This window comes from Pteropus medius, unplaced genomic scaffold (genome assembly GCF_902729225.1).
Source record: "Pteropus medius unplaced genomic scaffold, Ma_sr-lr_union100, whole genome shotgun sequence".
Lineage (NCBI taxonomy): Eukaryota > Metazoa > Chordata > Mammalia > Chiroptera > Pteropodidae > Pteropus > Pteropus medius.
Window position 1 is genome coordinate 12148638 of NW_024355205.1, and position 72089 is coordinate 12220726.

Below are 72089 nucleotides of genomic sequence, written 5' to 3' on the forward strand. Positions count from 1 at the left end.
AACCCTCTTGGCGGATCTTGAAAAGGCTGAGGAGGGAGAAAACCTGGCCTATTTTAGGAAGGGAAAGGTCAGAATGACAATATTCAAGGAAACAAAGGTCAGTGTGGCATTAGATGAGGCAGGAGAGTTAGGCCACAACCTGACCATAGAGGTGAAAGGGTCTAGAATAAACCTCCCCAAAATGCACCACGTTGGCTTGTGGATTGTTTTAAGCTGAAAGTAATCAAGACTCTGCAGACTCAAAAATAATTTGACTCTCCTTTAACTACCTAGAAGAATTTAGATAGGGGCCAGAGCTAAGATGCTAAGAAAGAGCAGTCACCAGAGATAACTTTTATTTGCCTGGCCCATCTGTATGGGAGGGCAACATCACCAAACATCTGCTTTCTTATTGTCCCCTGAATTACCTTCCTCCCTTTGGAAGCCCCAGGCCCCTGTCCCATTCCTTAGCTCTGGGTGGCATATTAACTTCAACTTCCCAATTTGCCCTGGGTCTTATATTTTTATGGGGCTCCCATACATACATATTCATTTTTTTCCTGTTAATCTGTCTTATGTCAACTTAATTATTAGACCAGCAGAAAGAAACTATAAGCATAAAGGGAAATTTTTTCCTCCCAACAGAGGCCTTTTGGATAGAATGTTAAGGAATTTTTTCTTTAAAAAAAATACAATTGGAAGAAATGGAAGTGTTTAAGCCTCTTAAGTATAAAAATGATCACATAGATTACACAACAGAGAATAAATTAGAGGACGGAAAATGTAAATATGGGCAAAATGTTTAGCAGGCACAACACATTCATAAAATAATTCATTTGGTAATAAATTATTGTTTGGAATAAGGTAGTGCTTATAAAAATAGAAATACGTAGAAAAGCTGGGGAGATATTTAGGAGGAAAACATCTTTTAAATGGCGTGGACTGAATATGGGTCTAGGATAAAAAATAGCCAAGGGTGTGGTACTATTTACTGAGACAGGGATCACTCAAGCACAACTGTTTGGGACTCAATACTGAACATGTTGAATTTGGGGTGTCTCTGAGAGGGTTAGCTGATATGTCAAGTAGTTTACTACAGAGTTTTAGAGTTCAAGGAGAAGTCTGATTTAGATATTGGTAGTTGGGGACTGTTGGCATATAGGTGAACTGAGGCCCTGGTAAAAAGTAAGGGAAAGAGAAGTTAAAAAATTTGAGAATTCTGAGAGAATCCTAAATAAGAATATATGCAAAATAATGCTATCTAACTGGAAATCAATGGAGAAAAAATGTCTTTTAGTAGGATAAGAGTTAGATCTTAAAGGGGCACAAATAGATATATACAACTTAAGTACAAAATATTTCAAGGGAATAGAAAGAAAATCATTGTGGAAAGGGATTGGAATTTTACATTCTTCATCTCTCTCATGATGAATAAAACTGTACTATCCACAAAGCAGAAATTCAATAAAGAAAGAAAAAATAAACAAACAAATATAAGAGGGAACTTTTCATTTAACCTAAATGTGTATCTTGTTCTCTATTTTAAAAGGAATTCTAGTGCGGTGACTTGGACAATCTGAAGCGGTACAACACATTTATTTATCTTTAGTTAAGACAATGACCACTGCTCTTTTAACTATCTGAAAGGATGTCAGGGAATAAATTAGAGAGAAAGTTCGGTTGCAAGAAAAATATTATTAATTTTAATATAGATCATACAAGTGAATATTGTATTTCCTCAGATTTAAAAAGAAATATATCTGCCTCCATTTATTAATATTTTATAGTAAATTACTCATTTTCCATGAAATAATCATAAGTTAAATACTTTTAAATAAAATCGAATTACTACTTCTCTTCAGTTGAGGTTTTTATTTTAATATTCCATTAGAAAGTTTGTACTTTCAACTCAAGACTGCTGCCATTAGAGCAATAGATGAGATAATGCCATTCCAGGACAAGAAGACTGATAGATTCTACTTCCCTCAACAGAAATGTTGAAAATAATTTTTTGAAACGTAACGTGTTTACTAAGCTTCTTTTGAATATTACATTCATTCTTAAAAAGAAAAATTACTTTTTAGAAGAAAATATATCTCTCATCCTGGGCATACACATTTTTTGCATAGTCTCATTGAAATCTAACATTATTATTGTCCAATGCCTACTAAAAATAAAATTAAACACACACATTTATGTGTAGGTCACCTCATATGGACATGAACACAAGGCAAGCTGTATATAGACAGATACTCTACTATTCAACTACGTTAATCTTTCTTCCTCTGGACTGCTCTCTGGACCACTGGCCAAGGCAATTTTGCTGCCATTGGCCATACTGCTAGGATAGAATTGGTAAATAATATACACCAAAATTTCAGTGTTTTTATATGTAACCCTAAAGTCCTTTATTTAATATACAACCAGCACTAAGTTTTTTCCTCTATTTCTTCTCATATATTAGTTTTCCTCTCTCACTGTATTCCAATCTATTTGTGAAATTTTCTATCTCCTCCACTTCATGCAGTACTTGGGACAATTTGTGTTCACAGTGTGTATTTAATAAATAATGCATTGCATTGTTTATCATGTATGTGTGTTTGTGCATGTGCCAACATGCACATAAGTTGAAGGTAATTATCATATATTGTCATGAGAAAACAAGGATGGCAAAACCTTGATATAAGTTTTCAATATCAGATTTAGAAGCTTAGATTTGATGCAATACGTAGAAGGTAATGGTGTTTGGTATCAAATTCATTTTGTAAAACATGTTTTCTTTCATCAGCTATAGATATAACAAATTTTAAAAATACTTTCAGAACATCATGACAGTAAAAGAGGTTCCCTCTAGTTACTTCCTTGCACCAAGAATCAATCCCCACTCTAAAATTCTGAAAATATCAAGATCCAGCCAAAAAGTTTAACAAGAGATTACTAGCAGCCAATAGCTTTTGAAATTGACTCTGCTTTAACTCCTCCCATCACATTCTGACCCTCACCATGGCATCTCACGAGGCCAAGCAGAGCAAACCTAAGCCCTGACTATATAGCATACTAGCTCATGAGCCCCAGTTCCCTCATCAAAAACAAATCCCATGAGATGAAAATGACCATAAAATGAAAAGTAGGAAAAGCAATCAAAGTTTGGAAGGGCATTTCAAATAGGACTATTTGAACAAGATTTTCTACTTTGGATTCACGTTATTGTTTTTATTCATTACTTAGAAGAAAGTTTTAAAGAGAAAAGAAGCAGTTGTATGCATCATATTATTCTTAGAAAAAGAAGTTTCATTCTTACAATAACACACCATTCTTTATAGAAACCAATATATCAGGAAAATAAAATATTAGAGAATGTTCTATTATAAAGAATTTGCCTGGTCTTTGTCCTTAGTTCCTAGATAGGAGCATCTACGCCTTTGAAATTTACACAGAAGTTTCACATTCGGGACTGAGACCTCACCATACGTGTCTCTTCATTTGGCTAGTACTGATTTGTACCTTTTATCATAAAACTGTAATGTAAGTATAGCATTTTTCTGATTTTTATGAGTTATTCTAGGGAATTTTCAAACCTGAGAGGAAAGTAGGAGCCCCCAAATTTGCAGCCTGGGAATCCAGGAGCTTGTGGCTGACTTCTGAAATGAGGGGAGTCCTGGAGGACTGTGACCTCAACCTGTGAGATCTGCACTAACTCCAAGTAAGTAGTGCCAGAACTACATTACAGGGTAAATAGCAAATTAAGGGGAAAAATATATTAGGACCTTAATTATTAATTCCCATTTGTGAAGATTTAAATTAAGCTCTTTAAAATCATCTGGCTGAAAAAATTTTAACTGGAGCATTTATTCCATTATCATGGGTCATGTCAGGTTATGTTATTCATGCACCTTTATCTTTTCCCCTTCATCTGCATAAAAATGGAATAAATAACTCAATCTAAATTATAGTCATTTTATGATAGGTATGCTGATAACTGTGATTGTGAGCACAGGCCAATAATAATAAGAAGAAAAAATTGTCATCCTGACCTAAGTCACAGAGAAAAAAGAACTTTCCTTCACTCATAATTCTTGATCTTCCCATTTTTCTGTTGAAAAGGTGCAATCCCCTATTTGCTTGGAAAACCCTCTTTAATGCCCCATGATTATATTTAACTTACTTAGTAAACTCAGCCACAATTATAAAGCTAAGTGAAACTAAGTTCTGCATAAGTAAGCAAATGTCAGCATTTCCAGATATTATTTAAGCCATTTTCTATGTGCATTATTTGTCTAAAGTTAAGGTGATTGATACAATTTTCAAAATTCTCATTAACAGTTGACTAAAAGAATACAATGCCTTTCTCCATCAATTAGCAATGATCTCAATTAACAATAACCTAATCTAAACTATGATTTCATTCAGTTTTTATTAAAAGTAAACCTCATAACTTTTCATTTAATTTACTAATGATGACTAATCAACACATCATGCAAATTTCTCCTGATAAATTTTGCTGTTTCTCCTACTATAATGCTCACTGAATTTTTTTCTACAACAAATCTGTAACTTGTCATCTTTCAAACCCTTTCTCACTAAACTCTGTGTATGTATGTGCATATACTCACGCATACATGTCTGTGCACACACGTGCCCATGCCAGTTCCCTAAACCATACATACCTTCTACAGCACTTGAATGTACATGGGATAAGGGAGCCCAAAACAAATCTAAGTTACTAATTTGGCAAAATACACTTAATAACAGGCCCCTACAGCAACACTAAATAAGTAGATGATAGATATAGATGATGATGATGATGATGATAGATGACAGATAGGTAGACAGACGATATAGATGATTGATTGATAGATAGATAGATGATAGATGGATGGATGGATGGATGGATGGATGAATGGATAGATGGATGGATAGATAGATAGATAGATTTAGAGAGATTTTTAAAAATTTATTGTGCTGTCTTAATAAATTTGGGTCTTAATAACCCAAATACTGGGTTTTCAAATATAATAAATCAGTAATTCTGGATAAGAACACTGTCACCTACCAAGTATTCCTGATGACTGACTTCCAGTTTATTGGCAGTCCCTAAGCTGCCCTATTTTCAGGGCAGTGGCCTTTAAAGGATAACTAACGGTTTTCTAAAAATTCTTCTCTAAACATTTTGGCTATAGTACATTCTTTGCTAAATTGCTGTTTACCTACTTTTTAAAAAACAGCCTTCAATTATATATACCTAAGAATAACATTTATAAAAATAAGACATCATCCACGTTCCTTTCTTATTTTCCACATACCCTAAATTAGTGATATCCACATCAATTTAGTTTTGCTATGTTTTAAAATAGGTTTAGCATTTTTACATTTCCAAAGTACTATCAAACAGCATATCTGCCTGCAACGGAGATGACAGAACAACTGAGTAGCAAAGAGGCAAAAGCTATGGTTTTATATTTTTTCACCAAGAAAGGAAAGATAATTGCAATGAATGTATAGCACTAATTCACTTAAAAGACACTGGTGGCTGTTAATAGTGTGTATATAAGGAACTAATCCATATGAATCCACATTTATCATGATGGTATTAGATGAAAATAACAACATATTTTTGCTCATATACACACAAATTTGATGTTTCCATATACACTAATTCATCTTTAAAATATCCCTTTTCCAAAGAAGAATTCTATGTATATCAGAATCCTAATATAGCCCATCTAAAGCTATGGCAATTGCTCCCTAAAGCTACTGTATATTTATGCATGCTAACAGAAAATACACTGAGTAACTAAACACAAAATGAAGTAAGAGAAATTCCAATCAAAAGAAATCAAGAACTGGAGACCTGAATGCACCAACTCCTTTGGCAGAATAACCCAGAGAGGAAGTATCATTATCACTGCAACACTGTGTTCTTCATACATATTTTATGAACTAAGTTTTTTTACACACTTTAGAGGTTAGCAGGCATTACATTTTTGTCTGCTGCTTGATTCACAGAATGAAATGCCCTGAAGGCATTTATTAAAACGAGAGGAGGAAGAAAAATGTGATTACTGTTAACCTCTGCCTGTAACTTATAAAGGCTTTCATGAACCAAGTATCAAAGTGCACTCCAATCACAAAGTGGAACATGAGCTGCTCTGTCACTGAATTCGCACTGCTATTTAGCATTTGAACACTAACATTAAAAAGGTCTGTGTCATCTTAAACCATGGTGTCTATGCTCCAATTTCCAACTTTCAGAGTCCAAATACATTAACATTTTGTATTTGCTAAAACTTGTGATGGATTATCTTTTAGCAAATACTGAATTGTTTGTTTCCTTGCTTGTTTTTTTTAACTAAACCTATGGAGCATTAGCTATGTGTAAAGTGCTGTGAGATGGCTCCCATGCATCATCTAAACGACCCCTGTTGGTAAGACAGTTCTGAAATTTTTGCCCAGTGTGGTAAAGACTGACAAAGGTTTTGTCGTGTCTCAAAACAAAAAAGGCAAGGTCAAAATATATTAAGATTTGAAGTTTGTTTTAGATGAGTCTTTCGATGTGGGGGAATTGATTATAATTGTTTGGGTAAGAATTATAATATCACAGTTTAGAATTGCTAGAAATAGCAAGGTAAAGATTTTGAGGTCAACGGTTTGAAGAGTTTTAGGGCTTAACCTGTTGATGCTTCCCATTGAAGAACTGATGGTTCTTTCTGGAAGTTTCTCTGATTCCTTATCAAAAGTCTCCTGGACTAGTAAGGTTATGCTAATGAAGGCAATGAAATAGTGAAATCATGTAAAGTAGACAAAAAGCATGCACTGGGGGAGGCAGTTTGGTTTTCAGGGCCATAACAGTTGCTGAAGGAAGAAGCAAAACTAATTACAGTACAATAGCCATATATTCAAAAAAAGTTTCTCTAAACAGAACATAAAAAATTATAGCTCGGTATAACCAACTGAAACAGATGCACAATACAAAAATTGAGACCTACACAATAGATAAATTAGCCAGGGTTTTCTAATTTTCATAATAAATGCACATTTGCAAAAATATTAAGAAAAGAAATATATTTAATAGCAAATGTCTTTGTGCTTTTAAAAATAGAATCTGACTATATCACTCGGTTTCACATACACCATTAGGATTATACCAATTGCATAATTGTTCTGCTCTACAGAAGCAGTATGAGAAAGAGAAAAGAGAGTCAGGTAAAATTCACTGGCAACGTTTAATAAAGGAAATTAATGTTAAGGGTAGTTTTGAAGGTAAAGGGAAAGATGATGTCTTTAACAGAGTAGCTCACACAGGTGTAGCAAAACAAAGGCTTACTACTTAAAGGGAAGTGCAGGCATCAGAGTAGAGGTAAAGAATACATTTATATGTGAGAGAGAGGCAATCAAGAAATTGGTCTTTCATAGAGGACAGTTAGGAATTTTAGCCTAATTATATGACTAGCGGTCATTAAAAGGGCCTGACCATAAGAATGCTGTGATAGAAAGACAGAAGGCTGCCCAAACTCTCTCCCTACCTGCTGAAGAGAATTCTTTCTAAGGACCAAAGAGCTTCTTTTTGATGTGGATAAAGGATGAGTAAGAGAAGAGAATAATTGGAAAAATGGCCAAGTTTGAGGCTTATTTACATAAGAAAGGGAATGAAAATATGCACAGAAGAAGAAATAAAAGACCCTGAAAGCAGGAAAAAAAATTAATGACAAAGAGAGGAGAGGGAAAAGGGAAAGGCAGAAAGAGAAAAGGAAGAGAGAGGGAGAGGCACAGACAAAGAGGCAGAAATAAATCAGGAGTTTAGAGAGAGAAAAGCAGTAAAGATGCAGAAGAGGTGTTAAAGAGCCACAGCCATGGCTAGTGCAGTTTGGGGAGAGATGTCTAATAAAGATTTGGGGCAGTTTTGCTATATGATATGTAGTGCTTTTTTTTTTTTTTTAATCTCTATACTAATCCTAGGCATATACATTGGATATATCACAATGCCGACATAGGCCTTTCTTATAAAGAGAACAATTTCATGCAACAGATTTTACAGGTCATGGAAAGTCCTAATCGGCTATTATTGAGCTATTAAAAAAAAATATATATATATATAAGGTTCCCACTAAAATACAACATTCTTCAAGGTTGGCAAAGAAGAGTTTCTGAAAATATAAATCTAGATGATAAAGTTGCAAGGTAAGGGGGAAAAACTTCACCTATTATGTGTACGCCACATGCCAAACACTATATTTTTTGTTCCATTTTAGTTATCACAGTTCCATGAAGTCAATATTGGTGGGGATTCTGAATGAGCCACTCCAAAAGGTGTCTCAGTGGTAAGCAGATTACTTAGAGCTAAAGGCAACTTGAACCCTGAGCTCAAGGGAGACTTCTGCCCTGTCCTTTAACTACCTAGAAGAATATGAATTAGGGGCTTTGCCCGTAAGAGATTATTAGAGAGGATTTCTTTTGGCCTATCTATAGGGCATGACAAACTTCTATTTACCAAATGTCTGCTCTTATCAACCTGTGATAACCCTTTGAAGCTTCCAAGGTATATTACCTTATCCTTAGCTCAGATCGTCTTATGTACCCCAAATCCTCTTTCTGTCTCTGAACCTCTCATGCACATGGGGTCTACGATTCTCAAGTATGTGGGCTTTCCATACATCTGGAGGTATTAAATTCGGTTATTTTCTCTTGCTAATTTGTCTCATGCCAATTTGATCATTAGACCAGCCAGAAGAACCCTGAGGCTACATAGAGGAAAGTTTGTTCCTCCCCTACACTACTGATATTCCCATTTAGAAAAGAGGTAACTGACACTCTTTAAGCACTACATTATGCTACCCCAACTTTTCTCAGGATAATAAACTTCTCACAGAGACTAAATCTTGCAATGAGACAGCGACGGGGGAGTGGTAGTCACTTTTCCTTTGAATCTTTAATTCACTATTCTTAATTTATGATAATTTGTCATGAAGGGTTCAGAATGAGCCTCCCCAAAATGTGCCACTTTGGCATGAAGGGTTCAGAATTAGCCTCCCCAAAATGTGCCACTTTTTTGAGCTGAAGGCAATCAAGACATATTCAAGAAAAACTTTTATCTCTCCTTTAACTGCCTAAAAGAATTTAGATAGTAGGTCTGTTCCAGGAAAAGACACTACAGAGATAACTACAAAGAGTTTGGGGTAGATGTAGTAAGCTGGGGGCAGCTCTGGCAGGGCTTGGTTTTTTTTAAGTCCTTTCTGTGTCCCATTGTAAACATTTGTTTACCAAACATTTGCCCTTCCCTCTTCCTGTGAATTGTCTTCCTTCCCTTTGAAGCCCTAGACCTCTCTCTACCTCCTTCTCCTTAGCTCAGGATGGCATATAATTCTGAACTGCCTGACTGCCTGTGGGTGTCATATTCTTATGGTGCCTGTTTGTACGTAATTAAATTTTTTTTTATGCTGTTAATATGTTTTATGTTAATTTGATTACTGGACCAAAGAACCTAGAACAGAATTAAAATTTTTCTTCTCCAACAGTCAACTGCCTGAAAATTATCTCTTACCTTCAAGCAATTTCCGTTACTAAAAGCTGCAAGCAGCAGATGAGAAGGAAGCAATCGACATATTAAAGGAAATAAGTTTTCATTTGAAAGGGGAAAACTGATTCTGGTTTCTGTCTCCAAACTTAATTCTCAAAACCTCCCTTCTCCCTCATTTAAGCCTCCTGGTAGATGTTACACTTTGAGCTGGCAGAACACGGCAATGTTCATCCAGAGTATTGATAACACATCAAAGCAAGGGGGAAAAAGCTCAAGAGGATAAAAATATACAAGTCATGCTGAACCACAGTTTGAAGAAAGATTGTGCTGACAAGAAGTTCTAGAAAATGAAAAACCTCACTAGTGATCACAAATCAAAGGGTATTATGACAAAGTAGAAGGAGCATTCCATTTTTATGTTATATAGCCTTGAATAAATTTGACAGAGTTATATACATTAGTGGGATTTATAAATATGCTCATTATGAGAAAAAAAATAAAGGTCACACTTTATTAAATTTAGCCATAACCCAATTTATCATCTTTGTAAATAATACAAGTAAATTTACAAATTAAATGCATGGCATTTGCTCTTTTTTAAAAAAATGTACACTAGAACGATCACTAATTTTTTAAAAGTCATCTCTACAACATCAATTCATGGTATTTTTTACTCCGTGAAATAGAAAGAGTTGTGTGTAGTTAAGTAAAATTAAGGAAAAATAAAGGATACCATGGTTGAATCATAAGGAATAAAAGGAAAATTACATTATCACTTGGGGGTATAAGCCACTGTAAAAATTTTGAGCTTTGTCAAAAGATCAACAGAAAGACACTGCAGAGTTTTAAGCGAGAGAGTAACGATATTAAGTTTCTATTTTAAAAGATAATTCTGACTGCTTTATGAATAATGAATTGGAAAGAGATAGGAGTGTGGTCTTGTGGGAAGCATTAAGGGGACAATTGCAGAATGCCAGAGAGGTGACATTGGCTTGAACTAGAAATTGCTAGTGAAGATGAAGAGAAAATAAGACCTGAAAAAATTAATTAGAAGTTAGAATTCACTAAATATAATTGTTTCCTGGCTGTGTGAGGTAAATGAGATGCTAAGAAAGGATTTCAGGCTTCTAGATGGATGGTGCTACAATACACTGAGGAAGAAAATAGTGGAATAAGGCCATTAGTCCAGTTTTGAGGATGAGGAGTTTGAGGTACTTTAAAGTCATCCAAGTATAGATATAATGTATATAGATAAATAAGAACTTGAATTCAGAGGACAGGTAAACTAGAGATAGGGACTTGGGAACCATCCTCATCCACACAGAAATTGAACTCATAAATAGATGGGAAAAACCCAGGAAGAAAAAAGAGAATTGAAAAAAACAGAGGGCTAAGGGTAAATCTGGGAAAATCCAACATTCAGATTTCGCAAGAAGAGATTTCAGTAAAGGTGATTATGAAAGAGGGTCCAGAGGCATAAGAGAAAAACGGAAATCACTGAAACTACTGTGTGACCTATTTGGGGTATTTTTCACACATTGTTTCTAATCTTTATATCAGCTATATGAGATTAAATGGAAAATGAATGAATACTCGTAAAAATATTTGCCCTGAAGAGATATGAAACCTAAGGGCCTTCTTATACAGTGGATTCACCTTTAAGGTTATTCACATCACCTTAAGTTTTCCCAAAGCCTGTGTGACAGCATAACCCAGGAAAGTTGGACTGAGCAGGTAGTACCAGTGGTTAGTACCACGGTAGAAATATGAAACCAGTTTATTTCTAAAAACAAATTTTAATACATCACACAACATATATATAGACTTTAATCTAATATACCAAAAGTAAATACTTCTGGATAAAAACATTTTTACTTTTTTTCCTTTTCCTCTATTTTGATACCTTAGCTATTGAAGCAAAAAAAAATAATCTGTTTTTAATTAAAATTGTGATATTTAAACGTTTCGGTTAATTTCCACTGGTGGTTTTACTAATTTTCAAAACCTTGTTTTGAGGATGAGCATAGTGAAATCTATGAAGGCACAATAATACAAGGAAAACAGCAAAGTGCTACTGGAGTTAGAGAGCAGAATGCTATCTCTATATAATTAGAGATGAGAGATCTTTACTTGAGGCTTCTGGACTGAATGAGAGATAATAAAAAGCCTTTATCTCACTTTCTTACTTATAAATTAGACATAATTCCACCTACAAAATAGAGCTAGGAGGATCAAAAACAAATTATATTGGGAAAATTGTACAGTTAGTACCAAGCTCACAAAAAATAATAAATATTCCCTTAAAAGTCATACTCAAAAACAAAAAAAAAGATTCTATTGGCAGATAGAGAAAATAATAGATGAAGAGTATCTGGCCTTTTAAAATTCAGTCTTCACTATAGATCTTTGGGGAGATGATCTAATACAGTGGTCAAGAGCCATAACACGGGTACCAGAGTGCCGAGATTCAAATTCCACCTCTGCTGTTTATCTGCAGGGGACCTGGCCAATTTTCTTATCCACAAAATGTTAATAACAGTATTTACTTCACTGGATTCTTGTGAAGTTAACATATGCAATGTAAATATATGCAGAGTTAATAGATATTTAGAACTAAAAATGGTCCTGTACCAGGTAAACACTCAAAAGTGTAACCTTTTATTATCAACATGTGCAAGCCAAAAATTCTGTGGCAAGACAGAAAATATTAATTTCTCTCTTGGTCTTGGTGGTGTAGAAAAGAAAGAGTAACAAATTTTCTCCTTTATCTTTCTCTTAGAACAACACCCAGGCCTTTGAGAGAAGTTTTTAGCTGCCTTGATTATCGCAGGCACAATTGAAGAAAATATCCACTGATCATAAAGTTAGGTTTACAAAGCAAGTAAGCTAGACATCTCTAGAAAGCGACTGGAAAATGTCTAGTGTTTGGATAGCTAGGAGGGAATGACATGACCAGAATAGAGGCCAAGATTCCTGAAGACCTGGGAAATAGGTAAATTCTACAAAACCCGTGACTTATGTCTTAGATGCATGCAGCAGCCCAAGTTGAAAGGCAGTTGCTAGATGCCTTGGAGATTGAATACTGTGTACCAGGACATTAGCAGTTGTTGTATGTCCCAGCTACCCAAGATTGCTATGTCTATGTGCCTGATCTGAACATATCAATGCCCCACACGTTTTAGAAGGCTGATGTTCAACTGTGGCAATGGTGATAAAAAAAAAAAAAAAAAGGTAATTAATATAGCTGTTGTCATTTTGGGACACATAATCCCTGAGATAGTTTTATAAACCAATACAAACATAGTAAGAGTTTATCAATACTAAGTAATATAGGATGATCTACCAACAAATGCTACTTAAAATCAGAGACTTAAAATCAGCTTTAATTTATTTTTTAAAAAATTAATGATCTTTATAATATCTTTACAATATACTGAGGGTTCAATTTAACCAGATAAGAGCTCTAATTGTGGACAACCTATGACATTAACCTGGTTGAGGTTGTTCTAACCTTGTTCTAAATTGATAGAACATTGACTGTTTTATAGTCCTTTTGGTAGTTGCATCTAAGGATATATTCAGCTTAATAAACATGGTTCGATGTCATATCATACACTTTTTGATTACTTTTATTTTTATCTAAATATGTGACATACAAAGTAAGACATAAGACATTTATTTTGTTATGTGTTATAAACTGGATTTGGTATGAAAATCACTTTACTAAGAAACAAGGCCATAATATATAATCTGATGTGTATACTGAGTTTTAAGAGATATATGGACCTTTAAAAATAAACAGATAAGCAATAATAGTGTGTCTCTATAGTTTATCTTTAGGGAAGAAGGTGCCATTGCTCATGAACATGAGTATATATGGTCCTTATGTCAGGTTTTAGCCTGTAGTACAGATGGATGTGTCAGACCAACTCAGACAATTGCAACAATTGTTAAACATATCCAAATCATTTCCCTTGAATGATTCTATGCTTGCAAATCAGTTTTTAATTATATTTTGCATCCTAGGAAGATTGGTATATATGCAGTAATCATGCCAGGTCATAAATGCAGTTATATTTCTGACAATAAATTAATAAATTGAACAATCTGGGGGGGGGGGCGTGGCGGCAGTGGTAATGGTCACTCAAAAAGTGACCATTGCAAGAATCTTAAATACTTTTTCTCTGATACTCAAATTCTTGGTTGTCATCATTAAAATGAAATGAAACATTCCAAAGTTAGGAGTAAGACTACAGAAGCATGCTTTGATTTGCTATACTTTTTTGCCAGAGAAGCACATTTCCAGAAGAAATTATTTATTGAGAGAAATCTGCAATTCTGCAGTGGAAGTTAAATCTGTGCTTATATGGGCTTCCAATAACAATGCTAAAATATGTTTAAGAAGATGTCCAACCAAGACAAAGAGCTTTAAGTCACTGGAATGATACATATTAAAGCTGTATGACTACAGAAACAGCAAAAGTTTGTGGGAAGTTTAAGAAAGACTAACTGACCTCCATTCCCTGGAATCTTTTAAAAAGTAGTATACTTTGCAACTTTGAGTTATACTTCAAACCTAACTGTGAATGATGCTTCAAAGTTAAAGTAGACAGCTAAAGCCATGCATTTATTTTAATTAGCATGCATGGTTAATATTTTTAAAGTTACTTTAGTGCTGTATAACAGCTATAAAATTGTTTGAACAGAAAGCTCTTCCCCAACTTCCTTAGTTATCATACCCTGACCTCATGCATGCTCTCAAAACTATCCGCTGTTTTTGTCCTGTGTTTCATCCTCTTAGTATTATAATAATGCTAATATTTTATGTTAATTCTTGCTGAACTTCAACAATCCAAGTCTTATTTGAAAGGTTAGAATAATGCCTTCTGGAAATCTTCAAATAGTTATAATCATTGATGACATGTACTCTGTTTGCACACATTATGTTCCTGCATGTTTATTTTAAGAAGAATATTAAGAAAAAAACAAAGTCTTACCCAATAAGTCCTCCACTCATCACACAATTATACATAACACACATTTTTTTTCTCTGCTTGGATTGAAGAATTACATGGTCAGCCCCAAAATCCTACCTCAAATACCTTTTTGTCCTTTAAAAAAGTTTTGAAAAGCAAAAGCCAAAAGCATATCTCTGACCAAGGAGAAAATAGAAAATGTTTTTAATTTATTCTCTCTCTACTGTCTCTGTACGCTTCATCACTTAAATCACCAACTGCCACATGTGTGTCACTCAAGATAAAATGTAAAGCTATAGGTTTTCTTTTGTACCCCAGACTCTGGAAGATTTTAATGGCAATCTGTAGTTGAAGACCTCTCCACGGAATAAGACATTTCAAATATATACACCTTATCTTCTTGTCATTTGTACTAATGCAGTTAGTTTTAATGTAAAAGTAAAATGATTTGGTTTCTGGGTCAAGATGGTATATTTTGAAAGCTCTCACTTCCTGTATAAATCCAGAAATGATAAATAATATCTTTAGTTTTAAATACCTAGCTGTGCTTGAAAGGAAAAAAGAAAATCTCTAGTCTAAAAAAAGCAATCACTTCACTTAAAAAAAAAAAAAAAGAGTGAATGGAAAGAAAGAAGGAAAGGGAAGAAAGGAACATGGAGAGAGAGTAAGAAATTGAGAGAAAAAAAGACAAAGAAAGAGAAGCAAACCATAAGACCACCTCACACAAAAATTGTCTTAACCCAAAGCACCCAAACGAGAAATTTTTTCTGAAAGTTGAGCTCATAAAATATTAAAGTTTATGAGAAACACCTGCACCGTGGAATTTAGTACTCAAAATCTATAAATAAGATGTTTTCCATCTAACAAAATAAGAAAAAATAAATCCACTAAGAGCTTTAAAGTAGTTATCTCTGAAAATTCTGATAAACGAAGGTATAAATAGCACCCATTCATTAAAAAGGAAGTTGTCTGATATGAATAGACAATTATTAAATAAGTAGAGTCAAATATCTAAAAGGCCAAATTAGAAAACTCAGGAAGAAAATGCTTATCTACATTTTTAAAAGAAACATTATATAAGCTAAATAAGAGCAAACTAAGAAACAGGAAAATAAAATTGATACAATCTCAAAGAGAGCCCAGAGTGATAAAAAGATAGAAAGTTAAAAATTGAGAAAATATAGAGATAAACTAAAAAAGCACAATTTAAACATAACGAAATTTCAAAAGGAGTAAATAATGAGAATACTGAATATTAAAACTCTTAAAATATTCATTAATATAAATACAAAAGGTTGCAGAGAATTTTTCAGGATTGAACAAAAGGCATGTGTCCTTAAATTTTGAAAGCTCCGTAAGTATTAAGATGCTAAAGACAAAATAAAACACACACACACACACACACACACACACACACACACACCCCTTAGAGAAATATTAGAGAAACTGAAAAAAATTAAGGATAAAGAGGAAATCCTAAAAGTCACCCAAGAGAAAAGACAGGTTACCTACAAAGGAATGAGAATCTTATTATTGGCAGATTTCTTATTATCAACACTATTCAGAAAATAATGGTATAATATTATCACAAGTTTTGTGGAAAATAAATAAGAAATCAGAATTTTATACTCAGTCAAAATATAAAAGAATCAAAAATGATTATATTTTTCAAACATACGAGAACTAAAAATGGTAATACCTATGATCCTTTTTGGAAGAATTGCTAAATAACATACTACACAAAACAAAACGAACCCAGAAGGAAATTGTGTGATGCTAGAATCAAAAAGCTCATGTAGGATTTCTATTTAACTCTTAAAATATTCATTAATATAAATTTTTATTGCCGATGGGAACCAAATTATGTGGTCTGATTGACCTTGCCTTGCCATTGAGTATTGTAAAATTCAGAATCATTGTACTCTAGAATATGGAGGTCAAATTTCTAATATTTCAAAACTTCAGATGAAGGATCTTAACTCCAAGGCCTGATGAGCCTCCACTTTGTTCTTGTAGCTTTTAGCAAGATTTCATCTAATAATAGGTATGACATGTGTTCAGTGAACAGTTCTCATTTCAAGACATAGTTAATTCTGAGCAATGACCAGCAAAAGCTCATCTCTGTTTTTCAGACCCTCTGCAAACGTATAAAACTAACCCTCTTGTCAGTGCATCACGCAAGGTACTAGCTTATAAAACAAGTGCTTTGAGAAGCCAGAAGCTAGAGATATTGACCTCTTTCTGGCCTGAGGTGTTTGTGTACGAAGCACTGCCCCATCACTTAGTGTCCAGGAGTTGTGCTGTGGCAGATTCCATAACCTGTGAAATATACAAAACTACCAGTCAGCTGGATATATGGGAAATATGGGAAATTGCAGAGTAATGTTTGAAATATGTGCATGATCAATCCTTCTACAGTGCACACAGAGTAGTATGAACATTTTGTTTGCAGTAGCTTTGTCATTTATTATTTATTGTTGATCTATGATTATTTATTTTCTGTTTGTTAATTCATTATTATTTCTCAGTTAACCATTTGGAAGCCAAAAGAAGTACATGGTTATTAGAAACCTAAGTACCAATTTCCATTTCTTAAGATAGTTGATGACAAATGTATAACTTGCCTATAACATTTGTCTACATTTGCCATCTACCGTGGGGGTCACAAAGATATCACTGACCATGTAAAGATCAAAAGATACAATCTGCTGGAGAAATATCAGTATCTACTTCGAAAGCTAATAATGATTTCAAGAAGAGTATCACAAAGGCAATGCTTTATGTAGCTACAGAGGATTCACTCATACATCACTCTGTAAAATATAACTTTTCATTTAGATCAAATGACTTCTTTAATGCTTATTTTGTTCTTATTTTTATTCCAAGTTTTCTTACACATATACATATGTTATAACTATTTTGGCTCTCAGCATAAAAACTAAAAACTGTGAATTACATAAAAACTCAAAGTAGAGATTAGATAAGATTTAAAAAACTGAAATGATGGTAAACATAAATATCAAATTTGTGGGTGGCAACTAAAGTGATACTTAAAGGGAAATTTATAAATTTAAATGCATATATTAGAAATTAAAAAAGATTCAAAATTTTTTAAAGTTTAAGCCAAATAAAGCAAAAGAAGAAATAATAGAGGAAATCAATAAAGTAGAAAACAGAAACTAAGAAACTAATAAACTAATAAAATAAACAAATCTCTGGTAAAACTGGTCAAACAAAAATTGAGAAGGCATGCAAATAGTTTGTACATGTAAATATATATTATAAATTTTTATCATAACAAATTTATGAATATTTTAAGATTAAATTAGAAAATTTGAAAAAAACAGATACTTTTCTTGAAGGTGTAACCCACCCAAACTGCGTGGATAAACCCTATAAAAGTAAGATTACCCCTGAGCTCAGAGCCCAGATCTTCAGAGCACTAGCTCTTCTGGGTCCACCAGTGTATTAAACCTGAGTTCTCCAACTCCCCGAGTGATGGTTGGTTTCTCGCCGGTCCGATTTTTCTGCAACAACATTATCTTCCTGGATCCTAAATATAATTTGGGTTTACAAACTCAGTATGGAATTCTCAGCAAGCTGAAGCCAGAGCCTTTTAAATAAACCCAACCCTCAACAATGATAGAAAAATTGCTAAGCACCTTTATTAAGAAGAAATCTGAAATGATACCTTTTTTCACAGACTCTAACAAAATATAAAAGAAAAATATGGGTTCAGTAAGTCACAACAGAGCTGCTTTTTATGAGTTCTTTGGACATTTTAAGAGGAACACAGAGCAATCATTATTCCCTTTGTTCTTAATCCAAATTAGTTAATAAATCAGCTACAAATATTCACATACAAAGAAAACGCTCTATTTGGGGGAGAAGCCTGAGTTTCAGTAAAAAACTGATGCTTTCACCTTGAAATGTCTGCCATCTCAACCTACAGCAGCTAGGGGCCTAGTTCTTTGAGAAAAAGGTTGGCTAATGGAGCAAAGCCCAGCAAACACCCCATCTTAATGACTTCATAATAGCTTGATCACTTGTAGGTGTTTTTAATACCTGCTGTCAGTTTGGAAATGTTTCTCACTTGGCAACTGGATAAGGACAATAAACTTGTCAAGCAGGCAACTAACTATTCAATCTATTATTAAAAACATAAAATTCAAAGTAATGAAAAAGCTGTTTAGGTCTATAGCTTTTCTCACTAACACTTTTCAGCTGTAATGCCTTTTAAAAGCACTTCCTGAAGTTTATTTCCTTATTAAGAGAATTATCAGAGAATAAATTATCTGGTAATAATCTGGTGCTCTTTGTAAATAATGAAGAAGAGCAATAAATGTGAGAAGATATTTATATTATGTGCTTTTAATAACTACTGGTAGTCAATAACACATTCTTTTAATTAAGAAAAAGCTTAGCAGAAATCAGTTATAAAAAGTAACTGTATCTAACCCTTTTCTGAAATAAAAAAAAAAATGCAAAGATAAATTTTAATTTGTTTTAGGAGAGGGAATGGCCAAGTTCACTGGACATACAATTATTCCCAAACTCAGGTTTTATTTTTTGCTCCTGAAATAAACTTCCAAATCTTCCTTCACCTATAAAAATATATTTTTTTCAAAATAATTGATATCCATTGAGTAACAAAATGGTATCTAGTAATATAAGAATTATAATTAAGAAGACTTTTCTATAATTATTCAGGCATAGAGCTAAGATATTTGACAGATATTAACTCAGCAGAGCATATCTGTAGATAGTAAATAAGACCTAAGTCTCCAAAATCACCAGTAAGAAAATTTGTAACCTCTGGATTGTGAAGAAGCTTCAACTTGATAAATTTTATCAAAATCACTCTTACTGGCCTGTGGACTATTTCAATATGAACAAACAGCTTATTTATTTTGACCAGAAATCCATCATTTTTCACTTATTTGTAACTGAAGGGGGTCACAATTCAGTGTATTAAAAACATGAAATGATTTATTTTTTTTCCCCATATCTGATTTGGAAATTATGAACTGGTTGCCTGTAGACAAAAGCAGTATTTTTGTTTTGAAAATGTAGTGGAAGCACATACCGTCTTATCCTTCACAGGTTTCATACTTCCTATGGTAGGTAAAATTTTAAGATGTCCTTAAATTCTCCCTACTTGGGCACCTCTTTGTGTAACACCTTCCTCTTTACTGTGGCTAGGACCAGTGAATATGATCGATATCACCCCCATGATTAAGTTATAATGTATTGCAAAAGTGGAGTACTTTCCAGATTCAATTAAGGTCTTCATCAGTTTGCTTTAAGTTATTCTAAAAGACTAATCCTAGGTGGCCTGACTCCATCAGCTGTGCTTTCAAAGAGGGCCTTGGCTCTTCCTGAAGAAGCAAAGATGTTTTCCTTGAAGTCGATAGTAATGCTATGAACTGCCTATAGAGAGGCAGTTGATAGTTTGAGTTCCACAACCATAAGAAAACAAACTCTGCCAACAGCCTGAGTGAGCTTGGAATAAGACCCTGAACTCCAGGCGAGAACACAGCCTGGATGACACATTGAAGCTTTATGAGACCCTGAGCAGAAAACCCAGCTAAATCATACCCAGACTCCTAATCCCCTAGAAACAGATAAGAAACATGTGTCATTATGTTATCATTTGTGAAAATTTGTAATTCATCGGTAGAAAAATACTTTCCTTTTGCCTCAACACCTACTTTGGTTCATAGGTATCCCTTGTTACATCTTAGAGAGTTTCTATAATGTTCTCATTAGTTTCAATTACTAAAATTTGGTCCTATCCGGATTATAATTTTAACTTCGAATCCACTTAAAGATCTTCCTCTGACCCAGTATAAGTTATAGCTGTGGGTTTGACTGCTTGGAGCAGTGTGGATAAAGTCTGCCTTTCCCACCTTTTTCAAGGTCTAGATTCCCATGTTAGGTTCTGTATGGAGGGAAAGGAGATCCAGAGGTATAACGTGTATATGTGCTAGGTGGTTTGGTCTGGTTTACCCAACCATTAATTAGTGCGCATGCCTTTCTTAAGGCCATGTTCGGCTTCCCTACAGCCCTCTCTATTGCTGAAGGTTTCCCAGAGAGGGATGGCTGCGCCTCTTTTGGCCTCCTGTCAGTGGACTGTACCCAAAATGCCTTCTCTGGCACATGTTTGGGAAGCCCTGTCCATTAAACTCCATACTCCCCCACAGGGGAGCCCTGGCCACTTAGAGATTTTCTTCCATAGCTCTGAGGGTCGTGGAGAAGTAGGAAGGGATGAGGTTGCCCCCAACTCCTGGCATGTTATGCTACAGCACTTTTAAGTCCTGCTGGAAAATCCCTTTAATCTCCCTGCCTTCATAAATTTATATGAAGGAACTAGTCTTTAAGTTCGAAAATGTCTTCCAACTTCAGGGGGCCCATATGAAGATTTCTCACAAAATTAGGGAGCAGTACCAGGTTTAGTCTACACATATTTTAGCTCAATATTTATTCAGCCAGAGAATAAAAGGAGAATTTACCTTTTGGGGGCCCAAATACTGTATATCATTGGTTACTTCCTCCAGAACTTATAGTGCAAAAGACTTTCTTCTCTAATTTGAGTTTTAGTTAAATTTCCTGGGCAGTAGGAAAAGTCTCACAAAACATCTCATTGCATAGTTAATTTATTCAAAAACAGTAAAACCAGCTATTTGAGGAGAGAAAACTATAAAGCTTTGAAGGCCAGCACAATCTATAATCTTTTTTCCTCCTTCTCACAAATAAAATATGCTTAGTCACCATTGATAGCATAAGCTGTCAAAAAATTTCCATCAGGCTTTTCCTCCTTCCAACTTTAACAGAAATAGAAGAAAAAGAAAGAAACCCAGGCTCCAGGTTTGATTCTTCATACAGTGAATTCTTAGCCAACAACATCAACTGGACTCAGCCCATCTTCTTTCTGTAATGACTCCTAGGAAAGTCTCAGGTGCTCAAGATATCTGTCCCATTTAGAAATGAAAAAAAAAATTGAAACTGCAAAGCTGCACATCTATTCAGGAAATCACACATTTCCCATGCCATCTCTTCTTTTAATTGATAGAGTTTTAAGAGAAATTTTAGGTTTACAGAAAAACTGAGCTAAAAATACATAGAGTTCCCATATATCCGTACCACTACATATCTATAACCTCTAACACTACCAATATCCCTTACCACAATGGCACATTTGTTACAATCTATGAACATACACAGACATAGTATTACGATCCAGAGTCCATAGTTTTCATTACAGTTCGCTCTTGGTGTTGTACATTCTGCAGATTTTAACAAATGTATAATGATCTATATCTATCTATCGATTTATCTATCAATAATCCATCCATCATCCATTCATCCACCCACCCACCCATCCACTTACCATTATAGTATCAACTAGAATAGTTTCAATGCCCTGAAAATCCCCTGTGCTCCAGCTATTCATTTCTCCCTTTCTGCTAACCCCTGGCAACCACTAATCTTTTTTACTGTTTGCATAGCTGACAGTATGTAGTATGTAGCCTTTTCAGACTGGTTTCTTTCAGTTCACAATACACATTTAAGGTTCCTCCATATATTTTCATGCCTTAATAGCTCATTTCTTTTTAGCACTGAATAATATTCTATTGTCTGGACGTACCATAGTTTACCTATTCACGTACTAAAGGACATCTTATTGCTGCCATGTTATGGTAATTAAAAATAAAGCTGCTATGCAGGTTTTTGTGTGGAAATGTTTTTAATTCATTTGGGTAAATATCAAGGAGTAGAATTGCTGGATTGTATGGTAAGACTATGTTTAGTTTTATAAGAAATTGGAAAACTGTCTTCCAAAGTAGATGTACTATTTTGCATTCCCATCAACAATGAGGAAGAGTTCCTTCTGCTTTCCATCCCTTTTAGCATTTGGTGTTGTTTGGGGAATTTTAGCCATTCTAATAGGTGCCATTTTAATTTGCATTTCTCTAAAGAAAAATTATATGGGGCATCTTTTCATATGCTTACTTGACCTCTGTGTATCTTCTTTGGTGAGATGTTTGTTCATGTCTTTTGCCCATATTTTAATCAGGTTGTAGGTTTTCTTACTGTTGAGTTTTAAGAGTTTTAAGAGTTTTTTGTATATATTTGGATAATATCCTTTATAAATGTGTCTTTTGCAAATATTTTTTCCAAGTATGTGGCTTGTCTCCTCATTTTTTTTGACATTTTCTTTCACAGAGCAGAAGATTTTAATTTTAATGAAGTCCTGGTTATCAATAATTTCATGGATTGTGCCTTTGGTATTATATCATAGTCATCTCCATATCCAAGGTCATCTAGATTTTCTCCTATGTATCTTCTAGGAGTTATAGTTTTCCATTTTGTACTTAGGACTATGATCCATTTTGAGTTAATTTTTGCGAAGAGTGTCAGGTTTAGATGTCTTTTTTTGCATGTGCATGTTCAGTTGTTCCACCCCTTTTACTTACCTTTGTTCCATTTATTGGCTTTGCTTCTTTGCCAAAGACCAGTTGACTATTTATATAGGTCTATTTCTGGGCTCTCTATTCTGTCCCACTGAATTATTTTTCCATTTTCACTAATATAACACTGTCTTGATTAGTATAGTTTCGGAATAAGTCCTGAAATCAGGTAATGTCAGTCATCCAACTTTGTTCTTCAATATTGTGTTGGCTATTCTGGGTCTTTTGCTTCTCCATATAAACTTTGGAATCCACTTGTTGAGATCCACAAAATAACTTGCTGGTATTTTGATTGGGATGTCATTAAGTCTATAGATTAAATTGGGAAGAACTGACATCATGACGATATTGAGTCTTCACATTCATAAACATGGAATATATCTCCATTTCTTTAGTTCCTTTTTGATATCTTTCATTAGAGCTTTACTCATATAGATGTTATATGTACTTTATTAGCAATTTATATCTAAGTATTTTATTTTGAGGGTAGTAATGTAAATAATGTGTTTTTAATTTCAAATTCCACTGGATCATTGCTTTATATAGGAAAGCACTTGACTTTTGTGTATTAATCTTGTATCCTACAACCTTGCTTTTTATATGTAGACATATACACTTTTGTCTATTCTTCGGTGTTCTTCCTTTCTTCGTGCACATCCAAGTATATGATCTATATCATTTTTTTTCCTCTGAAGGTCTTTTAATATTTCTTGTAGGGCAGGTCTATTGGCAACAAATTCCCTCAGTTTTGTTTGTGTGAAAAAGTTTTTGTTTCACCTTTATTTCTGAAGGACAGTTTTGTAGGACACCAAATTCTAGGTTGGTGGATTTCTTCTCTCAACACTAAATATTTCACTCCATTATCTTCTTGCTTTCAAGGTTTCTGAGGAGAAATGAAGCATAATTCTTTTGTCTTCTAAAGATAGGGTATTTTTTTTTTCCCCATGACCATTTCAAGACTTTTCATCTTTGATATACTGAAGTTTAAATAGGATATGCTTAGTTGTAGGGTTTTTTGTTCTGTTTTTTTGGCGGTTTTTTGTTTGTTTGTTTTTTGTTTGTTTGTTTGTTTGTTTTTTCTCCTCAAAATTCTCTGAGCTTCTTGGATCTCAGTTTTGGTATCTGACATTAATTTGGGGAAAATTCTCAATCATTATTGTTTTAAATGTTGCTTCTGCTCCTTTCTATCTTTCTTCTCCTAGTATTCACATTAAGCCTATTGTTATACCTTTTGCAATTGTTCCACAGTTCTTGAATATTTTGTTCTTTTTTTTTTCTCTGTACTTCTCAGTTTGGAGAGTTTCTATTGCCATGTCCTCAAGCTCAGAGATTTCTTCCTCAGCTGTATCCACTCTACTAATAAGCCCATCAGAGGCATTCTCCATTTCTGTTTGTGTTTATCTCTCACATTTCTTTGACTCATAATTTTCATCATCTTTATGCTTACATTAGCCATCTGTTTTTACATTGTCTCCTTTTTTTTTTCTTTAAAATTTTTAGCAAATTAATCATGGTCTTGTTGTTAATTCCTGGTTTGTTCCAACATTCCTGCCATATCTGATGTTAGTTTAGTCTCTTCGGATTGTATATTTTACATTTTAGTATGCAGTGCATTTTTGTTGTTGTTGTTATTGTTGTTTAAAGGTGGACATGATGTATAGGGTAAAAAGAAGAGCTATAAACAGGCTTTCAATAAGGTAGTGGTAAGGTATTAGGATAGAGGAATTATTTTATAATTCTATAATTAGGTCTCAGTCTTTTGGTGAGTCTGTGTTCCTAGGCTGTGAACTTCACTAGATCTTCTCGTCCCCCACCACCTCACCACCACTGAGGTTGGACAGCATGGCTGGAGGGGGCTGGAGTTGAGTTTTAATCCAATGCCATCTTTTTAATCCACTTCCTCAAGGTAGGTTAGGCTCTGGTAAAATAGTTTCTCTTGAGGGCAGGCCTTATTAAGAACAGAATGTTCTTCTGTATTTTAGAATGTTTTTTTCTCTCTGCATACTAGCAGCATGAGAGAATTTTCCTCCAATATTCACTATAAGAACCTGATAGAGATTCTTATAGTAAAAATCCCAAAAGTGTAGTGATTCCCCTATGACTGGATCCTCCTAGGGTTTTTAACTCTCAGACTTGTTCACTCTGAGCCTCCAGCAATCCATCAATTCCCATTTAGGTTTTCCTACCCCAGTGGCATTGTTTCCTGTGAAAGTTTGAGGTTTTGCTCTAGTAAATTGTGACTCTCTGTATCTACCTGTCTAATTTTAGGGGCAATGGCATGCCCTGCAACCTCACTTCCCTGATGTATCTAAAAAGAATTGTTGATTTTGAGCCGATTCAGCTTTTTACTTATTATTAGGCTAAGATTCTTCTAAGAATCTTACATACTGGCCTACAAACCAAAAGACCTTCTCAAGTCTTTTCTATAAGTACTCAATATGCATGCCTAGTCTCAACACTGATGAAAATGTCAGATCAAGATACTTCTATCCATTGTTTTCTCTAAATCTATGTATTTGCTCCTTATTGTCCTTTATGTTGTTTGACACTGATTAGTTCAGCTTTGAAACTTAATTGTGATAACCACCATCCTCGTACAGAACTACATTAACTCTGAACTCCCTTCTGATCTCTTTGCATTTTGTCTCTTCTTGTTCCAGTGAGAGACTTATTATGAGATTTATCTCTTCCAAGCACAACTGGAATGCCATCAAAAATTTTGTTTTCCATAATACCTAATTATTCTGTGCTTGATGTGCAAGGTCCTGCATAATACTGGCCCAAACAATCTTATCAGTCATAAGCTTTACAGTATCTTCAGTGTCTTAAACTGTCATCTCACTGACTTACTCAAATACATCATATGTTCTCCCAACTCTACCTATTCACTTATTCTCCCAACTCTACCTATTCACTTATATGCTCCCTAGATTTGTATAGCTCAGTAAAATGTAGTCTATTTATCAAGGCCAATCTGAACCCTTTGTCAATATTTATAATCAGATGTACTCTGTTCCTTCTCCAGTACCCATAGTAATATATGTATAAGGGAGATGACACTTACTGACACCATAGTTTAATAAATCATGTCCTAGTCTTATTTCTCATATTTAATGGAAGTTTCTCCAATGCATCCAATGCATCTTGATCATTTTTACTCTCATGCACCACCTAGTACACTAAATGGCACACAGCAGGCACAAAACAAATTCCTGCTTAATAGAAAAGTATATGAAAACAAACTTTTATAAGAATTCTTCAAATAATATTTTTGCTCCTGAGATTTAATAACCCGAGTATGTGGTTGAATAAATACATACATACACCCCTTTAAGAAAAATGAAGAAAAAAATAGCACACTTCAAACTGATGGTGACTAGCACTGACTGACTGAAGTTAAACACTTCCACAAATAAGAAACATATCTGCCAAGTACACAATTACACATGTGCTGTTTAAATATTTGAATTGTCATCAAATAATTCACTGTCATCTAGAACTCTTCTGATTAATCTACTGTCCACAGACAAAATAACCATTTTAAAAATAAATAAACTTACCAAAAGTAGAATTGATAATTACAAATATCTTTGTAAAGTATCTCTTTAATGTCATGTTGTGAAAACTAATGCTGACTATAAAACAATGTGTGATAATTCTGATAAAACATCAGAATATCTGTTCTTAAAATACTGATATCTTTTAGAGCACTAATGGCAAAAAATTCTACATTAATTACAAAAGAAGGCCAAATTTGAATAGGTTTTGAAACCAATTTTGAACCGACTTAGAAGCCAAATAACAAAGTCAGTCATATCCTTTTATTTTTTTTAACACAAATAGCATTTATTAGATCCTCCTCCGCCCATTTTTAAAATGCATCACTCAGGTTTTTTTCCTGATTATTTTCAAAACTCAAATTTATCCTCCAGAAATGAAAACATGCCCTTCTGACATGTCTTCAAAAGAATATAAATCTGCTGCAATCATGGAAAACCACGTCAAAGCAAAGTTAAAAAAAAAAAACAAAAATCTGATTCTACTTGGTCAAAGCAGGTTCCAAAGGTGACTGCTTTAAACATGCACCTAATGTGAAAATGTTGTTCAGTGTGTTGAAATTTTAGTGATAATAATGATTGTGAGCCATAATGAAGTCTGTGTATTTTAAAGGAGGGTGTCATGTCAATACACCTAGCAATGGTCCAAAGTCCATCAAATTGCAAACTCTCACAATTAATGCATAGAATAATTCTTTAATTGCTCAGTGAAATGACAATTAGGAGTCCAATGAAAGTGTTTATTTCTTCCATGCTGCTGAACATTGACCACTATTTACTCTTTCGTCAGTGACCTATGCATTTGTTTCTCTGTGTAGTGTCATAAGTAAATACATATGAATGTAAACATAGAATCAAGATGCCAGGAACTAAAACATTGAAACAGATCGTTTAAGGTAAATCAAGCCACCATTAACAGTAGCCGAAATATATTGTTGCTGCATCAACACACAATGGGACACATTAATTTTATGTGTTCCATGAATAGTATATCCTAATAGTTTCTAGCTTAGCAGAGGTAAGTAAATTAAGCAAAACATTAGGTGGGCATTAGGAAAGCAGATGATTCCTATTACACTGGATTTTCATAAACTGAGATAAGGATCTACAATAAAGGCAATCAATTATTTAGAAGAAACTCAAATTCAAAAATCAATAACTAGCTTTCTTTGCACAAGGGGAATATCTAATAGCAGCAATCAGTAACTAGGGCAACTTCTAACCTGATACATTTAGCCAAAATGATTTCAATTTCTATCTCCAAGTACATTTTAGTGCTTCCCTTCTGTCTTATTACTTTAAAAAAATTTCATTAGCGATTCAAGGCATTTCAGAACTGAAAGTCACCACAGAAATCATTATGAGAGAGAACATCTGTTGGAGGCACCTTATGAAGTTAAATTTGAATTCAGGTTTAAATATGTAATAAGGGTGATTGTTATATTATACTTTTTTTTTTTTTTTATTAATGAAAGCAAAGTGAATAATTATAGGTGTTGTATTTCATTCGTAAGGACTAAATATTTATGATACCTTAGAAATACTGGGCAGATTTTACCTTTATACCATCATAATATAAAACAGATTTGTTAGCAAATCAATAGTGCAAAGGAGGAAAATGTTTCTTCTACTGAAGAGTGAAGGTTAACCATTGTTTCAATCACCATTTTAGCAGCAATGTTTACATTCAGATGAACTGCTAATAACAAGTGCTTATTATCTTGGTGTAAAAACAAGTTCTCAAAAATATATATATCCCATCTCTCCCATCTCGAATCCCATCAACAATACATGCCTTTGAAACTAACAAAGCTTTATTTTAAAAAATATTTCATAAATTTGACTCTTCATAAAGTCATATTCCCCTCTCAGCCATTATTAGAAAGTAAGAAAGTTTTTGTCAGTATGCAGAAAAAAAAAAACTAATTAGCTGGGAATCTCATCTTAGTTATTATTGTTTCAGTGGAAGAATTAATTTTAATTTTAAAAACCTGTTTTTTAAAAAAGTCTAGAAATAAATCCAAAGTAATTAATCCCAGTCTCAGCTTATATTTAAAGTTCTACATCTTCTACCTTTTTTGGTAAAGGCCATTTAAAAAGAGTTTTTAAAATGAATATATGAAAAAACAAATGATGAATGAACGAAAAAAGAAATAACCGTGAGTAAATGCCAAAGATAGTACCTGCTAAACAGATTGTAAAATGTTATGTGTATAACAGGATTTCTCAGCCTCAACACTACTGACATGTTGGGTTGGATAATTCTTTGTCATGGAGGGCTGTCCTGTGCATTGTGGGATATTTAGCAACATCCCTGGCCTCTGTCCACATACCAGTAGCACCCTCCTCCACCTCTACCCTAGTTATGACAACCAAACATGTTTGCAAACATTGCCAAAGTTTCCTGGGGTGGGGACAAAATTGAGGTCCAATGGATAGTTTACCATTTGTTGAAAATACAGATTGCTGGGTCCCACCTCCAGAAATTCTGATTCAGCAAATCTGAAAGGATCTGCATTCTTTACAACCATTCTGGATATTCCTTATGTAGGTAATCTGGAACCTATTTTGAGAAACACTACATATTTATTTGCAACCAACATTGATAGGGAGGGGAGAGACACAAAAAGCAACTAAGTATTCAGCAACCTGACCTCAAGGGCTCTTCCTGACTGCCCAAAGCTAAGATAGAGGCAGAAGGAGAGTCACAAGTGGCGTCTTATTAATCAGAAAACTTTGTACGTTTTTGAGCATCACAGTATGTAAAACATTTTCATGAGCTCTGGATTCTCCCAACAATCCTCTGAGGGAAATAAGAAAGATATTTTACAAATAGGCTTCCATAACCATTCTACCTCATTAAGAATTATATTTCTAGTTTCTGTGTTCATTAACAACAACACAACAAAAGCTAATCAACTCATTTAAATGTAGGGCATCCCTTGAGGAAACAGGCTCAGGGTTGTCTTACTTAAAATTACACACCTAAGATCAGTCAGAATCAATGCTTAGGACTTTTCACATGTAAAAGCTGCTGCTGCTTTTTTTTTTTTTTTTTTCATGATCCACATACTTCTTTTCTTGAGCAGGAATAACTAAATCAAACAGATCAGTTCACTATAAATTGGGCATTCAGAAGTTCTATACTCTTACCATATTACCAAAATTGTATGTGTAAACGATGTCTTTTAAATGAATTTTGAGGTTTATTTTTATCAGATAATTTACAAATACACTACTCACTTCAATTAATGCCCCATCTTTGCTGCAAGTTAAATTGTATATCTTTGTTGTCTTTAGCAGTCACATTACTCCTTATCTAGCTTATGGTCAAATAAATTCACCCTCACTATGGTCTACTGTGAAACCTATTCCACACTGCACAACTGACTTTTATGGACTAAATACAAAAGTACCCATTTATTCTTGTCAAGTTTATCTTCTTGGTCCAACTAAATGTCCATTCTATATAAACCAAATAACCAAATTGGTAACAAGGCTAGATGTAAATTCCTGCACAAGCTTGAAACACCTCTATCTTTTCTTTTAATTTCTTTCTCAATCATTATTAAAGGATATTTATATTTCTGAGATGCTCTGTGCAAGATGGAATTATAAGGACATGTCAGGTAAATGAAGCAGCACCAAGAATAATTGCATGGATCATTCCAAAGTATATTGGCTTTCAACAGCCCACTAAATAATGTCCAAGGTATTTCAAGTACCTCACTACCAGTTTCCAACCTTTCTTTCCAGAGTCATCTCACCTTGATCTTCATTCTCTACCCTATGAGCTGACAGAAATATATCCATTGAGTGAATTTAACAAGATTTTCTACCTCAAGTCTTCTATTCATCCCTTCGATTCATCCACTTTTAAGATTCTATTTTGCTTGGTGAGATTCTACTAATCCTTCAATGTCCAATACAACCATCTCCTTTATAAAGCTTTACTTTCATCATTACCTTCTTCATTGCACATTCTTTATGGAAATAAATCTCTCCTTCAACTGAATTCTCATAGTAATATATGAATACATCATTCTTAAGGTGTTCGCCATTTGCTGATTCCCTGTTCATGTGTCACCTCTATCCAATATCTAGCACAATGTTTCTCACTTGGGAATTTTTTGCTGATTTAATTAATGAACATTATATACCTCAAACTGGAAACTTGGATGTAAAAACTAGAGAAAGGTGGCAGCTAAAGTCAACATAAATTAAAGGGTGAGCTTAACAATAAAAATAAAAGTGAGTGAATAAGAAAACGTTTCATAAACAACCCTGCACTGGGGCAGGAAAAAAAATAAAAATGTGTATCTTCTAATCCAAGTTTTAAAAATGAGATTAATTAGTCTAATGGGCTTCCATACATTTCTAGCTTCTTGGGATTTACCTTTCTAGTTTCTGTGATCATGAAAAACAACATAACAAAAGCTAATCAACTCTTTTAATTGTAGAGTGTCACCAAAGGGAGGAAAAAAGGGCAATATATCCTGATAAGCAGCAAAACAGTGAAGAAAGGGTCACATATACAGGCAGTCTTTATTTCCTAAGGATAATTAGAACTGAGAAAGACCCCTTAAAATGAATTCATAGAAAATGAAAAATCAAAACTGCATAACTATTTTTAAATGTTTAATGCAGACTTTATATTGAACAAATGAAGCCAAAAGTACTTCATTTTTATCTTGCATTTTAAAAAATTATAATTTAAACTAGCTTGGATTTTTAAATGACTAAAAATGTACCGAAAGGGGGACAGAGCTGATTTTTTAAAAAGTTGGTAGCACCATAGGGCTTCACCTTTAATTTTCATAGAATAATCATAAATAACATCAGTTCCACAGATATCATCAAGGGCTTCATTAATTTTCCCAAGGGCCTTTTAATTATCTTTTCAAAGTCAAATCATTGTCTTTTAAAATAATTATCTTGTTCTCACACTTGTCAGTTTTTATCTTATTGTCATCTGGTTTCACTTCCACATCCTTGCCTATCAATAGCTTTGTTTTGATTTAAGTAATTTGCCAGTACCACCTTCGCGTGCTTTATCCTGTAACTCATAAAATGATAAGTTTACTTTACAGTTATTTAGTTTTCATTTATCATTGTATTGTTCTAACTTGTAACAAGAGATTGCCCCTCAAAGATATTGGAACAATGAGCCAGATACTAGTCTTCACTAGTTTGAGAACTAATTTTCATGAGTCATCAGTTCATACTAAATAATTTCTGCTTATAATAACTATTGCCTCTTTATAAAAATGTTGTAATTTCAAGGAAGCAGAAAACAAAAATGTGGTTATAAAGGACCTATGTTAGGTAGGAGGACAAAATTAAGATTATAGTCAAGACAACACACCATTATATAGAAACACATAAGCACTCAGGATATAGAACCTAATGTATTCAACAAAATTCTTCATTGAATAATTAGGATACTGATCTGTTAAATCTATAAAGAGAAAATTTCTGAAGAGAAGGAAGCTTCTGAGAAGAAGAGAAGAAAGCCAGAGAGAACACCCTTTATCCCTACAAGAAGTGGGGAATAGCTCTGTTGGGAAATAGAATACTGAGTTGTTCTATGCACTAAATTATATTCTCTAAAGAGTAAAGTTAAAATTGTCGCTATTCCACAAAAGGCTCAGAACTGCAAATCATGTATAAGACCTGAAGCTGAGGAAAAAAAAATGCTTCAATCTTAGAATTATAAAATATCAAATCTGAGACAGTCTGGGAGGGACAACTGAGGACATGGTTTCCTGTTGACCAGATGAACATCAAGCTCATTAACAATGTTTGCTCTTCTATAAAGTTTCCCCTACAGCAGGCTTAGCAGACTCATAGTCCAAGGTGACACTGAAGTGGCTAGAGAAGCCAGCTATAATAAAAGAGCTATCAAGAATTTGCTGTTGGATTAACATTGCCTCAATAACTAACCATCTTTGTAAAGAGTTATTGATAACTTTAAAAATCCTAGCTAAAAATTAAATTGCAGTGTTCTTCCAGGATAGTAGTTTAGCCATATCTAGTCATCATACAAAAAAAAAAAGAAAGAAAGAAAGAAAGAAAGAAAGAAAGAAAAAATTATGTAATATATGTAAAATGTCAGCACTGAAGTATTTGAGAATGAATTATCCCCATAAATGCATCATGTGTCCACTTCTATTTGGCTGGGTCCACCTTCATGCACTTGGCAAATGCTGACCCCGAGTCTGCAAAGTGTCAGAAACTGTGCTAAGACCTGGACAGTATGGATGAAAAAGGCTGTGTCTCCTTCATACAACTCAATAGATGTATAAACCAGTTTGAGCAGATTGTCTAGCTAGTACACAGTTTGATTAGCACTCTATTGATTTAGGATTGGTTTTATATTGATTTGGCAGACAAATGCTGCAGCACAATCTCCATGACTCTTAGTTGTGTGCTCTCCTTTGGCATGTGCAATTACTCAACTGCCGCCTATAGACTGAGCTGTCTCCCAATACATATCTCCCAAAATCATTCACCTATTCGATGTCTGATAAAGTAAGGCTGATGAACACCTGAAATCAGAATCGACCTGTTGCTGGGCCCCACACAGAGTGTGTTTTTGAAGTGGAATGTCAGAGTCTATATTTTATAATGTGCCCTCAAGGTGATTTTTACACTTCACAGGATTCAAAGTTTCCTGTTTTCCTTCCTACGTCAACTCTTCCTTCTTTCTCAGTCTTGTTTGCTTGTTCTTTTTTATCTACTGACTGCTAAGCCATTGTAAATACTTTGTAAAAATATTTTGTAAAAACACAGGACTCAACCCTTGGAATTCCTCTCCTTTCTGTCTACGTTCATTTCTCTTCACTCACAGTTTTAAATACAATCTGGTCACTCCCAAATTTATAGCTCCGGCTTGGACATTTCCCTTGAAAGCCAACTGCCTACTTGACACCTCCACTGAATGTCTAATAGGTATCCAACACATAACATCCAAAACTGAGTTCTTGATCTTCATCTCCAAACCTACTTATTCTTCTTTCTTTTCCTATCTCAGCAATGGCAATGCCACAACCTAGTTAGTCAAGCTCAAATGTGGCATTACCTTATACATCTAACGTCGTCCATCCCTCTCCTATCCTCTCTAGATCCTTCTCTGCTTTATTTTCTCCATAGCCCAGATTATCTCATAACATACAATAGAATTTACTTATTTTGCCAAAACTTTGTCACCCACAGCCCCATTAGAAGGAGAAAGATGGTCGTCTAATTTTATTTCTCACTGTTAGACCAGAGCCATGCTTGGTACATAGTAGGCACTCAGGAAATGTTTGTTGAATAAACGGAACAGTGCCTTACACATAACAGGCATTTAATAAATATTTAGTGTAGAAAATGAATTTTAACTGGTCATTTTTAAATAATTGTTTTTGCAATCTCCCAAACTCCTGAGCAATGTCCCCACCCTGTAGTTCCAGGATTACCTGCAGCCTATATTGTTTATTTTCATTCCAAGGCCTAGTTATGCTAAGTCCAGTGTGGAAGTCTATGAGAGAATAAATGTGAACATGACCTCAGAGTCTACCTGCCAGGCAACAAGAGGAAGATAAACATTATCGGCATCACCACCATCATTATCAAAGTATTGATAAGGTAATATCTACTTGGAAAAGTTTTGCCATAACAAATCACGTGGGTATGACCCAAGGTAGAATATCTTACTAACTTTGAAAGAAGAGCTATTTGAATCAGGGGATATTTAGTCTAAGCAATAAGTTCAAAACTGGAAGATTTCAGACTGGATATATATTTGTTTGGCCTACACTGTCTATATTTTTTAATGCAATGCCAATATTTAAACATTAGGAGTTAGCATGTAAAAATCCAGATTTCCAGTTTATTCTGAATGACAGATAAATCTGAAGGTGATGGTCCTGTGTTTCTGCACTATGGTTGTCAGCAGATCTATTCACAGCTCCCTCCTGACGGGCAATGCTCTCTCCAGGTTGCCACAATTGCTATTCTGCCAGATTCACTAATTCATAAATCTCTCTTTTCTCTCTGAGCACCTGACTTGGCAACTATAATTCCAGAGCCCAGATTCTTGCAAAGAGAACTAGTACTTAAGACCCAGACTGTAGTGCTGTGAAACAAAGAAGGACTATATAGGCTAAAATAGTACTCCTCTGGGGAAAGTCCATGAACTAAATGCTCTCTTGAATTTGGGGCTTATGATTTTTTAAACCAAACCAGACAGAAACACTATATAGCAATGGTCCCCAACCTTTTTTTGGCACCAGGGACTGGTGCTCCAATGAGAATCTAATGCCTGATGATCTGAGGTGGAGCTGAGGCAGTGATGCTAGTGCTGGGGAGCAGCTGCAAATACAGATGAAGTTTCTGTTTGGTTGCCCACCACTCACATCCTGCTGTGCAGCCAGTTCCTAACTGGCCAGTGATGGTACTGGTCCGTGGTCGGGGGGTGGTTAGGGACCCCAGCTATACAGTTCTCTAGTGATCTCTCATTGTTAACATTCTGTGAGAAAATAAACAAAATTACTTCTTTAGGTTTTGTGTAAAACGAGTGAGGATTCAGGTGGAGAATGTGTCCCATCACTTCCAAAGGAATTTGCAGTGAAAAAATCCTATTTCTCTTACATTCAGCACACAGCGTGCATCTGGTGACAGATGGTCATTCCAAGTGCCATGGTCTGTCTCAGTATATAATGAAAAATATATAAACCTTCTGTTGCACAGCATAGGCGTGAGGCTTAAACACCTGTTTCAAATTACTCTGATACCATAAACATTCTTGGAAATTGGAAAGCCCTGTATTTTAAGAAAGTGAGAGATGGCACGGCCAACTACATTATATTGAGTAGGCTTGAGTCCAGTGAGCAGTAAAAAAAGAAAATTATGCCTGCAGCTACTGGCAAACAGCTGATGGTAATAATAATATTACTGAGTGGGAATACAGTTAAAGTCTATTACTACAGAAATCCTGTATATTCTCAAAAGTGTACTTAAACTAGCGCTGTATATTTTATTTTTCATCTCTCTCTCCTTTTCAACGTGCTATCTCCAGAATGTCCCTCAGGGGGGAAATTTTTAAGGTGGAGATGTTCTGATGTTGTAATTAACATAAAGATTACTAACACTATCATTATTCCTTCCTATGTCCATCAAAAAATTGGTTAACAATATCAGACTCGAGAAACTGAACTGCTAACATTTTAGCTCATCTAGCAATTCCATGTGAAGAGGAGATTTGAGCTTTTGTCCATCTACAACTAAGTTATTATTGCATTTGTCTGATTCCTTCAGGGGAACATCTGCCTTCTTGAAGCTCTCATAACGAAGCACTGTCAAATTCCTGAAGAGCTGCACATCGTCCAAAAATTAACCTGGAAAGATTGCTTGCCAATGGCATCGTGCCATAACAAACAGCTGTTGCCCCTGGTACCTATCTGAAAAAAGAGGTCAAATGTTCTGAAACAGACATATCCTGCCTTCCACCTTATGGGTGTACATTAGTCATTTAACAAGCTCCTCTTTTTGCTCTGTATAAAAATCAGAGGTAGTTTTCAGTTTATTGATTGACTGATTAGAGCATTTTAAAAGCAAACTTATCTTTAGAGTAATTATGCAATTGAGTCTGACTTCAAGATTGGAGGGTTGCAAATAGCTTGTCGGAATGCACGTCAATTGACATTGCCTTTTACATTCATGACAGAGTTCTATGAATACTGTAATCAGAGACTTGCCAAAAGACACAAAAATAAATTCGGTATTAATAAGTGTACACTTGAAACCCACCTTATTTCTCATGTGCAAATACTCAGGATTGTCACCATGGGTCAAGTTGGACAAATTCTTTCAATTTCATACCACTGGGCAAATATTGGAAGAAATTGTGCTCGCTGGACCAAGAGCAATTCTAACAAGCTAAAATAGTATTTACTAAAATCTATTAGGATTAAAACACAGTATTTAACTCTTGGTGGATCAAAATTACAATTTCTGCTCTTGTATATGTTACTTCTAAGCAAATTTAAGTTTTATATTTATGAATTAAACCTCCTTAGGGTCTTGTTACAACCTGCATCCATAGAGTGATTATTTGTTTCAACATTAAAAGAAAAAAAACTTCCCTTTTTTCACTTATTTTGTTATTTAAAAATAATTTATGTGTGGTTTTAAAGATAATCAGACTATCAAAAAGATGTCAAATGAAATACAGAGCCCCTCTCAGCCCCACATTGACTCCCATTGTGGGAGATAAGCAGTGAACAATCTGTGTCCCTCTCTAGAAATTTTAATGTCTATCTTATGAATGATTCTACATTCATTGTTCTACACTTTGCTTTTTTATTTGGACAGCTTTTCATATTGTCATGTGAAGATGGATCTACTCATTCTGTTGAACAAACTACTCCACTGAAGGATAAACCATGTTTGTTTAAATATTCTCTTACTTATGGTCATTTTGTTTGTCTCTCATTTTCAGCAGCTACAGCAATGCTGCAGTGAACAAGAGAATGACTTTCCAACCACATTACTTAAAAAATGGAATGAGTTTTATTGAGAAATTGGGGGAATTATCCATGCTTCTACAAGTGAGTGGGGATAGAAGAACTTCTAGTTCCATGATGACTTCAACTAGCCTCACTCTTAGCATCAAGAAAGGCCCATAGAAATTATTCCCAAATGTTCATTTATGTCCTGTCTTTGAGGATCTGATCCTAATTGCATCTATAAAGTAGGGAATCCCACGGCTAATTGGGACAGGAGTATATGAAGGTTTTATAAAATTTCTTTCTTTGCATATATCTCTGTCTTTCTCAGTGCATGTATCTGTCTCTCTATGTATTTTTTCACACACGTTTCAAAAAGATTTGTGGAATATTTTTATTATGATGTGTTACAGATTTTTTGTCCCCAAACCTCTTGTATGTCCCTTTGGTATTGGAAAAACCTTAAAGAAGACAAAAGTGGTCTGGCTCATGAATCTTTGGAGATGGTGAAGTTCTCATGACATCATGAACATGACAGTACGGATACAGTCAGCCTAGCTCCAAAGCGAACATTTAAATAAAAACCATAAAATACCTCTTCGTTTTCACAATGCCCTGTCGATTTCCAAGTCTGCTCTTAACCAAAACTTTCTAATGGTTATAGAAGAAAAGTTATAAGTAAATATTTGGGAAAATTAGCTGGGCATTGTTTTTAATTCTGCGACTTTAATTCAATGACTTTTGTCTTGAAAGGTCCTCTTGTCATCTCCTTGTTATATTCAGATGTCTTATTCAGCATGCACTTCCTTCCCAATTTTCAATATCAATCAATGAGACAAATTCATTGAGAGAAGACATTTGTCACTCCTGTGTGCTCTCTCTTTATTAGTCAAAGTACAGTAGCACTCCTGCATTGTAATAAGCACCCTCTGGAGTCGATTGGTTATATGAACCCAAAATTTCAGCTGCCTGCCAATATGTAGATGAGTCATAGCAACTTTTCTTTCACAAATGTACTACATTTAAAAGTTTTTAGAGGAAATCAGTACTTTTTAACATGCCATTTTATTACTTAATATACATAAAATCCACACTGCAATGTACTTACATCTTTTCATAATTACTTGATGATTTCCTTAGGCAAATATGCAATTTGACTTATTCTTGGTAATCTCTTACAGATTACTCTGCATTTCTTTGACTTCAGTTAATTTCTTTATTCCCCCGACCTCTGGCCTTGCTTCTGTATCTCCTTTTGTTATATCTGTTTGGGGGCTTTATATCTCAGAAGGCTGTATATTCTCTGTTTTGCCTTTGCTATGACATAATGCCTGCCCTACACGTGAAGTAGAGCAGATCTCTTGGGGTCTTATCAGTTCCCCGCAATAAAAACTGGATCAACTGCTTTACCCAGTGACCTTTGGCTAGAGATGAACTGAGTAGGGGCTTTGGTGGAAGTTATGACTCTGCATGAGAAAGCAAAATACCATGACCCCATGAATACACAACTTTGGGATAGAAAAGGAATAAGTGTATTTTACATAATGAGCAGGACACCTCCTATTATAATCGTTCAGACCTCTGCTTATTAACCTGAGCTGCATATTAGACTCCTCTGGTGAGTTTTTTTAAATGCTGACATTTAAGACATACCTCAGACTAAAACTACCCAGATGGTTGCAATGTGTAGCCACATTTGAGAACTAGTGTTTCAAGGTATAGTAAAATAGCCATCTGATATAAAAATATCAAGTCTTTGGAGAGGAAGGCTGCACATCCATTGACATTTTAGTAAGAGAGGTAGAATTTCATTAGTCAAATGCTTGAGATGTAACAGAATCTGATGATACATTGCTTCATGGGAGCCTACATCAATCCTAGAGGTAGATATTAGGTCTCCATTTCATAGATGAAAATGCTGAGGCTCTGTAAACTTGCCCAAAGCTGACAAAACTAAGATTCTATCCCAGGACTACAAAGCACCGTAGTCCATACTCTTTTGTGCTTCATGATGGTTCCACTGCATGGCAAAGCTGAAGGTGAACACCCATCACCACTGCAAATTCTATTTTGTTTCAGGTCCCCTAAGGATCCCTGTCATTGAATTTCATATCTGGCTCCTGGAAATTCCCTAGGAAGGGAAATGAAGAAGCGAAGGCATTCTAAACACACAGAGAATTCTATTTTACTCAGAAAAGCCATTCAATCAGCCGGGCTCTGTGTCTCTGACATTCTGATAACAGAAAACAATTCCTTTCTTTTGCAGGCTCCCTGACACATCAGTACCAAGTTTCTCATGTCACGTCCACTTCAATTTCAATTTTACCCTAGGACACATACACCTCAGCATGATCAGCTCAGCAGCATATCAATGATGGCAAAATTTAACAGCCTTTAAAAGAAAGCTGGATAAAAAGAATCCCTAAATGCTTTTCAGAGTATCCATGAATCATCTTCTTTCAGTGGAATGATGTTTTAAAATCACCCACTCAAGTTGACACCAATTCTGAATGGCGAGGTCTCACTTCTTATGAAGATAAGTTCCAATGCCATTAGTCACTTTAATTCAGGCTTAGTACCAATGAAACTATTTCTGCTGCTGCCTGGAATGGACAGATAGAAAAGTATTTTCCTTGGAAAACACTAAAAATTATTTTAAAGCTTTAACCCCACAGTTTAACAAAGCCAGTAAGCCATATACCTTGACTATGCCACTCTGGCTTCTCACAGAACTGTCTTTGCAGAGCTAAGACTTAAAATTACTTTTTTCAATATTCAATAAAGGCCAATGAAAACCTACCTAGAATCCTTTATCCTTTCATCTCTACATTCAGGAGAGTGCTAGTAATACTTTACAGATATAGTGTAAAAATTAAATGAGGGGTAAGAGAAATTAAAGGTGACTCCATAAATTATGTGGCACTCGGTAAATTCAATACATGTTAGCATTATTCCCTCAATTTTTTATAACTTACTATAGTTTCATATTTAAAAAGCCTAAGAGCATATTTCACTCAGGAAAAATATTTCAGTAAAACTTTCTCTCCTTGTAAATCAAATATTCACTTCTGCTACACAATGAAAGCTATGCAATCCACTGTACTTCCTTCTTTATCCTAGCTACCAGGAATTGTAGTGTCGTTTGTACTAAATTACTCTTTCATGGATCAGATAGAAGCTATTTTCTTTTTCCATTCATTTAAGCATGCCCACTCCCTTTTCTCAAAGCAATATAAAACAACATATTATAGAAGCATGAATTTAATAGAACAAAAATAAAAGAATCTATACAAAATAAATCAGTATAATTAGGGAGAGAAAAAGCACATTTTGTCCTGAGTTCTGAGAGAATGACATATAATGTAAGAGATACTAAATCTTGACCAGTCTCTTATATAAATAGAATGATGGATGGGTGGGTAGATAGACAGAAGGACAGACAGACAGATGGATGGACAGACAGAGTTCCCTCTTGCTGCCTCTCCTTTTGCTACTTTTTAATTTAGTATTAAGGATTTGACTTATAATGGCAATAATTTTATTGTAAACTGCCTCAATCTTTTTGAAATTGAAATACACAAAATGCTTTCATGCTCATGTTCATGCATTCTTCTATTTCTTATTTGCATTTTAACATTACAGAATGAGAATCCATCTGTTCAACAAATACTATACTCCAGGCTTTATCCTAGGCAGTAGGGTTATAATAGTGAAGAAGACAGGCAAGTTCTCCTGAGGGTGACATTCTAGAGAACATCTTTCTTTCTAGATGGAGTATTCACAAATACACTAGAGCTGTGCCAATGATTGATCCTCTCAGTATTCTGGGTGGCTGGGGGTGGGGGATAAGGGGTAGTTGGAGCACTGAACTCTAGAGTGTGTTGGACATCTCTGCTTTGCATTTAATAGGCATACAAGCCACTAGTCTATTTACCTCCATATGCCATGCAAATACAGTCAATCCTCATTACTCAATAATTCTGTATTTGCAAATTATCCTACTTACTAAGGTTTATTTGTAACACCAAAATCAATATTTCCAGTTGTTGGTTTTTTTATGGTCATTCACAGACATGTGCAGAACAATGAAAATTTTGATTCCCCTGACATGAACATTCCAGGCTAAGGTTGAACAAGGTGACAGTCTGCTTTCTTACTTCAGATCATACTGTAAACAAGTGTCCTTTCTGTGATCTATTTAGTGCCACATCTTTCACACTTTTGTGCTTTTTGTCAATTTGCTGTTTAATATGGCCCCTAAGCACAGTGTCAAATTGTTGTCTAATGTTCCTAACTGCAATATGCTTTGCAGAGAGAGAGAAAAAAAAAAGATATATTAGAAGAGCTTCATTCAGGCATGGTTTAAAGTGCTATTGGCCGTGAGTTCAATGTTATGAATCAACAATATATATTAAATAAGGTATCTCAAATAGAAAAATACATACAACAAGGTTATATACTGATAGATTGATGAGAATGAGGTGACCTGAGGCTTGTAAGAACCTAAGCCTGTATTTTCTGTAGAAGCAATAGGTCAGTATTCGTTCATTCAGCATTCATGGTGATCTTACAGAATATAACTACCATGAATAACAAGAATCAACTAAATTATTTCCTAGATGTGCTATCATGTAAAAAAAGTTTTTGAACAATTGTTCTAGATGAGAAAAGGCAATAAGCAAATAAAAGCATTGATAATCAGGGTGGTTTCAAATATTAAATCCCATAAAATATTAAATGGAGTAAAGAAAAAGGTGACTGGCAGAAATGGGACCACTTAAGATGAAATGGTCAGAGAAATGCTTAGATAAGTTAGCATTTGTGCTCAGCCCTAAATATCTAGAAGAAACCAGCCCTGAGAAGATGGAGAAGAGAAGCAGAGGATTTTAGGCAGAAATAGTAAGCATAAAAACCTTAGGGAACCTAGGAAGACTGGGTGCTGTAGGCATAAAAGTTAAAAAATAAGAGATTATAATCTGAGAAGCTCCTTGCAATCTGTGAAGTCAATCAAGTGTTGCCTCGCCTAAAAAAAAATTAAAAAAAAAAAAAAAAACAACAAAAAAACCCTTAAGGAATGACTAGTCTTATTCCAAGAACACAAAGGCCAGTGTGGCTAGAACATAGCTTAGGGAAGAATTGGGGGTTGAAGGACAGGGCAGAAGGCAGGGACCAGATTATAAAAAGACTTTTGGGCCACAGTTAAAGAGTTTGTATTTTAAGTATAAACAGAAGCTATTTGAGAACTCTAAGTAAGCAATGATATGATCTAATGAACATTTTTAAAAACTTCCTTTGGCAACTGTGAGAAGAATTAACTGTAGCCATGCCAGGAAGAAAACAGAAAGAGTTTGTAAGAGGCTACAGCAAGATCTAGATGAGAGATGGTGGTGGCATGACTAGGACTACATATAACACTTCAGTTAGGGAGACATGAGTAGATTCAGGATGCTGACAGCCACTGTGAAGGGTAAGCAGAGAAGAATTGAGGGTACCTCCTAGCTGGCTTGAGCCATTTGGCAAAGAGTGGTACCTAGGGAAAGAATAGTTTTGGATGAAAGAAATTATAAATTCTGCTGGAGATGTCTAGAATGCAGTTTGAAGTAAGACTCTATAGAGGTCAGTAATAATGTCAAAACTGGAAGTATAAATTTGGGCATCAATGGCAAATAAGTCACATCTAAAGCTTTAGTACTTGAAGCAATTACCTAGAAAGAGGAGCAGAGAAATAAACTACGAAATCCTGGATCAAACTAAATTAAGGAGTATAGGAGAAAGGAAAGTCAGGAGAGAAAAAAGAACGAATCTCTAGATGAAGAAATAAGATTAGGACTTAAAAATATATGAATTCTTTCATAGGTATTAGAAGAGTCCTAGAATGATATGAATTTGGTTGTCTGTATTATGAAAGCTTTATTATAAAACAGAATGACCTCTACCATTGGCATATTGTTATTATTGTTATCACTATTTGCTTTATTAATCACTACTGGTTCTAAATATTAGCCTCCATTAATGTGATAAATTCGCTCTTAGAATTTTACACAGGACAATTTTCATGGCCCTTTTAAAGCCAACAAATATATAAAATGAATAGATGTTCTTTTGCTGCAAGCAAATGATTCACTGCCATAAGTGGCTGGAGACCTTTAACTCTCAAGCAGTAAAAAGGAGAACAGCGACTGAGGCCAGTCCCTGGAATGCATGGCTTTGGCCCATATGCTGCGTTTGGTCCCCCATGCTTGCCATTCTCAATTGTTTTTGGCAGTTTAGGTTACCTATTTCTGTATTAGCAATAAAATGCTGAAATATGGCTGCAATTTTGGTATATGTTTGGTGTTTATTTTGAGATTTTTAAATTATCTCAATTATTCAACAATTAGCCTGTCAATTCCTCAAGGTAGGATTTTTGAAATAGCTACTATTCCAAACTTGTAGAACCTAATGATAATTTTGTTTATTATTCTTAATTATCATCTTATAATAGAACTTAGGGGATTTTTATTCATTTTAAATCATTTGTTGTTATGAACAATGGAAAACAAGGCTTGCTGCCATCAACTGCGGGCATAGCTCAGAGCTTGATAAAGATGAATGTAACACCTCACACAGCATCATTTTACTCCATGTTGAAACCAACATGAACCTGGGCTGACTTCCTTCTGAACAGAAAATGTCCCCTCCCGTCTGCCGGCACTATCTGTGACCTCACTTTGCTACCCACCTCATTCTCACACAAATGAGGTTTCACGTTCAGAAGCTTCACATTTTCTTTCTCATTCTTTTCTTTTATATTAAGGTCTACATCCAATTTATCTCTCTATCCTTAGTACCAAGCCAAGTGGACATGAAATTACAGGTTCTCAGAAAATGCTGAAATAAAATGGTACCTTCAATTTACAAATGCCCTGCTTTCTAAAATCTTTTATATGTTGATGTAGAACCTCTTACTCTTTCAGTTTAATTAATTTATGATTTGGGGTTTTATTATTTTTTTGAAGGTCAGTATGTATTTTGCAGCATTTAAAAAAGACAAGACCCTCAGTTTGAACTACTAACTTTTACAAAAATCTTAACCTTGAGGAATTGACAGGCTAATTGTTGAATGATAATTTAAAAATACCAAAATAAGTGTCACACATATAAAATGCATTAAAAATACCAAAGCAGTGTAAAGGAAAGAGCAATCAGGATGTGTGGGAATCACTAGGGAACATGTCCTCAAAAAGGCAGAATTTAAGCTAAATATCAAGGATAGGACAGAAAAGGACAGGGAATATCTTCCTGAAAAACAAATGTGAGCTAAGGTCCAAACTGGGAATGCATCATAAATATCAAGGACGAAGGAGAGCAGTTTTTGGAAGTAAAAATCAGTGTCCAAGAACAAAACTGGAAAAGGCAAAATGAGAAAGATGAGTTGGGCCCACATTTTAAAAGACTGCTATTTTTCATGCTTAAGTTGAGGATCTTTTAAAAGCAGCAGGAAGGGACTAAGAGTTGTGTAATTATTAAAGAGGAGAAATACCAATTTGTAAGAAGATTTGAAGATGATCTGCAAGAAAGATATTACTGAAGGCAGTGAATCCAATGAGAATATAGTTAACATAATATAGGAATCAGGAATGATGAAAACAAATATAATATATTGGCTGATTAAATATGGCTGAAGGAGAAAGACATGGAAGCTAGCATCAAGATTCAAGTTGGGGCAGCTAGAGCAATGAAGATCTTCTTGACAGATAAAAGGAAGTCAGGACAGATCAAAGGGAAGCTGTTTGAGGAAGGAAAGAATTCTCATTTAGACATTTTGACTCTGGGGTGCTATTAATAAAGCACCTCAAAAAAGCTGTTAAGAAAAAAGGGCTTTGAAGAAACATCGACGAAGAAGGTAGAGGTATAGGACTGGAAATTAGAACAGAAACTTTTCCAGCCTCCCTGGCAGATATAGGCAATCATTTTTGACCTCTTACTATATGTATGTGTTGGGTGAGGTCTGCTTTTCAGTATTTAATACATTTTGATAATATTTTTTACTGATCTCTAAAACGAATTGATATGGATCCCTTCGAACCAAAGAAAAATAGACAAGTGTCTGACCTCTAAAATACCTTTAAAGGCCATTACTTCAATGAATGTTTACCCATAAGAAGCATTTAAAATAGCTACCAATATATGGAACTGTGGTTCTGGAGAGAACAGTAGATTAGAGAAGACCTGGCTGTTGCTACAGTGCTGTCTCGCCATCTCTTCTGAGGCAAGTGTTAAGTTGCTGGGTCTCTGTTTCTCACCTGTTAAATAGCTACATTAGGCAAAATAATGTAGAATGCTCCTTCTAGTTCTAATTCTTGTTTCTAATTTATTTGTACTAAAGCAGCAGTATTATAACTTATTTAAAAAGCTATATAAAAAATAACAAGGACACAGAGAAAAGAAAGATGAGAGACTAATTAAGAGCTGCTTGTCCATCGGAGAAAACTGCCTTCCTTGCATTGCTTCGGGCTTATTCAAAAAGCACTTTTTTGTGACTATGATGACAAGTTAAGGTAATTAATGGGCTACTTATCCATACAACAACATGGATAAAGTGAGATTTCTAATAGAAATGGGTATTAACATCATACATATATATGTACATATATATATTAATTTGAAGATCTCATTGGCTTTATTAAACAATTCCTGAATGGGACAGCATCCCATCTAGCAACTAGAAGTGTGCTCTCAAACATTATATTTTAATGTATGCATTTAATAAGTAAAAGTCTATATCTAATTTTTTTTTTCTTAATGTGACAAATTCTGCCAGGGAAGAGTCAGTGCATTCTGAATTTTTACTACAATAATGAGCAAATAATCAGAGGAGAGAACTAATATGCACTGTTACCATTTAATGCAACTAGTGCTTTATATATATCATACATAACCACCATGAATCCTCAGAACAGCCATCTAAAATAAGTACCATTTTGATACTAGACATTTTATAAATAAAGAGGCTGAGGCTAAAAAGTTTGAGTAACTTACTCAACTGTCACTTTGTTAGGACAAGCTAGAAGCAAGATTCAAATGCAGATTTTATTCCAAAAGCCCTTTCTATACCTCTCCTATTACCCATATTTATAGAATCAAGCTATTATAGCAGGTATCTAGCAAGATGTTTTATCTAATATTTTACAGCAACCTTATAAGATAAACAGCCTTATCATCCTCAATTTACTGATAAGAAAATTGAAGCTCAAAGAAATCAAAGAACTGGCCTTAGATCATGCTGCAGTTAATGATAGAGCTCCGTTTTTAATTTATATTTTCTTAAGTCCAAAGTCTCCACTCCTTCTAGTAAATCCTATTTAAAACAGATTAATTAGCCAAGGTAATTAATGCTAGGTCCTACAATAAAAAAAAAAAAGAATTTCAGGGACTTAAGCGGAAGTTCATTGCCACTGTACAACTAAATGACATAGAACAGGTGGCCCTCCTCCTTTAGTCTGAAGCTATACGATATGGAACACATGGACCCCAGAATTTCCATGGCAGGGGATGAAAGAGCTGGAGAAGGTGCTTAGCTTCCCAACGCAGCAGTCCAGAGTCACACAAACACATCTATATAAAACTCACTAGTTCAAATTAGTTACATGGTCCAATGACTTCAAGGGAGGCTGGGAAATGGATATTTGATGAGCTTTGTCTATGCCAAAATAAACAATTGCTTAAAGTAAATATTTAGATTTTAGATATCTTTTTCAAAGTGAAGAGTTTTTATATTTGGGGAAAACACATCAAAATTTTAATGGCAAACCTACTATAATGAACACCTATTACTTGATCTGGTCAACAAAACTCCTCCCCCTGCCCCCCACACACCCTGAAAATTTTTCACTAAAATATAGTAGAAAATTAGACTTTTAGTTTCACATAGTCCCATTAATTTTGCTTTTACTTCCTTGTCTTTTAGTCAAGTTAAAAAAAAAAAAAAAGGCTCTGTGAGATCAAGTTCCATAAGCCACTACCTGTTTTCTTGTATGTATTTTATTCTTTCAGGTCTTATATTTAAGTAAAGCTTCTGCATAGCAAAAGAAACCGTCAATAAAATGAAAAGGCAACCAATGGAATGGGAGAAGGTATTTGCAAACAATATCTGTGATAAGGGATATTGAACTCATACTACTCAACAACAACAACAAAAACAAACCAAAAAAAAAAACAAGCAGAGGACCTGAACAGACACTTTTCCTAAGAAGACATACAAGTAGCCAACAGATATATGAAAAGATGCTCAACTTCACCAGCTATAAGGAAAATTCAAATCAAAACCATAATGAGATACTACTTCACACCTGTTAGAATGGTTATTATCAATAAAACAAGAAATAAGAAGTGTTGGAGAGAATATAGAGAAAAAAGAACCCTCTTATACTGAAAGTGAGAAGTAAATTGGTACTGCCACTATGGGAAACATATGACCCAGAAATCTCTCTTCTGAGTATCTACCTTGAAAACATTTATTTATTCATAAAAAATATGTACCCTTATATTCATTGTAGAATTATTTATGATAGCCAAGATATGGAAACGACTTGTGTCTTTTAATGGATGATTAGAAAAAGAAGATGCGGTACTTATATAAAATAGAATACATATCATCCATGAGAAAGAATGAAATACTGCATTTGTGACAACCTGGATGGATCTTGAGAGTATCATGCTAAGCAAAATAAGTCAGATGGAAAAAGACCCATATGATTTCATTTATATGTGGGATTTAAAACAGAAAACAACAAACTAACACACAAAAACAAACTCATAGACACAGACAACTGTATGTTGGTTACGAGACGGGGAAGGGGTAAAGGAAAGATAAAGAAGGTAAAGGGGGTCAAATATACAGTGATGGAGAGACTAGACTTTGGGTGTTGAACACTCAATGCAATATATGGATGATGTATTACAGAATTGTACACTTGAAACATATAATGTTATTAATCAATGTCACCACGATAAATTTAATTTTTTAAAAAGGTTAAAGAAATTAGTCTCTGTCCAATGATAGATTTTTATATGTGAGCTTCTCAAGCTATCAGTAGCCTTAGGGATTAAGCCAGTCTTCAGTGGAGGGAAATAAGAAGACAAAGACAAAAGAAAAGAGAAACAATCCTGCCAGTGTCTAAGGTCCTACTTCCAGTCATTCGTGGAGCCTGGGCTAATTAATTTTTAATATAGTCTTACCAAGTATTGATGGTTCAGCTCTAATGAGTCAGCATCCACACCAGTGGGTTAGTCTCTGTGTCATTTGTGTTGGTATTTTTAATATTAACCCTGCCAAGGGCCAAACTACAGAATTCTTCTGTTGGTTGGATTCCTTGACTGAACCTTTTTTGCCTTTTAGTTTGAATTGGATTTTTCTTATTTCCAACCCAAAATGTCCAATGAATTGTTTTATTCTAACCAAAACCATATAAAGATGTTTCCTTTTTTGTTTCTTAGTAATTAACTATATAGTAAGAGTTACAAAATGAGCACTTGATTCATTCAGATATTCAACACTAAATCTTACTATTGGATCTCAAATACTGAGGAATAATCAAATCATTTTACATAGCCTAAACTGATAGATTTATGACTATTTTCAAAACGTCACACTTTTCTGTAAATTTCATTGCAGCAATCATTCTATTTTTTGCACTACTCCACTGCAATCACCTAGAAGATTGTCTAGTTCATTGTGAGTGCTCAATAAATATTTATTAAATGAAACAATTATAGGCATGCATTGATTGAAAGAGAATAGGGCAGCTGTGACACATAAATATGAATAATCCCTGAATGATAAAAAAAGAAAAAACGTATATTTAATAGTTCTCTAGAACACTGGCAATAAAATGTTCATATCTCTTTTTAATAAGTAGCATGTCTGGAGTTATTATTGCCAGCATTGTGATAAAATCCCAAGAGGAGACTCAAAAAGGATATCGGTCATGGGCTCCTTCCTCTCGATTTTTTTTTTTTTTTAAATAATGAAGCATTGAAATGTTCTTAAATAGTCTAGTCAAGCTGCTCTGTAATAAAGAAACTTATGAAAAATAACTTAATAGTGTTTTCACAGGTAGAACCTTTTCTTACATCCTTAGACATATATTTAACTAACTTGTGTGTGTATAAATATAAAGAAAGCCCCAAGAGATAAAGAGATGCAAAACCTTCAAATCAGCAGTTGAAGGATATGTCAGTTCAATTAAAGATAAAATAATGTTTTGCCATATTTAAAATATACTTAAATATTATGTTTCAAAATGTTATTTCTTTTATTCATTTTTTTCCTAGAAAAATCCAAGTTTCTTTTATGTTTAAGATGTAAAGCTTTAGAGAATATAAAAATAAAAGTATTTCTTGGTCAAAGTGTTTTATGCAAAATACATATTTAAATTACATAAGCCTTGGTGAATATGAAAGATATGAATTCAATCTTTGCTAATTATATGTTACTTCAGAAATTATGGTGATAGTGCTAGATAAATATTTCTAAAAATAAAGTATCCAATACTCAATGAATCCTGTTTATGGTTCATCTCTAGGATTAATGACAGGCCAAGATTTTTACTTTCTTTTCACTCAGCTATAAAGGTTGAGTTTATAAGTTTTTATTTTGTGCCAAGAGATTCACATTTAGAGAATTTCTTTTCACTGTGCTGGAGCATCTTGTCTTAAACTGTCATTATACACCACTCATCACTATCAATGTCAGACTGTAATAGCACCAGCTGCTCCTGCCTCAGAGAAAAATCCTTCAGCTTCAGAGTTTAGATGCTGACCATCCTATAATTTCTGTACTACTTATTAGGCTGTCAGTTTGATTGGTAATGAGAATTTCCAGCTGAACTTAAATAACAATACCCCTTTTATTTTATAAGTATGAGCTGGAATGGCAGCTCCCTGAGTTCCTCAGCAACTCTCATCCCTGCCAGTTCTTTCTCCCTTAACCTTTAGGTAAAGCCCGTATTTCCTTAGTCCAAAATGACTGCCAGAACTCCAGGTACAATATCCTTATTCCAGGGTTCGAATGATCTGCCTTTTTTCTTTAAGGAGATTTTCCAAAAAGTCACACACAATATTTTCACCTAAAACTCTTTAGCTAAAACTCTGTCACAGAGCTGAGCTTTGATTGCAAGAGAAAATGGTGTGTGTAAACTTTTTACCTCACTGACAATATGTCCAACTGGAAACAGAGGTAATTTCTAGGAGAAAAAGGAGAATGGACAGTGGGAGGCAGGTAGAACATCTAACAGATATTTGTATAACATTTTACACTTTTAAAAAAGCACACATTCACAATCACATGTGATGATGAAAGATCACATTTTACTTTGATTTTATTGATAGAATTTGAACTGAGTCATAGGAAAAGATGTGCAGTAGGGACCCATTCGGAAACCAGGCTGGAAACCCACATGTAGGTAAAATTGGTCCACTGTGACATGGAGAGGGAAAAGGAAAGGAGTAAAGATAAAAAAGGGGTAGCTCACTTTCCCTTGAGCTAATCCTAGTGTGCTTGTGTTCTTGGCCACCAAAAAGACACTGAGTAGACTAGGACGTCAGGATCACAATAACAGGGAAAAAGAGAGCTGATTTTTCTTGAACATTTGCTTTGTAGCAGGTACTATATCAGTAGGTTTAGGACTTAAACCACGTAGATAGAGTATCTACTGAGTCATTAACCAGTAAAACAATGAATTTATGCAGGTAATCTAGCTCCAGTGACAATGAAACTAAATTTTTTCATTTTGTGTTCTACACCGGCACAATGAAGAGAAGCCCACCTGACCCACACCAACTCCTACCAAGTATTTTGCTCCATGTAGATCAGTAATGTTTGGGCTGTGAGCCAGAAGTGGTAATCTGCTCACTCAACACTTGTTTCTAACCAGTTTCGCAATTTCAGTCCTCTCCTAGAGAGCCTGGAAAGCTAAACATTTAATTTCATTTTCACTCAAGGGTAGTTATATGACAGCCCTGGACAGCTCTCTTAAATGAATGTCTCTGGAAAGGGCTTTTGTTCCTGAACTTAAAAAAAGAAGGCGGGGGGTAAGTCTTTTGGAGGAGAATGAGTTTAGCTTTTCTACATTTTACCTTTCCAGAATGCATGGTCTACAAATTAAGCAGTTATGTTGAAACCATAAGAGAAAAAGTCACCCACTAAGAATATCTAGGTGGAAAGATAGAAAATACCTAGCTCCCTGGTGACATTTTGAACAGCTGCACCAAGTCCTGACTGCCTACTTATATGAAAAAATATTCAGTATTTAAATTACTTTTGGTCATCTTTTTCTGTTCCTTGAAGCTAAATATTTTCTTAAATGAATAGGTGGGTGGATTTGAAACTCTTCTGGCTATTATGTTAACCTGAGACCTACTAAAATTATTGTACTCTATTCTGGATACTGTATTTCCATGTCACCACCTCTTTCCCGGGCTACCTTTAAAGTTTCTTTTGCCTCTTCAACTGTCGCCACCACTGCAGTGACCAACATCGGAGTTGCCAGGGGTTGACTTGTTGTTCTGGCATCAACAGGCTTTTTAGGAAGAAAAATTTTGCTCAAATACTGGCTAGACATAAGGAAAAAAACATCTTTACCTCTCTTGAAATTGTACTAGTGTTTCTTTCCTTTTGTGTATATTTTGTACTATAGAAAATCAGACAATTACCTACCAGTTCTATGATTCCATCCATTTGAGGGTCACCTTTCCCCTGCCACTCCCATGGAAATTCACATACACACACCCCAAGAGCAAGATATTTGGAGATGTTAATTCCATCTTCGTTTTGAGGCCATCTTTAAATTTATAATTAATAGTTTAATTTCACAACAAACTTGTATGTTTGAACTATTATCCATACTTTGAAAAACATAACATGCCTAAATTCAAGCAATTGATAATTGGAGAAGACAGAATTAAATGTTATATATGACCTAAAACACTTTATTTTTCCAATCTATTCCATTTCATCCACTGGCTAGCATACCATTTCTGCTTCTAACTAAATTATAACTGAGAAAAAAAAGTTAAATGAGTTTTTAAGCAGCAAATAAATGCCAAATGTGTAGTATAGATAGTAAGTTACACTAGGAATTCAGAGGAAAAATAAATGTCAAAAGGAAGATTGTCTCAATACTTAATAGTCATCCAATAAGATGAGTCATAATTACTTTCCTAAGTAAGATCTCTACTGTTTGTCGCTACCTGTGTTCTCTTTTGAGTAATTCTCTGGCAAGTATTATCATCACAGAATAAGCAGACCGTTCAACCCCTTTCAGGCTACTTCGGATTGATTTGCAGGAGAGATAATCCAAGCAGCAGAAACCTACTTGGAAGAGGAGGCAGAATTGTCGGACATGTCAGTGACAGTTCTCCTCAATAATCTTTTGCCTGTTGCTGTTGGAGTACCAGCCATCCCATAAGCATCCATGCAAGCATGCTTCACAGAAGGAACAAGTTATCAGAAAAATGTAGATAATATGAAATTAAATGTGCTCAGGAGACAATATATTCCAGTGTGAACGGTTGTGAACACTGTAATAGATTGATTTCCTCATTCAATAAACATTAAGTATCTCTTATATAAGACACTGTGCTAAGATTTGAGCATTCAGAAATAATTGAGATCTAGTCTTTAAAAAAAAGAATAAGAAAGAATGAAAGGGGTAGGGAGAAAGAAACAAAGGAAGGAGGAAAGAAGAGGGAGGGAGGAAGAAATGGAAGAAGAAAACGAGGGAGGAAATGAGAGAGAGAGAGAAATAAGAAAACACTCTCTGTGTAACGAATATGAATGAATGGTAGATTCTTTCCAGACTTTTTTTAATAGTGGGGGGAGGATTCATTTGCTCATTTAGTCAACACAAAATTGTCAAAAATCAGGGCTGGATGTACTATATTTTTAAAATGTTAGATAAGATGTCTCTCCTAGTGGAGTTTGTTATAGTAGAAACAGGAAGGATCAAGAATTTCTTCAAGGTGGTGTTTCCTCTCCTGTTTTTCTCACATGCTCACTAGGTTATCTTCAGGAGTCTGCATAATTGAGCTTCGGTTTTTTGATATGTAAAAGAAGTGTTCTCCCTGACTTTTCCAACTTGCCAGGTTTTTTAAAATATCAAAAGAAATAATGTTTTTGAAATACTTTTTTTTCTGAATTATAAAACATTTTACAAACAGAAATGGAATTTTTCCACTTGACCATCCTTCACCCAATGAAATTTAATATTGAACAGGAAAATTATATGCTAGCAAAAGTGAGTTCAGCACTGTAAACTCACTGTCAACACTAAGAAAATCAGAGAGAATAAATGTGAAAATCAAGCGTTTCTAGCTTTTGGCTGATGGCAGCTTATCTTCAAAGCCTTTTCTATAACATATCAAAACAAAGAACACCCATTATGACATCCATATAATAAACCATCTAGCCACCTGCTTATATACGACTACAGGAAGGTTTATCCTCAAATCTCCTAAAATATGCCCCATTCAGCTTGAAATGTGGTAGCTGTGCCAAAGAACCCAGAAAAGGTGAGTAAATGGCACGTTTCTATGCTTATATACACCAACTTCCTAGGAGAGTTACCACCCTGCAGACTGAAGATCCATAATCCCCAGATAAATCTATCTCCTGAAAAAAAAAAAATGGTATTTTTGAAATTTTGTTTTAAATTGTCATTGTTCTTATTATGCAGTTAATTTCTTATTAGATGCCCTAAACTTTGCCAGCGAAGCCTCTTCTCCTAACCTGGAGAGCTTACATTCCTGGAATATCCCCAGGAAGATATGTAGACACTCTTACTTTGATCCTGATAATAAGACATCGACTCTTTGCCCTTGATCTTTTTATCAAACTTCTTCACTAAAGTGGGAAGAATATGAGAAAGAAGTCAAGGTCAAGGTAATATAGATAAGTGGGAAAAGCTGCTATATCAAGAAAAAGTACAAACCTGTTTTATAATGGTTAGTCTTCAACATGCCTTTATTTATCTTTGTTTTGCTTTTGTGTCTGGGTCTACTGCTAGACTACAAATACCCTTAAAGGCAACAGCTATATGTAGTCTTTACTATTCATTCAACAAATAAATATATTGAATGACTATTATATTAATATAATTGGAATAGGATCTGTTCCAAAATATACAACATACTTTTTTCCCATCATGACTCTTAGAATCTAATGAGAGAGATATTTCTTTATTCAAATAATTTTGAACTAAGTGAGCATAGAAGAGAAACCAAAATGCTGTATGAATTCAAAGGGATAGAGCTGACACCCCAGCTGAGATACTAAAATGCCAGATGGAGGCAGAACACCAGTTGAATCATAAAAGATGGGTAAGATTTCAAAAAGAGAAATGGAGAAGCTTAATTTGTAAAAAATATGTTGAAGTCAAAACCTCCAAGAATCAGTTTTTGGAAGCAGTAGAGTAAAACTCCTTAAAGGAGAAACTGGGAGGTGAGGCTGAAAATCAGAGTACCTAATAAACTCAGTAAAAAGTTCTGATTCTGATTAAGAAAATGAAGAGCTTAGAAGAGGTCTAAATGTGAATCGGTACAGATCAATTCTTTAATTCCATTATAATTAGAACATCTCTGTAGAGTTTATTAAACACAAACCGTGAAATGGACATTGAGCCAGATATTTAGAGAAACTAAGCATTCCAGTACAGAGGAACCTGTCTGCTTGTGCTAAATGATTTCACATACAAACAAAAATTTCCCCATTTTGATAATATTGCTAATATGTTTCCAAGAGTATTATAAATGTATCTATCACCATAAAGGGGTGCAGATGACCTGATCTGTAACACGTAGGTTGATAACCAGTTCGTTTCTCTTCGGTGTTCACACAAAGAAATTCTATAAGACATGAACATTTAACATTAAGTTCTTTGTCACCCAGTTTTGATGTTTCAACTGTCAAATTAGAAACCGTCATATAAACTGGTTTTGAAATGGAATTTATGTCAAGATTGAATACAAAAAGAAGCAAGAAGTGAAGTGGATACAGCAATAAAACGAGATGGTTTTGCAGACAGCCTTGGGAAAGAAAGAAAATTTAGGTCAAATATATCTTGGATTCCTATATTGGGCAAGGAAAGACATGAAAAGAGGAATGGCAAAGCCAGAGAAGTTTGTTCTACAACATTTGGTTGGAATTATGATAAATAAAGCTAGAAGAGGCTATGGGAGAACTTCTGGGATAAATCTGAAAAGCTTCTCTACTCAGGATAGAGTAAAATTACCATACATTTTAAGGTGATTTGTGTTTTCTTTCTACATCTCAAGCATAGGAAAAATATGATTTTCTGAGACAATGATGAGACCCAGAAAACATAAGCCAATAATATAAAGTCATAATCATCCTTTATCATTTTATCATGCTCAAAACAAAATCATGTTCAATGAATAACACAAATGTAGTAAAACCATAAAGAGATATAACAGTCAGTAAGAAGTTAAATACTGAAGTTTTCCTCCACATTAAATGTTTTGACAGTAGCATGAACTAATTTCTGAGTTATCTGGGTATTACTAATTTATATTGTTTTTGAAAACTAATCTGTGACATCTGTTTTTGCTATAGCAACATCAATATTTTACGTTAATATTCTTTGTTATAAAAGATTTCCTGAATCATATATACTTTTTAAAGGTACTATGGAAAGATAATTTATTGAGTAATTTATTATTTAATTCTCCTTATATTTTTCCTTCTCTTCCAGTTTTAAAAATTAGCCAGGTTTGAACTTTATAGTTTTCTGAAGAACAATGTCCATTCTTTGATGTCTGAAAATCTATTAAGGGAAGTATGCCATATTATCCCAGAGAAAGAAGAAAGAGAGGATAGCAGCTGATGTGAAAAGTTAGACATTTGTCTCTAGACTAGGGAAAGATTGTTTGGGGGTTTTGTAAGTATTACACCAAAGGTTTCTGCCTTGCAAGAGATGAGAATTGGCAGTGTCTCAAAAGGGAATGCATGTTTGATAAGTCTAGAAAGACTGGATGCTATTAAGAAACTGATAAGGGGTGATGACCTTTCTCCTTTGTCTGGTAGAGAAAGTAACCTCAAAGTGTATGATTCCATTGTCCTTTGGACATAAACTGTATTTCTTCATTTTTTTTTCCTGACTATAAATCTCAGTTCCCCATAGGCTCTTCCAATCAATTCTTGTCATTCTGTTTGTTACCTCATTAATGAGTTAAATAAAACACATTCTGGTTACCTATTTGTATGAGACTGTTTTCAACAGTTTGAAAACTATGCTTTCAGAAGTGGGATACTCCTGGAAAGAGTAACTTCTTTTTTGAGGAAGCACTAACAAAGCCCCTTCTAGGCCAGTTCTCTACATTTTTAAAGCTGTACCTTGTTAAAACAAATTTAATAGATGGCACTGATCACATTTCCATGCAATTTGGTTTCTCACTATTTACTTCTTTAGCTCAGAGCCTACCTATATATAAAAGTCTTTTCATTTCTGTCAGAATTGGCTGTTCCTTCTCCCCTTAGCTTAAACTAGAACAAAGAGCAAATCCTGACAATTCACCCATTACAATAGTATCTCTTTTTATTTTTTTGTTTAACAGAAAACAGCTTGTCTCAACAGTAAAGGATAAAGTGACAGAAAATAAATGAGTTTCTAAATTTAAAGCAAGCATTTTGTTGCCAGAGCAACCAGAATCTACAATTATATAATGCGAGTAATCTCTTATCATAAGAACACAACCAAATATATGCTGGAAATGAACTGATCTTGGAAATTATAATTACTGAAATGAAAAAATGACATTTTATAGTTTACTGAAGAGTACAGTAACATCTTAAAGTGATAATCATTTTTATCTTCATGAAAATAAAAACAATTTTTTCTATGACATGTCTTTAGACATAGAGGAGGTGAACATGAAAACAAAAGGGACTCCAGAAGGAAATCACAAATACTTTTTAAGATCAGCCACATCTATCACATGGCATAGGTTGCTATGGTAACTCCCAGATTCACTCCCAATAAAGTTGGCCCTAACCTTTGTTTTATTCTAAAGTTCAGATACATGAAACGTAATATCCATGATCAAATTACTGGAAGTATGTTCATGAATTCGCAAATATTATATCAAAACTGTAAAGAAATTAATGACTAGCAATGACATTTTCAATTGAGAGCGACCTAATGCTTGTTAAAATTTATTTGTGAGATATGGGGGTTATTTTATTGTTAGTTTGATTTTTAGTTACTTTTTCATCAATGTCTAACTTTTTTTGAATCTTCTCATTTCCTTTTCTGTTTTAATATTAAATTCAATGGACAAACTGAAGTTCACGGTTGCAGAATAACTAGGCTAAGAGCTATATATTAGAGTCTTTTATAATTGTCAAAATGTAGGGATAGAATCTAAGTGTATTATGTTATTTGTTTCAACTACTTTGAAGATTTTTTTCCCCAAAATTTCTTTATTAGTATGTTTGTTGAGATGGATGACTTGGCATTAGGACAGTTTAGAAATTGTTCAAGGTCAAAAGCAAAGTTAAAGGCAAACATCAAGTTTGTACATGCAATCAATTGTATAATATTTATACATAATTTTCAGGGCAAAAGGTTGTAACTGATACTATAGGATGCATTTTGTTTAATTTTTTTTCCAAATGATTTACTGACTATATTAAAAAGCACTAATTTGCAGCTACGTAGTCAAAAGTTCCACTGCTTGATTTCTTATTGTAAATATTCTGTGACTTCTGTAAATATTCTGTGAAACATACTAAACATATGTAAGAATTAAAATAATGCAAATCTCTCTTCTTCTTCTTCCTTCCCTCATGAACAATTTCAGGCCAGACAAAAGTAGGTATCCACACCAGGTGAAAGAATAGAAGATGATGGCCACAGTAAATTGGAGTAAGATTTAGAGCTCAAGGTTGTGAGCAGGGAATCTACCTAGTCAGAGACTCAGAAGGGCCTTTCAGAGCCTAGGAAGGGCAAAGGAAGGCTTCTATATAGGAGGGTGGCCCAGCACTGGGTTCAGAGACTCAGCAGACGGAAGAGTCTGATTGAACTGCCTTGAGGTGTCAGAGCCAAAATATGGTGAGAAAGACTGTCAGTTAAAGTGGGAGGGGTGAACTGGTGGTGAGTGACAGAGTCCACGCTGGTTGGGAACAGCCTCCACAAAGGAACACCCCTAGAGTCAGAGCTGGGTGGGGAGGGGTTCTGTCCATGTGGTGGAAACAGGAGAGAGTTACCTACAAAGGTTGATCAAATAACTCAATGTATTAAACATGATAGAAGTAAGTTTCTCATTGTTGGAAAAGATAGTTACAAATACAAAGAGAAATTCAGAATAAACTCAGGTTAAATTGGAATTAGATATATTGGTAGGAATTCATGGTCTTTAATATATAGTAATAGAGAGAGAGAAATATAGATTTAAATGTATGTATGTATGTATATGCATATGAGTATATGTATGTGTCTGTGTTTATTTTTCCCTATCTATCTGTGTGAGCAATGATATCCCCAAAGCAACAAATATCTTGATATTTAAATACCATTTTCCACTAAAAAGAATCAGGGCTCCTCAGAAAAAAAGACTGATCTCAAGACTGGGGTATAGAAAGTACAAAAGTTCAAATGGACTATTGTGCCAAAAAGCAGAAAAATGCTCCAAAAATTACGGGGACATGTCAATAGTACCAAGAAAAATCCAACTCAAAGGAGCTCCCACTGGCCAAATTGGGTCAATTTTTGTTTCCAAATAAATGACAACAGATTATAAACCACTGGATAAAAGGAAAATCGTTTGTCTATACTGATACATATAAATAGAGAACTTGAAGATACATATATAGTTTTAAAGTATCTCACTACAAAATACATATTAATTGCAAAATACATAATTGAAAAAATTACAATTGTAAAATTGTAATTTTAGAGGAGAATCTTGGCAGACACCACCTTAATCAAATGATGGAAATGAATATAATCAGTAATGCAACAAATTGAAATTGTGTACCTATAATAGATACAATGAAAAGAGTATAACTTCTAAAATGTTCCCACCAAATGTAGAATCTGAATCTAATTATGAAGAAAAGTCATACAAACCCAAATTGCAGAACATGACAGAGTAACTGGCTGTACATTTCAAAATTATATAGGTGATCAAAGTCAAAGAAAAGCTGTGACACTGTTGCAGAGACAAAGAGACAATTAAGTGCAAAGTATAATTCTGGACTGCACCATTTTATTAAAAATGATATAGGATGACTAGTGAAACTTGAACAGGATCTGAGATTTAGGTGGTAGCATGTGTCAAAGCTATTATGCTAATTTTGATGGTTTTATTGCAATGTGTGGGAAAATGTCTGTAGGAAACACACTAAAATATTTGGGAAAGGTGAGACATCATGTCAGCAACTTAGTCTCAAACAGTCCAAGGGGAAAATGTTCTTTGAACTGTACTTGCAACTTTTCTAAAAGTTTGTGATTTTCAAAATTTAAACATTGTATTTTAAAAACTTAAAAATGAAAAAGAGAAATTATTCTCACTCTCTTTCTTTAAATCCTCTCCCATCATCAAAATTATAACACTATAAAAGTGTGATATCTTAGCTTCGTGGTAGGAAACATGCTTTAATTATCTAAGGAGGAGAGTGAAATTTAAGACCTTGAGTCAATTTCCTCTTTAACACCAAAAAAATGACAGGTAAACCATCATGTTATTTTATATTGTCTCTTGAAGTTCTTAGAAAAATGTTTAAGAAAAATGGAAACCATTGAAACAAAACAGTACAGAGCTTCACAATGGAAGATGTATACCAATGGAATGCTATGCTTTTATTGTTACAAATAGAAATTCTTCATAATTGCCTTCCTGCAATATTTTGACAAGCCTAATTAAAGGAATAAATACTATGCTAAGACAAAAATGTTTTATCAGAGTCACTGGTTTCTATGGAATCAAGGCACCTCTTCCGGTTACTTAAGCAAAATGTTGAAATGGCTTAACTCACGTTTGTAAAGATAGATTTATAATAGTAAATTGTTTTTTTAAAAGAATCAAGATAATTATAATTATGTGCAATTCAAAAGTTGCACCAATATTAATTTCTTAAAATTAGGTTAATTAGACAATTTATTATATTAATCAGCTTATGTTATATTATTTCTCATTAGAAAGTTGGTTTTTTTATACTATGTAGTCTATAACTTGTTTTTATGTCTATATTTCTAATTTTAACATTTAATAATTAAAAACTACTATGTGTAATCTTTTAAGATGCAGGTTCATTTAATAAATTAAGAACCTTTTTAATATACTCGACTGTTTTACTTTAGAGGAAAATGCTATGATATGAAAAATCTCAAATTTTATTATAAGAAATGTAATTTACCCATGTTTAGAAATACACAACTATTAAGCTCACTTCCATCACTCAGCACAATTGCAAGGTGAAAACTTCACAGAATACTGAGGTAGGTCAATTCAGATCAATATGTGGGATAGAAATATGTGCCCTGTCCACAGCCTTTATTTCAAATAAGAGGCACAAAACATACAAATAAAAATATAATATGTAGATAAATATTGTTATATAATCAGGATGAATTATATTGTCACATATTCCAGAATTTCTTTTTTTTTTCCTTAAGGCTGCTTATACCACATTTTGGAAGAAACTTGAAGACATTATACTAAGTGAAATAAGCCAGTCACAGAAAAATACTTCATAACTCCACTTACATATCTCCACTTTAGATACTTACTTAGGTATCTAAAACAGTCAAATTCATAGAATCAACAAGTATAATGGGGGTTGCCAAGGCCTGGGGATGAGGGGAAGTAGGAAGTTATTAATCAACAGGCATAAGGTTTCACATTTAAGCAAGATGAATAAGCTCTAAAGATATGATGTACAACATTGTACCTATAGTCAAAAATAATCTACTGAACTAAAAAATCTGTTAAGAGGGTAGATCTCATGTTGTGTTCTTATCACAATAAAATATTTATTTTTTTATTTTTATTTTTATTTTTTTCCTTCTTTAATTCCGCCCCCCACCCTTTCTACCCTTGACCTATGGATGTTGCCATTTCCCCTTAAGAACTAGATCTCTGAAAATGGGGCGTCTCCTCCCACATGCTCACTGCGTGCACCCAGGGCCGGCACACCCAGGTTATGGTCCCAGGGCTCCACCTGGGGTGCAAACCCAGGATCTTCTGCATGTAAACCAGACGTGCTAACCACTACACTATGGAGCCACCTCCTAAAGTATTTTTTTAAAAAGAGAATGAATATTGAGAATTGTGCTAATCCTATAGGTGTTTTTCCAAGTATAAATTACTTATTGGTGTGAGAAAGTTTGTTTTCTCCCACTTAGATGGTAAAAAAAAAAAAATCAGATTTGTTGTAAACCACCTGTTAGTATTCCAGGTGTGTGTGTGTGTGCTAGTGAGTGTTGTAGGGGGCAGAAGGAAGGGTAATTCTTCAAACATAGTATTTCTAAAATTATTTTGTTTGTGAACATGTCAAAGCTTCACTTTTCTCCCTAATGTTATCTGATACTTGATCATTCATTTGTCTTTTCTGCTTGTCGAAGGGCAGTAACTGTTATCTGTTAAGAAGAAAGCATCTGGACATGAATTTGGAAGTAAAGAAGAAATTGCTGAAACCGAAAGAGTTTATAAGTGCAATAACACTGCACAAAAGCAGTTGCCTTCTCAGTGGGTTGAGATTAACACAAACATAAAAGAATTGCCTCTTGCCAACTTTATTTGGAGAGCCCAGCCATCCATGTGTGATAGAATAAATTTTAAAGTCCAGATGATTCAGGAGATACTTGGTAAGATGGGCCAGAGCATTCAGTTAACTTTCAAATTTATTTTTCACACATGGATGACCATTCAGTTTAAATGAAAGCAGAGAAGCACTGCTCATCTACAAATATGTCCAAGAAATGTTTGGTGTGGTTTCAGAAAACATAATTTTTTCCTTTGGCTCAACTGATTTGCCTGGCACCCTTTAACAGATGTACTCAGTTGTTTTAATTTTACAGCAACAGATCAGATAGATATTAAATCATCTAACACTGATTTCACAGAGGACAGTACAGCACCTGAACCTTGATGTTAAATGGCAGACATAGAAATACACATCGGGAAACAACAAAAGAAACTACAGGTCAAATTATTCTTGGAGAATTGCCTACATAAAAGGGACGGGAATAAACTAAACTGTGTAGAAAATGTTTTCCTAAAGCCAACTAATGGTAAAAGCTAGTCTTACATGTTGTGAAAATAAATACTATAACTTCTAGATACTTCCCTAACACATGAAAGAATGTCTCTGTTTTCACTAAAATTTGTTTGAGGTTGATTTCCAGGTAAGTGAGAAGATAAAAGCATTGACAGTTTATTGAAAAAGAGAAATGAGCCTCAAAAACATGTTGCACTGAATAGGGTTGGAAATAGAAGAGGTGCGGAAGGAAATTAGTCTTTTTGTCAGATTGGATCAATAAAGCAATCTATTGGGAATAATTCAAACCTGGGGAGAAAAAAACATTTTTAAATGTATTGTTTGTTTGCTTAGTTGTTTGTTGTGCATAAATTTAAAAAAAAATTTTTTTCACCTTTATTAAAATATGTATCAGTATGAAGAAAAAACTGAAATAACTTTTAAATATAAAAAGGAATATAGACAAAAATAATTACACAAGAAAAATATCAAACAAAAATGAAAACAAAAACATCAATCTTCCTCTAACCACTTTAACACAAACACTCATTAATAGTATGTTACTTTGAAGTCATTTTTATTTGCCTACGCTATTTAATTAGATATTCTATAGGATACAAATAACTTTATGTTCTGCATCACTCAAGATTTTAAGCAAATTTTCAAATTTTTATCATCAACCTGTTTAATGACTACCTAATATTCAAGAGATGTATGTTTAATTGACCATATCCCTATCAATGGACATTTAAGTTAAAGAAAATACTTTAAATTTGAAAAAGACCAGAGAAATTTGGTTCCCAAAATATTATACTAACAATGCGAAAATATATATCTAGATAAATGTATTTTACATAGTAACAGTATTATATATCTAGATAAATGTATTTTACATATGTAACAGAATTAATGTTAAAATATTTGACATTATTTTATAATATTTCATTCAATCAACAATTACTTATTAACTACTATGATTTATGGCATTTTTCTAATCTAGGTATATCTTTGGAGTACTTAGAGAATAGACTGGAGCTTACTTTCTAGGCACACGTGAGCACATGTCTACTGGCTATGAAGGTGACTTCATTATGATGACTCAAGGTCATCATAAGGAAGGTGCTACCACACAAATTCACTGTGCAATGAGAACAATGAGAGATAAAGTATAGACATCCCTCACATTTTAGACATGTATATAGAAGATTAAGAACTAGATTGAGATTCAAAAGATCTAATATTTGGTCCCAATTTTCTACTTTTTAACTTCATGACTATCCGGAAATCATTTGAATTCTCTGAACCATAGATTTTTCATCTCTAAAATAAAAACGACAAAAGCTATAAACATAAAGAAAAGCAAAATCCAAAACATATATGCGCAGGCATATTGTAATTTATTATAGCTGGCTAATGAAAACCTAAGTTCAACTACTTTTCACACAACAATGTAAAATTATTGAAAGAATGCTTAGATTATTATACTAGGCCTATGTGTGAAATTCTACTCAGAATGTAATTTAGAAATTTTTGTAAAGAATCATAAAGCCAAGATTTAAAATATGCAAATCTACCTTTCAGTTCTCTATGCTGGTGTTAGGGGAGAAGCTTCTAATACTAATCTCTCTTTTTAATCATCATCTTTGCTTTTAAAATCTCTCTATGTCTAATTCATTTTAATTTCATCATAAAAGTTGTGCTTTTAGAAAGTACAATTATAGTCAAATTATTTTACTTTTACCCACCAAGAATCTTCTCTTTATATTGAATCTGCATGGATTATGTTTGTTTATTTTCATCTTAACATCAAAGTTACTGGGTAATTATGAATTAAATTAATAAATATTCTTTTTTCAGGTAGAGAGAATAACACATGTAAGAGCAGGAATAAATAATTATGACCACTAGGTTTTGTCATTAATCAGTCTCTTGAAAACACTAGCTCTTTGGTTATAACACAATATTATAGCTTATTTTGTATCTATTTCTGCTATTTGATATCTTCTCTTACAAACCAGATTTATACTAAAATAAAAAATAAAAATAAAAAACTCCCCCCTTTTTGTTCCTAATAGTTACTAAAATTTTTCAGTAAACCAGAAAAAAAAAAAAATCAAAAGAGTAACAATAAGTAAATATTCCACTCAAAATAGATTGCCTTACAGTGACTGTAAGATGGAAAATATGACTGCCATCTCCTCTAACCATTAAAATGATAAGCATCTCCTGGTGCAGAATATTATTCTAGTGCTAAAATATGGCACTTTTTGTACAACATGTTCCCTGAATGTAAATGGTAGCTGTGATAAGGTTACATATTTATCAAATCATTAAATATCTTCCTGGGCAGGTAGTAAGACTGTATTTCCCAAACCCTATTGCATGTAAGTAGAACCATGTGGCTGAGTTCTGAACAACACCATGTGAGTGAAAGGGATGAAGGCCAATGACGGGTCTGACCCCTAAAACATCCCCTGGATGTTCTATGCTCTCTATCTTCTCCCATTTTGCCGAAAGGATAATGCCAAAGTGACCCAGAAGCCACAAAATTGTGAGACAGTATGGCCACAAGATGAAAGCAACCTGGGTTACCTGAGTAACCACCTGGAATAGAGTCACCAACCCAACACTAGACTATAATGCAAGAAAAAAATAAACTTTTACTGCGTTAGGCCACTGAGATTTTAAGGCCATTGGTTATAGCCATTGTTACAGTCTAACAAAAAAATAGATAGCCTCGTCTAACAAAAACATGGGTCAACTAAATAAACTGGAGCTCCCTGAAAAAAGCAACCAAATTTTTGACCGTTGAAAGAAACTAAATCGACAGTACATTATTTCCTATGGGATTTTCAAGGACAGCATTTACTTTTTTCCTTACTAACCAAATTTAGAACCTAGTACTTTTGTAAGCTATGACTTCACTCTGCTAAAAGCAAGAAGATACAATTTTTCACCTTTGCTCTGTCATATGTTCTCCATTTCTCTAGGCCTCAGTTTCTTCATTTATTAAAATGAAAATGTTATACAAGATAATCTCTAATGTTTACTCTAAGTCCTTAATACTAAAATATATTATGATAATCTGCATTTTCTGTAATAGGATTTATAAAAACTAAATAAACCAAGAAATTTGCAGAAACAAATAAAAAAAAATAAGCCAAGTTACAATCCATGTTTTACAACAGTTTTATGAAATTCTTTAAAATGTGAAAACATGAGTGTCATTAAAGATTTAAGAAACTTATATTACATGCCAATTTTGAACATGAGCTTGCTATTGGAAAAAATATAAGCTTTCTCTAAAAATAGCCTGAGTATTAAAATTGAGTACGCTGATTGGATACATTCTCTAATATAGTCTAAATCATAGATATCAGAGAAAATGTGTTTTGCAACAGAGAAAAGGAAAGAATATAATGTGATTAAAAGACTAGAATGTGGATGCAGACTGTCTGAGTTAAACTCTTTCAGCTCTAGTCTAGCCAGTGATGTGACCTTGGCTAACCTACTTTACTTCACTGTGCCTTAGTGTCCACAACTATAAATTGGGAAGATTAATAATAAGTGCTTCATAAGATGGCCATTATATATGCATTAAATAAATGAACATATGTAAAGTCTTTGAACAATGCCTGCGGATAGTGCAGTACGTTTACTATTATTATGTATTGAATTTATATTAAAAGTAAATTTCTTCCTGATACAATTCAAATAGCTTTGATATAAAACACAGTTATAAAAGTTAAAATATTTTTAATTTAACTTAATATTATTTTCCAGTGCTGTCAAAAGCTGCAAATTATGCATTTTAACTGACCATTTGTAAATCATTCTGAATGTATTAAGAACATTAGGCTATGCCAAATTAAGAATCTCTCATTAGAGTTGTTACACTTTGGCATAAAGCAATAGTTATTAAGAAATATTTCTAAGAAGAAGAAAAGGCAACGACTTGAACTTATAGTTTAATACAGTACAGCAACACTCAAAGAAAGACCAAAATATTTTTATAGGTCAAAATTTATATAATTTATTATTAATTTGAAATAATTTTATGTCGAGGACTAAGCATACCAAAGAACTTTTTATATGAGATCAAAACAATGTGCGTACAATAAACACACTACCAAGGGATCTAGCATTGAAAGAAAGTTGAATAAAATAAATTAGAAAGAAGTTAGTTAAGTCTGCTTTGAAAAATGAGGCTCAAAAAGAAGAAAATTCCCAGAGCTCCAAACTAAGTTAAAGCTGCACACTAGAGTAAAATTGGCACTTAAGCATTTGGGGTGCCCTGAGAGTAATGAAAAAGTTTGAGCTTATATATTACAGAGAAATAGAGATGACTGGATCTAGGGCCTTTAGAAAATAGGAAATGAAGAATCAAAATGCTTGCTTTATGTGAGGAACTCAAAGGGCTACATAATCAGTGAAAGGTAGAGAAGAATAAATTTATCAACAGGCAAAGGATGAGAAGGAAGCTTACCTGTCAGGGCCACTGTGCTCTCAGTGAAAAGGAAGGGAGAAAGAAAGAAAAATATGAAAGTGGGGGGAGGAAAAAAGGGGGAGTAAAGAAAACAAGAAACAAAAAGAGGGAGAGAAAGACAGAAAGAAAGGAAGAAAGAGACTACAATACCATTGGTAAATAATAATCAGAGAGGTAACATCATATAGGTTTAGCAATTCAGATTTATATGACTAACCTTGTCCTAGAAACCACAAGCTGAGAAATTATTAAAATGTTCCCTGAGAAGACATACAGGTACATGAAAATGTGCTCAACATCACTAATCATCAGGGAAATGCAAGTCAAAACCACAGTAAGATATTACCTCACATCTCTTAGCATGGCTATTATCAAAAAGAAAAGAAATAACAAGCGTTGACAAGAATGTGGAGAAAAAGGAACTTTGTGTACTATTGATGAGAATGTAAATTCGTGTAGTCATTATGAGAAACGGTATGCAGAATCTTCAAAAAAATTAAAAATAGAGCTACCATATGATCCAGCAATTCCACTTCTAGGTGTTTATCTGAAGGAAATGAAAACATTAACTTGAAAAGATATATGTATCTTCATGTTAATCTCAGCCTTATTTACAATAGCCAAGATATGGAAACAATCGAGATGTCCATTAACGGATAAATGGATAAAGAAAATGTGGTATATATACAATGGAATATTATTTAGCCATAAAAAAGAAAACCTTGCCATTCACAACAACATGGATGGACCTTGCGGGCATTATGCTAAGTAAAATAAGTCAGAGAAATACTGTATGATCTCACTTATATGTGGAATCTAAAAACAACAACATCAACAACAAAAATCAGAAACAAAACTAGGACTCGCAATTAGAGACAACTGATTGGTGTTTGCCAGAGGCAGGCGCATGGAGTAGGGTTAGGCTGTGAGCAACATAGGTGAACAGAATCAAAAGGTACAAACTTCCAGTTACAAAATAAATCCTGGGGATGCACTGTAAAGCACGGTGACTAGTTAATAATACTTTATAATGTACATTTGAAAGTTGTTAAGAAAGTAGATTTTAAAAGTTCTTATCACAAGAAAAAAAATATGATTATGTGTGGTGATGGATGATAACTAGATGTTGTAGTAATCATGTCAAAACATATCTAAATATCAAATCATTATGTTGTATACCTGACACTAACATAATGTTATGTGTCAATAAAAAGAACTCTGAAAAAAATGTTTCCTGAACGTTAATGTTTTTGAGGTACTAGAGAAAGCAAAAGCAAAATCTCTCTGGGAAATACAAGGATAATTTAATATTAATAGAATTCATCAAGTTAACAAATTAAATGAAGAATAATATGTGATTATCTCTATAGTTAAGAAAATGCATTTAATAAATATTCAACACTCATTCATGAAAAACAATCTTTTAAATTACAGATAGAAGGAAATTCTCTTAATGTGATAAAGGTTAACTTGGAAAAAGCAACTGTAAATAGTATATTTGCAATAAAGCTTTAGAAATATTTCCATTAAAGTCAGTAATAAGACAACGTTCCTTTTATACTTTGCTTCTTCTACTCACATTGTATCAAAAGCCCTAGACTGTACAGCAAGAAAAATTAATCAAATGTATAAGGATTAAGAAAAAAATTAAAATATCAATATACATATACTATATAATTGTTAATATTCCAAGAAAACCTACAAATAAATTACAAACATGTTTCTATACTATATAAATATTAAAAAATAAAATTTTAAAAGGAAGCTGTAATTTAGAATAGCAGCAATAATTGTAAGTTCTTTTGGAATAAATTTACCATTAGATATTCTTAACGGAGAAAATTACAAAACCATTGACATTAAATACTTACACAAATAGAAGTTAGTATACTGTGATACTGTTATGTGAATTTCAAGTATTTTCCCTGTTTATTCTTTGGTTTTCACTTATAGTAGCTTTCTCATGCCAAATTTTTATATTTCATGTAGTATAATTTATCACTCTTTTGTGCTTTCTGGGTTTTATGAGGTACTTGGAAATGTATTTTCCATCTAATAATTTTTTTAATTCCATGCTTTGGTCAAGTTTAGGTGTATTCTTTTTTACCATTGATCTTTGATTAGTATTGATTTAATTTTGTATAAGACTAACTTTCACTTTTTTTCAGATGATCATCCAGTTGTCCCAAACCTTGTATTGAAAATTATATTATCGTTTTTATCCCTGTTGGTTTGAAATGCCACTTTAATTATGAAATAACCATACGTATTTGATTCTATTTCTGGCCTTTTTGCTTGGTTCCATTGATCCGTCTGTCTACTCACATGCCAGTACTATATTAACATCTAGTACAGCTGGTTCCCTCTTATTATTCTTCTTTAAGATCTTCTTAGAATTTTTGATTGTTTTTTAACATTTCTATCAGCTTCCCTGGTTACAGTTTTGTTGTTTTCATTGCCTTTAACTAGTAGACTGCATAAATATACAGATTACCTTTGGAGAATTGACATCTTTATGATATTAAGTGTTACTATTTTGCCATTACATTAGGTTCAATCATTTTGGCTCCTCCTAGAGAATTTAAAAGTTGTCATCATCTAGATCCTACAAATTTCTTATTAAGCATATTGCTAAGTATTTTATTTTTGTTATTGTTGAAATTATTGTAAATTAGTATTCTTTTCAATCTTATCTTCTGATACTTGCCTATATAAAGAATAACTTTTGTATAAAAATGATATATGCAGGGATTTATTAAATTTATTGTTGAAATAGCTTTCCTATTAATGGTCTTCAGTTTTCAGATGTAAAATCATGCCATCTGTGAATAATATTACATATGTCTTTAAATTTTATACCTTCAATTTATTTCACTTTAATTGTATTAGCTAGACCAACATTACATGACCACAATAATAATAATGATAGCTTTCTCTTATTCCCAGTGGATGGGAATGTCTCCAATGTTTTCCTATTTAGTATATATATGTATAAATATATATATTTAGTGTGCTCTCTATGTATTTAGCTATATCTATATATGTAGAGAGAAAAATACATATAGTGCTAAAAGATATATTTAAAAATAAAATTATATGTAGAAATATGAATCAATACATGTAAAATTTATAATATTGCCATTTTTATCATGACACATTTGTATTAGTCTTAGATTTATAGTTAAGTATATTTTTAATGATCCACATTAGTCTTTAGCTTCATTCTTTTATTTATCTTTTGGTTGAATCAAATGCTTTATCTAAATTCATCAAGAAGGACATATAACAGCAATAGTACCTATGTTCCGTTTGTTCAAAATGTTTGTCTGAACAAAACTGACTTAGAATTTTGGGCCCATTCTTTCTGTGAACATCTTATAGAAATCGCTCCACTTTCTCTCAGAACTGAACACTGTCTGATGTCAGCAAGATATCTTTTTCTTTAAGTTATTTTTGCCTTGAATTCTAAAAAGAATTCTTTAGTTCTTTTTAAAGTTCAATATCTTTATTGGGCTACATAGTTTTTCCTGGGACAGAACATGTGCTTTTATAACCTATAAATTAATATTTTCATTCATTTCTGGAATGCTTTAGTAAACACTTATCTGTCCCACTATTTGTTCTTTTTCTGAGAACTAAATTATGTGTTTCTTGGCTTTCCTTTTCTTGTCTTCAATATCTATTATTTCTTCTTCAATCCATTCTATTTCTATGATCTTTTTCTTACACTTTTATTTCTAACCAATATGTTCTCTTCCAATTGTACTACTTCTAATTTCCCTATTTCTGTAATTACTCGATTGCTTTCCTTTTACTTAAATTTTGCCATCTCACATTTCATCTTTTCTGTTGTTTCATCATCATTTTCTTTAAAATCTGCTTAAAGCTCTCATTTCATAGACTCAGTTGTTTCACATATGTAATTCTTTACTTCATAAGAAGTGTTTGACCACAATTTCTATCTACTCAATAGCAACATTTTCCTGTGGAGTGGTATTTACTTATTATTCATTAAATATTAGTCTTGTTTCTTTTCTCCTTTTTTTTCGTTATAGCTTTGAATATATCTTGTGCCAACAATATTTTAGGAAATAAATTTTTACAATCTATCTGCATATGATCTATGAAGTGAAAATCCCAATTTCCTTTTTACTGGAATTTTTATAATGACCCAGTTTTGTATGCTTTCTTTCAATCTTTACTCTTCCCAGACTACAGAGTATCTTCTCTCCCCTTTCCATTGACAGACTATTTCCTAAAACTCTAGCCAGTCTTCGTTAATCCTTCTTTGACCACAGTGAGGTACAGAGAAACTAACACCCAGTCTCTGTGTCCAGTTCCCCCACTATAAAGAAAGCTTTGGAAATTGTGTCTTGTGGTAGGCTTTTCACTTTGAAATATTTTCTTTGCATCTTTTTTTTTTTTTTTTTTTTTTTTTTTTTGCCACCACAGGTATTTTCTCTCTGCTTCTTCTCACATCCCCTGCTTGATAGTTATCATTCTTTGGTTCCATTTGATCTACATTTTGATTTGTGTATCAGTTTTGTTCTAATTTCACGGAATAAAGTACAGAAAGCTTTTGTTTCTCAGTATCGTGCATGGTTTTCAGAAGGAGGAGGAAAAACTAACTGTATGCTCCTATCATTAAACCAGAAGTCCTGTAAATGAATTTGTTGAGCAAACCATCCAGTGGAAATTTTAAAACTAGAAATTAAGCACTATTTTTAAAAATAGTGAAAACACATGCCATAGACCATGAGAAGATAGCTTTAAGTCATATAAATAGATACAAAATTAGAATATACAAGTTTATAAGAACAGTAAAAATTTGAAAACAACTTAAATATATATCTACAGAAGAACGAATAAATATTTGTAGCATCCTCAACAATAAATCGTAAAACTGTAAAAATTATACATATAATTATATACATCTATTTCAAAGATAATACTGCCCATAAAATTAAGCATAAAAGTATAAACAAGATACCATTTAAAGTTTATGATAATGATGTGCTATAGATTATCTAGGATTGAATTCATTTGCAATAAAAATATAAAGAAAATCATAAAAATGTTAAGTATCAAATGTAGTATTTACCCCAGGAATCTCCAGAAATATTTGGGAGGGTAAACCAAGTATAAGCCCAGATTTCATGCAATCAAAGATTCAGGCTATTGTCATGTGGACAAGAAAGTAGTAAATCACAAGTTGGTGATATCTAGGATATTTGATAGTAAAATACCACCTAGAGTAGCCAGATACAATTACTTCTCTGAGACGCCCATCATTTGGACCACTCACAAACATTTCTGCCTCTGTCTCTATTTCTCTTCCATAGCAACTCGTAATAAAAGCTT